Genomic DNA, 69,976 nt, shown 5'->3' with positions numbered 1-69,976 from the left:
CAGAGAGACACTCACGGCATGGCGGCGGCTCAGCTCCTTCCGCAGGAATTTCAGCGATGGCAGACGGGTCACGCGGGCTCTCTTGTCTCCTTCTGGTGTCCTGTGCAGTGGGAAGGGGCAGGGAGAGGGCTGGGTGAGCCCCAAGCCGCCTCTTCTCTCTTGGCTGGCAGCTCTGGGCGAGAGCTGCCCGGAGCCGCGGGGGCACCTCTCCCCAGCTGGGGAGCTGTGTTCCCCTGTCCGGCTACGCCTGGAGCATCCCCCCGCCTTACCTCAGCAGGGTGCCCACCCACAGCTCCTTCAGCGCCCGGGAGCTGCAGAAAGAGAGGAGAAGCAGCGTCAGGCCCCGCTGCCCCCCAGCCCGTGGGCAGAGGCGGGCGCCTGCCCAGCCTTGCCCTATGGGGAAGGAGACAGGGGCAGGACGAAGCCCCGTGGGGCGGGCAGCACTCACCCAAAAGTGGCAAGGCAGGAGCCGGTGGGCCAGCTGAAGATGAGGGAGGTGCTGTCCTCATTGCTGCCTTCCTCCTCTTCTTCTTCCTGCCCCGGTGCCTCCTTCCCGCCGCTCAGCACCCACAGCTGGTGCAGGGCCAGGCGGAGCTGTGGGCGCAGGGTGGTGCCACGTCTGCAGAGAGGAGAGGCAGGCAGGGAGCTGGAGGTGGCCTCCTTGGGGTCCCCCCGGGCAGAGCCCTGTCCCCCACCTGCCGTTGGGAGGGACACCCCAAGGTGCCGGGGCCTGGGGCTGGTGCCAGGGCGTCCCTGCCCTGGTGCCAGGGCCAGGGCTGGGGGAAAGGCAGCTGGGCTCTGGGGGTCTTACTGCAACTTGGCAACCACCAGTTCCTCCTGGAGGAGGAGAAGGCGCCTCTCACTCCTCTTGCGGCCCCGGCTCAGCCGCACGTCCGCGCTCAGCACCGGCTCGGCGTCGGTGAGAGCCTCCCTGCAAAGCAGAGAGCGGCGGGCGTGAGAAAGGCCGCTGCTGGGGGCCCGGCCGTACCCCGTGTCCCCGAGGCGTGGGGGAGCCCACCTGGAGCCCCAGCAGCAGCAGCTGGCCTGGCCCATCCTGCCCGGGACAGGAGGACCCTCGCCCTGTGCCAAGGACACGGCCCAGGCGGCGACAGCGAGGCTGGGAAGCGGGGTGCTGGTGCCGGTGCCGGGGCAGCGCTGCTGCGTGCCAGCACAGCTCCGTCCTGCTGTCTCTGGTGGCTGTTGGCTCCAACTGACCGAGATTCCGAGGCCAACGGAAAGTGGGAGGGGCCCTGGGGGGGCGCTGGCCTGGGGGTTCTCTCCAGGACGGCCACGTCTGTCTTGCACCGGGGAGCCCCGAGCAGGACACAGCAGAGGGGAAGGACCACCTCCCTCCACCTGCTGGCAGTGCCCCTTGCCTTGGGCTTCACCGCTGGTTCCTGGCCTCCAGCTACACCTGGTGCCACCGGTCAGCACCCTCTGGGCACGGCCGCGCAGCCACTTTGCCGTCCACTGCACTGCTCACCAGCGCGTGCGGGGGTTGCTTTCCTGCAGTGCTCAGGCACAGCTCCCTCTTGGGGTGGCCTCGCAAGCCCACCTGCCAGCTCCCTCAGCACTCGAGGCTGCACCCCACCGGGGCCCGTCAGGGACTTGTGTATCTCCACATTGTGTTTTGTAATCTCCTCCTCCGCCACCTGACCTACCTGGATCCTCTTGCATCAAGGGTACCTCTTCTTTGGTGCAGCCTTTCCCCCAGGTCTCCAGGGCCTGGGATGTCTGAAGGCTGGTCTTGCTAGGGCCACGGCCTCGTGAAGGCCAGGAGAGTTTTAAGACAGAGAAAAAGGATTCCCTCAAAATGTGACCACATGATGAGCTTAATCATTCCATTTCTTCTTAGCCGCTTGCATGGGGCTACGTTCTGCCTCTGTGCTGAAAACAGCCCCGCTAACCCAGGGGTGCGTTCGTTCTTGCTGAGCAGCGCTTGCACAGCCCCGAGGGCTTTTCAGCTCCTCAGGCTGCCCCGCCAGCGAGCAGCCTGGGGGTGCACGGGACGCTGGGAGGGCACACAGCGGGCACATCTGAGCCCCACTGACCAAAGGGACATCCCACACCACACGGTGCCGTGCTCAGCAAGAAAAGTGGGGGGTGGAGGTTTGGCGGGGGCTGCCCGTGCTCGGGACTGGCTGGGCATCGGTCGGTTGGTGGTGAGCAGTTGCTTTCTTTTGCATCCCTTGTTTTTCTTGGGCTTTGTTTTCCACTCTCTTTCTTCTGTGTTGGTTTTATTTTTCTTATAATTTTTTTGGAAATGATCCTAGAATCATAGAAAGGTTTGGGTTGAGAGGGACCTTAGAGGTCATCTAGTTCCAAGCCCGCTGTCGGAAGGGAAACCTTCCAGTAGACCAGGTTGCTCAAAGCCCCATCCAACCTGGCCTTGAACACTTCCAGAGATGGGGCATCCACAACTTCTCTGGGCAGCCTCTTCCAGTGCCTCACCACCCTCAGAGGGAAGCATTTCTTCCTTAGAGCTAACGTAAATCTACCCTCTTTATAGCCATTTAAAGCCAAATTATAAAACCGTCTTTACCTCAACCCACGAGTTTTCTCCCTTTTACCCTTCTGATTCTCCCCCGGCATCCCCTGCGGAGGAGAGAGCGAGCGGCTGTGTGGTGCTGAGCTGCCAGCCAGGGTTAAACCACAAGAGCCTGGGAGCAAAATAGGTCCCTCCCGAAGGTGAGAGGGCTCCTCCTCCCTCCTCCGTCACGGTGCGGGCATGTCCTCTCTGACAGCGGCATGCACGAAAGCCTCAGCAGTCCGGCTGCTGTTGGAGCCCCTTCAAAAGCTTTTTTGGCTGAGCTGCCGCATTGACACCGCCCAGCGTGGAAGTGAATCTCTCCCTCTGCCATGAGTTAGGGGGGTCTGAGGAAACTGCCCGACAATGCGTGTGCAAGGAGGATGGCCGCAGGGGCCAGCAGGCTGCAGGGGCCAGCAGGCTGCAGGGGCCAGCAGGCTGCATAAGGACCTTTAGCCCTTCCCGGCCACCATGCCCACCCTCTGACCTCATGGTGCTGCTCCTAGGAGATAGCCAAAACTCACCAGGACGTGGTCCTGGGCAACCTGCTCCAGGTGAGCCTGCTTGAGCAGCTGTTGGACCAGATGACCTCCACAGGTCCCTTCCAGCCTCCACCCTCCTGTGTGACTCTGTGCTTTGCTTTCACTCCTAAAGCCCCTCAACTCAGCCCTGATGCCCGCCGGAAAGGATGCTGGGGCAAGGGACCATCCCAAACTCCTCCCTGAGGATTCACGACAAAGCAACCGCTCCCCACTGCACAATATCCTCTGGCAGACCCAGTCAGAAGAGAGAAAAGATCATTTTATTGTGGACGTCAACTGTGGGGGCCCAGGAGTCACAGCCGTTCATCCCGTGAAAAAGAATCAGCACCTGCAACGAGAGAGTCAGAAAGCTCTGAGAAATCCATCAAGGCAGGAAGAGGCAGGATTTTGTTCCCCTCTCTCTGGGGAACAGCGCTTACGAGGAACTGTTCATGGCCCAGAAGAGAGAGCTATTGCTGGCGTTGGCTACGGGCTGGCTCTGGCGCCTTATCCCCATGGGGAATGCCCTTCGAGACCGTGCTCGCCGTCCCTTGCCAGCGAGTTGGGTTGACTTAGAGGCCTTAGAGCTGGTGGGTGCTGGGCATGTGCGGGTGCTGGGCATGTGCGGGTGTTGGTTCTTGGGCATGGCCATGTGCTGGGTACTGTGTACTGGCAGTGGTGTGCGCTGGGGGTGCTGGCCTGTCCGGATGCTGGGTGTTGTGTGTTGGGGGTGCTAGGTGCTGGGCTGTGCAGGTGCTGGGTACTGGGCAAGTTTGGGTGCTGGGTCTTGGGCGGTGGAGGTGCCGGGTGCTGGGCACTGGGGGTGCTGGGTGTTGGGCATGTCTGGGTGATCGAGATGTCCATGTGCTGGGTGCTGGGCACTGGGAGTGCTTGGTGCTTGGAATGTCGGGGTGATGGGCATGTCTGGGTGGTGGGTGCTGTCTCCTGGCAGTGCTGGGCGCTGGCGGGTGCTGGGTGCTGGGCATTGGGTTAGGGGGTGCTGGGTGGTGGGGGTGCTGGGTACTGAGCATTCTGTGTGACGGGCATGCGCGCATGATGGGTGCTGGGCGCTGGGGCTGCTGGGGGTGCTGGGTGCTGGGCACTGGGGGTGCTTGGTGTTGGGCCCTGGGGGTGCTGGGTACTGTGCATGTCCGGGTGCTGGGTGCCGGGCGCTGGGTGTGCTGGGCACTGGGGGTACTGGGCACTCAGGGTGCTGGGCACTGGGGTTGCTGGCTGGTAGGCATGTGTGGGCGCTGGGCATGTCTGGGTGATTGGTGCGTGTGCTGGGGGTGCTGCTTGCTGGGCCCTGGGGGTGCTGGGCCCTGGGGGTGCTGGATGGTTGGCATGTCTGGATGCTGGGTGGTGGGTGCTGGGGGTGCTGGGGGCAGGGCATGTGCGGGTGCTGGGCATGTGTGGATGCTGGGTGGTGAGCGCTGAGGGCGCTGGGTGTTGGGCGCTGGGAGTGGTGCCTGCTGGGCATGTCTGAGTGCTGGCCATGCCCGGCTGTTGTTTTTGGGCACTGGATTACTGCGTGCTGGGCTCTGGGGGTGCTGGATGGTTGGCATGTCTGGGCGGTGGGTGGTGGGCCGTGTGGGTGCTGGGTGCGGGGCCCTAGTGGTGCTGGGTGGTGGGCATGTGCGGGTGCTGGGCATGTGCGGGGGCTGGGTGCTGGGTGCTGGGTGCTCGGGGTGCTTGGTGATGGGCACGTCTGGGTGTCAGCTCTGTCTCTTGAGAGTTGAGAGAGATGGGCAGCAGTGGCTGGTACACACCTGGGCTTCCTGAGCTTCTGCACCTTCCTGCATCTTTTCAGTGGCCCATCCCCAACAGCTGCTTCTCTCTTCCTCCTCTTCTTTTCCGCGCGGCTTTCACCCTCCTCTCCCCGGGCCTGTTTTCTCTTTCGGCTTCTTCTCCTATCCTTGTCCTGGGGAGAGCCTGCCAACCTTTCCATCCCACAGTGGTATTAGTTAGGGAAAGCCACCACCCACTGGAGTCAGTGCTGGCTGGAACCAAAGCCAGCTCATTTTACCTTCTGTCCTCTGCAAGGCTCGCCGGTTCTTCGGGGTGCCCCAGGGAGTGTGCCGCGCTCTCGGGGGTGCTTGGAGGCAAGGCTGGAGGTGCCTACAACAGAAATGTGGGAGTCGGCAGGTGGCAAGAGGTGACCTGGAGCGGTAAGCGCCTGTTTGCCCAGTTGCTCCCTTAGCTCTCCAGAGGAGATCCCTTTGGCTGCTTTGCGTCAGCCACATTTCGCACAGTCCCCCCGCCCCCCAAAAAGAGACTCAGGGAAGCTCTGACGAAGGAGGAGCTGAGCAAAACCCCTCTGAAGTTGACAGCTACTCCCACGACAGTTCAGCTGAGCAAACTCTAATGGGATCGTCGTAGCAAGGGTCTTTTCATAGGCATTTTCTAGGTCTTTTGTTTGATCAAGCACGCTCCTAGTGCGTTTGAGAAACAACCTTGCCAGTTTTCCTTCCTCTGTACCATCCCGGGGGAGTGGAGGAATAACCCAAACACTCACCAGCTCTATTGGCAGGCAGAGGCTCAGCAGCCACTTGGCCTCATCAGCAACTGCCCTCCTACACCAGACACGCTGTCACAGGGCTTGGGGACCTGACGTACCTCTCCCGTTTCAGACTCCATCACCCTATCTCCTGCTGGGCCTGCAAGGACACTTTGCTCTTCCAAACGCAGGTCTAGAAAGAAAAAGCATGGGCAGCAAAGTGACTTCTTGGAAGGAAAAACCAGCTGAGGCAAAACCCACCCCAAGCCCTACACCAGTTCTGTCTGCAGCCCTCTGATGCCCCGTCTGCAGGCTTCAGCTCATCCTGCAGAGCAAACGGGTCATGCCCCGAGAGGCCGTGGCCACACAGAGGCCACAGGACCAGCGGGGCTGAGAGGACAGTCCTCGATGCCCAGCCCCACCAGAAACGACGCTGAGGTTTCTGGCGTGCCAAGCCCCAGCCTGTGACAAGCCTCAGGCCCTCCTCTTACCTCTGGATCTCTCCGTGGGGGCAGGCGACTCCTCGGCTGCTGGGCAGGACAGGTCACTGGCCTCCTCCCCCAAGAGTTCCCTCCAGTTCTCCATGAGGAACTCCACCAGCACCTTCACCTGCACACATGAAAGCCTTGCTCTCAAGCCAGCTGCCTGAAAAGGGAGCAGGCAGCCTTTCCCACTCGCGAGCGCAAAGGCTGTGGCTGTGGGGCTGCTCGGCCAGGCAGCCGCCCCACCAGCATTTGCTCAGGGGAGGGGGCAGCCAGGGACCTGTGAGCAGCCAAGCTCTGATGGTTGGGGAAGGCTGCAGCCGGCCGCTCAATGGAGCGTACCTTCTCCGTGACCTCCAGCATGGCCTCCAGCGGGAGCAGGTCCTCGTTGGGTGGGCTCAGCAGGTTGGGCCCAACGCAGATGGCCAGGTTGCTGCAGGTCATCCTGCTGGTGGCTGCGTTGTGGCCGATGTGCTGGAGGAGGGCCAGCAGCCGCTTCAGGAGGAGGAGGTTGGCTCCAGGCAACTTCTCGGCCACCCTGAGGGAACAGGAACGCAAGGTTCATAAAGCAGCTGTTGCCCAGAGCCCTCCCCCAGGCTTGCCCAAGGCAGGTGGGAGCCAGCGGTCGAGTTGCGCAGCTTCGCAGGTGCTCTCAGGCAGCGGTGAGGGCTCTGCTCCGCAGGCAGGCTGCTGCCCACACTTACGCTTTCAGCTCTTGCATCTTCTCCTCCTTGCTGCTCCTCTGCATGGCGGCCATCCAGTCCTCGTAGAGGTTGTTCCCGAGCAGCTTGGAGGGGATGCTTCGGAGGAAGTCCTGCAAGGCCGAGGGCTCCAGCTGAGCCTCTGAATGCTCCAGGCAGGAGCTCCTCCCGCTGCAGGTCAGAAGCACTCACCTTCAAGATGACGGCCAGCAGCAGCGGAGGCTGGCTTGCCAGCTCGACGTCCGCACCGTGGTCCAGGGCCTCCCGCAGCTCTCGAAGCGCTGTCCCGCTGGCGGCTCTGCGGAATATGCCCTCCGTGGCTGGCCCTTCCTGCTGCAGGACAGCCAGCAGCTCCTGCAGGAGAGGGGAGGCAGGAGGAGAGTTGCTTGGCTGAGGAGCTGCCTTCCAAGAGCACTGGCCGGAGCACTGCCCCAGACCTGGCTCCTTGCTGGGGGTGAAGAGCCCCATCGCTCGTGCCCGGAGCTCCTGGGGACACCCACCGCCTCTCCGGAGCATCCGGAGGGAGGGCTGGGGAGCCCCTGTCCCGGCTGCCTTACCTGGATGGGCTGGGGCAGCGTGCCGTCGTCCTCGCAGAGGGCTGCCAGGGGCTGGCCGAAGAGCGCCCTGCTGCAGCCGGAGCCCCCCTGCCCTGGCGCCTGGGCAGCGTCCGGGCTCCGCCACAGAGCAAAGGGCCAGGGCAGCCCCCTCCTCCTCCTCCTGCTGCTTCCTCCTGCTGCAAAGGAAAAGAGAGCAAGAGCCCGTCAATGGAGACCACCAGGCCAGTGCTCCCGGAGCCTGCCCTGCCCTGCCCTGCCCTGCCCGCAGTGCGGTGCTGAGCGGTGCAGCAGGACAGGCAGGGAGCCGGCAGCTGGAACCGTGGCTCCGGCTCAGCGTCTCTCGCTTGGAGGCTCCTGAGAGCCGGCGTGCCAACAGGACAGCCCGGCCCAGGCCTCGCCCTGCCCTCCTGCAAGCTGTGGGCAGCAGCAGAGGCTGCGTGTCCCCGCAGAACCACGTCCAGCGGCCGCTGCCCAGCGGGTGGCCTTGCTCCTGCGGGTGACGTCGTCCCTTGGGCTGCCCAACCTGCATGGCGACACTCAAGGGACAAGTGAGCACAGTTCAGGCGGTCGCAGGAGCTTGCCTTTCTTTCCAAAACTCACCTGGTGAGCGGCAACGTCCCCCTCCGTTGCCTGATGGGACCGTCGGAGGCCCTCGCTTGGCATCAGCCTGCAAGAACCAGGCTGCGCTTAGAGAGCAGCAGAAGGGGCCACCGGCGAGCTGCCGCCCGGCACCAGCAGCCTGAGTGCGGCAGAGCTGGGACCCTCTGCCCTCCCAGGCTCCCTGCCCCGTGCAGCAGGTTTCCTCCCAGCACCGCCAGCGAGGACGTGCCGGCGTTGCTGGTGGCTCCCCAATCCTCTCTGCTCCCCAAGTGGCACCGCGGGACCCTCCCGCCTCCATCCCGCACAAGCTCACCCCACTCGCTGCACATCCCTGGCACCCCGGCACAGCCAGAGGCGAGGGAAAGGCAGCCATTCTCACCTCTGCCTGGCCCTCCATCAGCCTCTCCAGGCTCCCGGCGCTCAACGTCCTCCCCTGGGCAAGGGAGAAGGAGTGCAGGAAGGTGAGCAGCCATGCCTCTGCTGCTGGGCTGGAGGCGCAGTGCTCGGGGCCAGAGCCCAGAGCAGAGAGACACTCACGGCATGGCGGCGGCTCAGCTCCTTCCGCAGGAATTTCAGCGATGGCAGACGGGTCACGCGGGCTCTCTTGTCTCCTTCTGGTGTCCTGTGCAGTGGGAAGGGGCAGGGAGAGGGCTGGGTGAGCCCCAAGCCGCCTCTTCTCTCTTGGCTGGCAGCTCTGGGCGAGAGCTGCCCGGAGCCGCGGGGGCACCTCTCCCCAGCTGGGGAGCTGTGTTCCCCTGTCCGGCTACGCCTGGAGCATCCCCCCGCCTTACCTCAGCAGGGTGCCCACCCACAGCTCCTTCAGCGCCCGGGAGCTGCAGAAAGAGAGGAGAAGCAGCGTCAGGCCCCGCTGCCCCCCAGCCCGTGGGCAGAGGCGGGCGCCTGCCCAGCCTTGCCCTATGGGGAAGGAGACAGGGGCAGGACGAAGCCCCGTGGGGCGGGCAGCACTCACCCAAAAGTGGCAAGGCAGGAGCCGGTGGGCCAGCTGAAGATGAGGGAGGTGCTGTCCTCATTGCTGCCTTCCTCCTCTTCTTCTTCCTGCCCCGGTGCCTCCTTCCCGCCGCTCAGCACCCACAGCTGGTGCAGGGCCAGGCGGAGCTGTGGGCGCAGGGTGGTGCCACGTCTGCAGAGAGGAGAGGCAGGCAGGGAGCTGGAGGTGGCCTCCTTGGGGTCCCCCCGGGCAGAGCCCTGTCCCCCACCTGCCGTTGGGAGGGACACCCCAAGGTGCCGGGGCCTGGGGCTGGTGCCAGGGCGTCCCTGCCCTGGTGCCAGGGCCAGGGCTGGGGGAAAGGCAGCTGGGCTCTGGGGGTCTTACTGCAACTTGGCAACCACCAGTTCCTCCTGGAGGAGGAGAAGGCGCCTCTCACTCCTCTTGCGGCCCCGGCTCAGCCGCACGTCCGCGCTCAGCACCGGCTCGGCGTCGGTGAGAGCCTCCCTGCAAAGCAGAGAGCGGTGGGCGTGAGAAAGGCCGCTGCTGGGGGCCCGGCCGTACCCCGTGTCCCCGAGGCGTGGGGGAGCCCACCTGGAGCCCCAGCAGCAGCAGCTGGCCTGGCCCATCCTGCCCGGGACAGGAGGACCCTCGCCCTGTGCCAAGGACACGGCCCAGGCGGCGACAGCGAGGCTGGGAAGCGGGGTGCTGGTGCCGGTGCCGGGGCAGCGCTGCTGCGTGCCAGCACAGCTCCGTCCTGCTGTCTCTGGTGGCTGTTGGCTCCAACTGACCGAGATTCCGAGGCCAACGGAAAGTGGGAGGGGCCCTGGGGGGGCGCTGGCCTGGGGGTTCTCTCCAGGACGGCCATGTCTGTCTTGCACCGGGGAGCCCCGAGCAGGACACAGCAGAGGGGAAGGACCACCTCCCTCCACCTGCTGGCAGTGCCCCTTGCCTTGGGCTTCACCGCTGGGTCCTGGCCTCCAGCTACACCTGGTGCCACCGGTCAGCACCCTCTGGGCACGGCCGCGCAGCCACTTTGCCGTCCATTGCACTGCTCACCAGCGCGTGCGGGGGTTGCTTTCCTGCAGTGCTCAGGCACAGCTCCCTCTTGGGGTGGCCTCGCAAGCCCACCTGCCAGCTCCCTCAGCACTCGAGGCTGCACCCCACCGGGGCCCGTCAGGGACTTGTGTATCTCCACATTGTGTTTTGTAATCTCCTCCTCCGCCACCTGACCTACCTGGATCCTCTTGCATCAAGGGTACCTCTTCTTTGGTGCAGCCTTTCCCCCAGGTCTCCAGGGCCTGGGATGTCTGAAGGCTGGTCTTGCTAGGGCCACGGCCTAGTGAAGGCCAGGAGAGTTTTAAGACAGAGAAAAAGAATTCCCTCAAAATGTGACCACATGATGAGCTTAATCATTCCATTTCTTCTTAGCCGCTTGCATGGGGCTACGTTCTGCCTCTGTGCTGAAAACAGCCTCGCTAACCCAGGGGTGCGTTCGTTCTTGCTGATCAGCGCTTGCCCAGCGCCGAGGGCTTTTCTGCTCCTCAGGCTGCCCCGCCAGCGAGCAGCCTGGGGGTGCACGGGACGCTGGGAGGGCACACAGCGGGCACATCTGAGCCCCACTGACCAAAGGGACATCCCACACCACACGGTGCCGTGCTCAGCAAGAAAAGTGGGGGGTGGCGGTTTGGCGGGGGCTGCCCGTGCTCGGGACTGGCTGGGCATCGGTCGGTTGGTGGTGAGCAGTTGCTTTCTTTTGCATCCCTTGTTTTTCTTGGGCTTTGTTTTCCACTCTCTTTCTTCTGTGTTGGTTTTCTTTTTCTTACAATTTTTTTGGAAATGATGCTAGAATCATAGAAAGGTTTGGGTTGGGAGGGACCTTAAAGGTCATCTAGTTCCAAGCCCGCTGCCATGGGGCTCAAAGCCCCATCCAACCTGGCCTTGAACACTTCCAGGAATGGGGCATCCACAACTTCTCTGGGCAGCCTCTTCCAGTGCCTCACCACCCTCAGAGGGAAGCATTTCTTCCTTAGAGCTAACGTAAATCTACCCTCTTTATAGCCATTTAAAGCCAAATTATAAAACTGTTTTTACCTGAACCCACGAGTTTTCTCCCTTTTACCCTTCTGATTCTCCCCCGGCATCCCCCTGCGGAGGAGAGAGCGAGCAGCTGTGTGGTGCTGAGCTGCCAGCCAGGGTTAAACCACAAGAGCCTGGGAGCAGAATAGGTCCCTACCGAAGGTGAGAGGGCTCCTCCTCCCTCCTCCGTCACGGTGCGGGCATGTCCTCTCTGACAGTGGCATGCACAAAAGCCTCAGCAGTCCGGCTGCTGTTGGAGCCCCTTCAAAAGCTTTTTTGGCTGAGCTGCCGCATTGACACCGCCCAGCGTGGAAGTGAATCTCTCCCTCTGCCATGAGTTAGGGGGGTCTGAGGAAACTGCCCGACAATGCGTGTGCAAGGAGGATGGCCGCAGGGGCCAGCAGGCTGCAGGGGCCAGCAGGCTGCATAAGGACCTTTAGCCCTTCCCGGCCACTGTGCCCTGCCCACGTCTTACCCTCGCTCTGCCCTCACGGCGCTGCTCCTAGGAGACAGCCAAAACTCACCAGGAAATAGTCCTGGGCAACCGGCTCTAGGTGAGCCTGCTTGAGCAGCTGTTGGACCAGATGACCTCCACAGGTCCCTTCCAGCCTCCACCCTCCTGTGTGACTCTGTGCTTTGCTTTCACTCCTAAAGCCCCTCAACTCAGCCCTGATGCCCGCCGGAAAGGATGCTGGGGCAAGGGATGATCCCAAACTCCTCCCCAAGGATTCACGACAAAGCAACCGCTCCCCACTGCACAATATCCTCTGGCAGACCCAGTCAGAAGAGAGAAAAGATCATTTTATTGTGGACGTCAGCTGCGGGGGCCCAGGAGTCACAACGGGTGAAAAGGATTCAGTACCTGCAATGAGAGAGTCAGAAAGCTCTGAGAAATCCATCAAGGCAGGAAGAGGCAGGATTTTGTTCCCCTCTCTCTGGGGAACAGCGCTTACGAGGAACTGTTCCTGGCCCAGAAGAGAGAGCTATTGCTGGCGTTGGCTACGGGCTGGCTCTGGCGCCTTATCCCCATGGGGAATGCCCTTCGAGACCTGTGCCTGTGCAGAGATGCTGAGTGCCCCTGTGCCATGCAGCAGGGCTCCATCGGGAGCCCCCGGGGAGCTGCCATGGAGTTCTTTCCAAAGCCTGCACAGCACCATCCCTCGCCGCCCTTGCCAGCGAGTTGGGTTGACTTAGAGGCCTTAGAGCTGGTGAGTGCTGGGCACGTGCGGGTGCTGGGCATGTGCGGGTGCTGGGTGATGGGCTGCGGGGGTGGTGCCTGCTGGGCATGTCCGGTTTGCTGGGCATGTGCGGGTGTTGGTTATTGGGCATGGCGGGTGCTGGGTGCTGGGCATGTCCGTGTGCTGGGTACTGTGTACTGGCAGTGGTGTGCGCTGGGGGTGCTCAGTGCTGGGCATGTGCAGATACTGGATGTTGGGTGGTGGGGGTGCTGGGTGCTGGGCTGTGTGGGTGCTGTTGCTGGGCACGTCTGGGTGCTGGGTGTTGCGCTTTGGCACTGCTGGGTGCTGGGCACTGGGGGTGCTGGGTCTTGGGCCTGTCCAGGTGATCGACATGTCTGTGTGTTGCGTGCTGGGCACTGGGAGTGGTTGGTGCTGGGATGTCCAGCTGATCGGCATGTCTGGGTGGTGGGTGGCTACTGGCCATGCTGGGCACTGTGGGTGCTGGGTGCTGGGTGCTGGAGCTTCTGGGTGCTGGGTATGTGTGGGTGCTGCATGCTAGGCGCTGGTTTCTCAGCACCGGGGGTGCTGGCTAGTGGGCATGTCCGTGTGCTGGGCATGTCCGAGTGCTGGGTACTGGGCACTGGCTGTGCTGCTTGCTGGGCACTGGGGGTGCTGGGTTCTGGGCGCTCGAGCTGCTTTATAAGCACTGAATTGAAGTCTTTGCCTCAGAATGTGTGGGTAGGTTCTGACACAAAACCAGGTCCCCTTTGCAGACCATAAGCATTGCACTGTAGGGAGGGGGAGCTGCTATAAGCATCACCCCGACCAGAAATTCTACTGAGGACCACAGGAACACATCTCAGTCAAGCTTCATTGAACCCAGCACATCCTCACAGACTGTTTGAGTGAATCAGCGTTTACCAGCATTGGGCTAAGTTTTGTTGTTGAAAATCCTACTTGCAGCAAGTGGAGTAAGAAGGAGAGCAGCTGGTACAGCTCTGGAAATGAAGAGGCCTCAGGTCTGTGCCCAGTCATGCCACCAGTCTTCCCCTACAACCCCTTTCCTACAAGGTCATTTTCCTTTTCGTCTTTCAAGTTACCCCCATCCTCTGTGAAATAAGAGAGCTATGAAAAACCTAGAAGTTGTCTGTCAAAAGTATTATTTTGTCAACTAAGGAAGCCATGGCAACGTAAAACTACAACACACTTTCCATCATAAGACTAACTTGAGTCAGTTACTGCCTTGGAAACATCTGTGGTGTGGGCTAAAAGTAGACTTTTCTACCAGAATTGAAGTACATTGAAGGAGTGACAAAAAATATCCCAAATATTTTTGAGGATTTTTGAGGAAAGAGGGAATATCAGATAACGGGTGAGGGGAAAGCAAAAAGAGTGCAACAGCTATGAAATGCCTCAACAGTTTCCTTGCTTTTGTTGTTGCTATTCTTTTTCCAGCCAGACTGATGAGTTTACTGGATTCGTTGAATTGTGGTATAGTGAACAGAACCATTGTTGACACTCTTGTTGTTAAGTTTCTTAATCCTAACAACATTCCTGCAAGGAATTACCTGCAGCTGTGGGTTTATACCACTGCTTGCTTCTGTAGGGTCTGGAAAGGTGTAGGAGTCTTACCTGAAGGCTTTATCCAGATGTGTACCAGTTCCTATTTTGCCTTTATCCTACGTTATGCTAACTTCTATCCTCCCTGAATTCTTCCCTCTTCCAGGAATGCATCTATGTAGAGATTGGAAACGTGGGAATAAGATTACTAAACGATATTTTACCTGGAAAAATGCAAATATGTGTCCTGGAGGGGGAAATGGTTGCTTCTCTATGAGAGAGATTTGAGACATCTAAAACACCTGAGATGTAGTGGGGAACATTTTGCACATGACTTTGTGATGTGACTAGCAAAACGGGCCAGCCTGGGGCCTGCCTGTATGAAGGCAGCATGCCCTTGGACACATCACACTTACTTGGATCTGTAAACTGCACAAAAGATTTTTATTAAAGAAACACATTTCTACAATGCTTTTCACTTGATTATCTCAGAGTGTTTTAGTAGGCTCAGAAGATGCTGGGGAACAATCAACGCAGAAGCTGTGCTGTAAATCTTGCAGCATTTATTTCTACGGAAGTCATCTTTTCTTACTCCCTTTTTATTCAGACATCAAAAAGAAAAGAAAAAAAGAAAAGAAGAAAGGAAACAAACACCATTGCATGTAAAAAATCTTTTTTTTTTCTTTGCCTACTTCTAGACACACTTTCATTGGTTCATTGTAATTAGGCAGAAGGTACTGAAATGATTTATATCAGACCTAACAGACAATATTGTAATTGTAGCATTCTTTTAATAGATACTTTGACTCCTGAAAGCTTTGAATCAAAACCTTTATTTCAAATGCACACATACTTCAGCAAATTTCAGAAATAATTGCCAGTTTCATGGTTTGTACCTGATATTACATTGAGCTAAAGCCAGGATTTGAAAGTTTGGAAAATATGGCTCCAGATTTTTCAGTCAAAGGCCATCTGAGATAATGAGCAAGAAGAAAAGAAGTGTGTTAATGTTTTATTAAGGAGTGTGTGATATACTTAGTGCTTTTAAGATACGCCAGAAAATCTAATCCCAAGGCCAGGAAGGCAACCCAGCAAGCAGAGGAATTTGGACAACAAAAGAAAGTATCAACACAAATTGATGACTGCTGTAGTTAGGGTGTGCAGTAAGGGGTGTTTAAAGCCCCCTTAAAGAGAAATAAAGGCTCTGCAGTGTTGTTAGGAGATCGCTGTCTGAGGGATGGACCGACGAGCAAAGTACGCTGGAGAAGGGGGACAGGTTTATGTGCAGCTTTGAAGGAAGACGGGGAATCTGTGGCTGTGCCGGGATTGCTGGGCTGCCCACGCAGCCGCACGTAGTAGGTGCCGCTGTTTCGGTGCTGGACATGGGGAATCGAGGGCCAGGTTTGCAGGGTGCAGCGAGCATCTTCTGCTCTCACAGAGGCAAGTGAGAAGTACGGGTACCCGCTTGCTCTGAAAATCAGGTTTTGCTGTTCTCAAACTAGCAGTTTTTGTAAATACGGACCTTGTCAGTTTTGGTGCCTTGTCCTGATACAGGAGTGTTTGGAGATGTTCCTGTGAAAAGGGTAATTTCTTTTCGTTGTTGTAATGTTTTATATTAAGATCTCCTCCATCCCCTCTCTCCTCCCCTTCCCCCAAACTGTAGTCTCCTGTCTCCATAGGAGTGCTCCTGGCCTTGGCTGGTGGGTCACCTCTCCATTCACCCGTGGGACATTAACCTGTGATGAAACTCCACTGATGTAGAGCTGATGAAAATTGTGGGGGGGACCCTGAATGAGAAGGTGTGTAAAAGTCAGTCGTCAAGGTAAAGCAAATCTTTTCAAATCCCCTTCTTGGCAAGCAAAATAGGAACTGTCTCTGAGCGTGGCTGGTAGCAGGGAGGGGGATGGTTCATGGTGCTGTGCTGGCTGCACCACGCAATGCTCCGGCCCCTGGGGTGACTCTCCTGAGGGCTGCTGGCATCAGCAGCAGGGACTGAGTTTGCTTACAGTGGGAAGTGAGGAATTTTTCTAGAAGGTATTTATGCACATGAGTATCAGATATGTGATGCAGCAGCTGAGTCCCGCGGTGTGAAGCCTGCATCACCCGTTGTCTCGATGAAACAAGCCCGGGGTGGGAGGACCACTCCCCCCACCATCATAGCTGATAGCAACCCTGTTCCCGTGTAATGGGCAGTCTCCCTGCATGTAATGAACAACCTTTGGAGGACTGTGGAAGTAGAAATGCTGGTGTAAGTAGGCATCCTGATTGAACCTTCACTCTGTCTCCTGAAACAGTAATCACTATGTAACCTTTGTGATAAACTAGTTCCCGTGCTGAAACAAGCAAAATCCAGACCGCCCGTGGGTGGTCCTGTAGCCTTCTGTGTGTAACAGATGCGTACATCTTGCACCCTGTTATCTGTCTTTTGCATAGCATCTCTGAGAGAACATAAACCCTCCATCCGCTCTGCAAGCACGGCGTTCACATCAGCAGAGCCTGTTCCTCTGCTGCTCAATCTTCTCTCCTGTAGCTGTCGTAAATAAACGGCTGCTTTTCTGACCTGACCCACATTTGTACTCTGGTTATTCCATGATGGGATGGAGGAGCCAGCAGCTTGCACTGTGTTTGAACAACATTGTCTACATCTTAAAACACCTGAGATACAACACTCTCTAGCAGGGCTGTTGGTGTCAGAGACGGGGCTTGCGCCCACTGTTTTTGAGTACCTGTTGAGGCTGTGCTTTGGAAATTGGGCATTTCACTGAGTTACGTGAGGAGAATGATTTAATCATATGTTGAGGGAGTGGCAGCACTGCAGGGAAAGGCCGAGCAGGCCTGAGCGGGATGCTGTAGCCTGCAAAGACAACAAAGGGTGGCACTCTACCAGACCCAGTTTTCTGAGGTTACCATTGGATGCTCATCTTTATTCATATAATATGAATATATTTCATTCATGTAACATCTCCACCATTATTCCAGCTTAGCAAATATTGCCCTCACACAAGTCAGGGTTGCTTTACCACAACTTGTGCCATTTATGATGGCTATAGAAACACAACTTGTATGAGAAGACATACAATTTATTGTTAGTCTACTTAAAAGCTTTAACAGTCTGCTCAAAGAGTCCTCATCAATCCGCTTACAACGATGCTAACAATGATAAATGGTATTATCTAGAATATTAGAGAGAAAGGGGATAAAAGAAAATACCCTTAACATACCAGCGTCAAAACTAATACACACAGAGCACTTCAGCTGCTGCAGCTTTCCCCGGGTTATGCTCACCTCTCTGCTGCCTGGGCACTGGATTCAGAGGTGCTGCCCCCCAGGAGAAGCTGGGAGGGCTGCAGGCATCATAGACCCACCAAGTCCTTTGCCCCCAGCAGCACGATGCCAATGGTGGGGCCCCTCCGTCTGCCTCTCCAGGGTGGTGGTGGTGGGGTTTCTGCCTCCTCCTCTGCTACAGTCCACCTGGGGCTGTTTCCACGCTGTCTCTGAGGCTCTCCCGCCGTGTTCCTTGGTCTCCAGAGCCGGGTACATCCGCACTGACCCTCCAGGCAGAGCTGTGCACACCTTGCAGACCTGCTCCTCGCCCTCCTTGCTGCCGGAGAGTGGTGTTTCCCTGCCCCAAGGTCATGTTCCACCACTGATGCAGCGGTTGCCCATGGGGGAATAGTTCATAACACCAGGGCTGCCGGTATCGCCCCGTGCTGGAGGTTTCAAGGCCCCGCTGCCCTCCCCTGCCTGCACCCCCACGCCGCGGTTTTCCTCCCGGCTCAGGGACCGATTGCTGTGCCCACGGCTGCTCCTGCTGCGCTGCAGAAACACAGCCAAGCCGTGCTGCTGGAGGCCTTTTGGCACCCCTTGGACCAGGCAAAGCAAAACCCAGGGCTACAGAGCTCACGTGAAGCTCCCCACACGGGAAGTCCCAATCAGAGCAAGGTTGGCGAACCTCTGTGTTAGGTTTTGCAGTAGTAGTATACAGCCTGTGGCCTGTTTCTGGCAGTGGCAACACCGCATTTCGTGGGCTATAGGCATACAGACCCCCTTCTGATAGTCCATGGACATAAGCTGTCACACACGAGTCCAGCAAGGACGTTGCAAACCCTCCCGTGGCTCAAGGCTCCTTGCCAGGACCGAGCAATCGATCTTCTTGGAGGCATTTGCTTTTTCCTATCTGGTCTTGCCTCGTGTGGGTCTGAGGGTGGCCTGTGGGTCTTGGCTTTTGTGTATAGCTGCTACTTGGTTTACCTAATATTTGATTTTATAGCCAGGATAATTTGCACAATTAACCAAACTCTTACAATACCCAGGATTACACTTCTAGGCTGTACAGCCTAGTTAAAAATTTCAGTAGCTGATGGGAGTCCCACCAAGGAGGGATTTACACCAAGAATGATGCTCGGCACCTTTTATTGCGGTTGTAGTAAGAGCAACTTGCTCACTCTTGTCACGTCCTGCAAACCTTGCTTTGGTGGCTTGTTTTACTGCCTGTGGGACTACAAATGTTACAACTGGCTGCTCTGTTATCTGCAACAACGGCTCAAAACCTAAACCAAATGTTTAGTACACAGTTTAAAAGTTTCTATTAATTTTAGTGTCACTTCTAAAAGCATTTATAACTAAAATCATACCATTAAATTAAAGTTATGTTACATATCAGACAACTTAGACATGCAGAGGTGATTTCTGGATGCTGGGTATACACACAAACACAGCTGGATTCCACATAAGTGATTCCAGAGCCACTAGAAACCAAAGGATACATTTCATACATTTGGCTAAACTCTGTTCTAAACAGATTGAAAACTGATATCTTCTTGTATGCAATTTGCACATGTAAGTGCCTCCCGCTTGCTGGTGTCCTTCCAGAGAGGCGGCTGGGAGCTGCCCATCATCGCTGGTGTACAGCTCTCATCTCAGAAACCCTCCTGCTCTAAGTTTCTAAAATCACCTCATCGTCTCCTCCATAACAAAATAAAATTTTTCATCAGACCAATACGTGATTACATATCATACACACATGCAGTGGGTTGATATCCCCATCACTGGGGAACCTTTAGTTTTCTACCCATCCCAGCACCATCAACTTATACATAGGTGCGCTAAGTCATACTCAAAACCGCACTATGCAGTAAAACTACACTAATGGTATATTTTTTTAAATATAACTTATCCTACCAGAAGTTTCTACACTTGATTTGTTCATCTTTCTTTTTGTAATACTCAAAATACTATGGTGTAGTACTCAAAATACTACAATGTTTTGCAGATACAACTACATGTTTTCAGTGTTACGTATACAGGCACTGCATCAGATGCTGGTGATCTATTAATCACGATCGCTATCAATAATAAGAGGTATGTCCATCCTCATCAAGGGCAACAGGTTTTCTCTTGTTTGGAGATGGTGACCCCTTTAAACTGGATCCATTTTTTTCCTTGTCACCACAATTTCCTTATACTTTTCTCTCGTTTGAACTTCAGCAACAGTAATTGATCTAAAAAAAAATATTATATTTTTCCCTTCATCTATGCATATATAAGAAAGCAAAATAAAAGCAGGAAAGAAAACACTAAGCAACATACAATTCATAATATCCATAATTTGGAATGGCTACTTATTCTTCTGTGCTACCTATGGAAGACAAAAATAGCAAAGATTGTTATTAATAGTTATCTTAGTTAATCAAGGTAGAACATTTACACTCATAGGACTTTTTGATAATATTAAGGATCTAATAAACTGCATCTTTGTATATTTTTATACAATTTATTAGCTTATGTTCTTAAACTGCTGCTCACCGATCCTCCATCGTATTTGTTTTCCATTGGTTCCATCTCTTCTCTGTAACAGAAGAACTTTATATTTTAATTAAAAATCTGTTACATTAATGCATACTCTTTACCATGATCAGTCTTTTTTTAATTTTACCTTTTCTTCACTCTGCTGGTGTTAACACATCAACTAGAATCATGTATTACAGGCTTAACTTTTTGCTTTCAAAGTGAACTTTGTCCCAAGTCAATTAGAATATTTTATCATTAATTACCCTTCCCTCAAACCTTTACATACACATACCATTTTTCCAGCTTCTAACTTTTTATGTATTTGTAGCACTTAGTTAGCATTCCTCTGTTTCAAGCCTTTTTTCCATTTTTTTCATACTGCTCCTAAATTTGTTTCCTGAACATACTTCCACATGCTTATGTGAAAACGCACTACTGAATTTAACAATACTAACGCTAAGCGTGACATGCTTCATTTGTGTCGGTATCTTTTGAATTTGCCCTATTTGTACCTCTTGATTTTGCTGCTTTACCTCCGATAACAGGCAGGTATAATTTTTGAAAATTGTACTTTTTTTTTCTGTTTTTGAAGTCCAAACCCTTCTGGATAGCCTATAGAAGAGTCAGAAAGAAGATGCTATTCTTTTCTTCTTGCTTCACCCTCAGGGTTTATACCGTGCTTGGGACTCCTATAACCTTTCTTGCACAGTCCTTCATACCTATAGCTTGTCCTCAGTCCCACTGCTGCACATCACTGCTCGCAAGCGCTGCAGCCCAGTTGGTATCACAGCCTGGACTCACTCCAGTATTTTATCAGTCCTTAAAGCCTTCTGCTTTTTTCCCAAAACAGCCTCTGCTAACTTGGCCTGAGCAGCGTTCGGTATCCCTGCCCGGAGTCCTTGCAGCAAAACAGGCACCAGGGCGGCTGTGGCAGAGCTAAGGCAGCCTCTGCTCACCGCAGCCCTGGCTGCTCCTGCTGGAAAAGTCAACTTCTCCCTCCTTGTTCCTCTTGTAAAAATAAGCAAACAAAAAAACCTTTTAATACTTCACTCCTCCTGCGTTTTCTCCATTAGAGGAGCCTTCTTAATTTGCATCAGCTGCAGCCTGCACCCGGTGCCCCGGCTTCTCATGTGACATGGGCGATGCCTTGTGGGCTCTGATCCCGATCCCCCGGTGTTCCCAGCATGGGGGCCTTCCCCAGCAGTCCAGTTCTGGTCTGACCACAAGCCCGGGGAAGGAGGGGACCAGCTGCCCTAGACTATGACAGGGAGGGTAGAGGCCTCAGGCCCGCTTCCCTCTCTTCTCTCACTGATCTCCAGCAGGCGATCCAGCAAAACCCTGGTGGGAGCATTATCCCAGCGGGCCATATCCTCCCCGTGCTTCCGAAGCTGCCTCCATATGTCCACTCGCATCGTGCTTAACTCCCTCCTGGCCACGGTATTTTGTACCACGACTCGGGGAGCTGTGCCGTGCTGCCACTGCCTCTTGCCCTGCCACCTTCCTTTCCTCCCTTTCCCCAAGAAGGGGATCTGGGGGGTCGCACCGGCGGAGGCAGCGGTCTGCAGCACCTCTGAGTCCCTCTTCTCCCTGGGGTTTTCCCTTCCTCTGCTGTCCCTTCCTACCCCGGAGCCCGTTCCATCCTCCCTTGCCCAGGCACTCCCTGCCGACTGCTTGCTCCTTCCCTGGGCGCTCCCCGCTTTGAACTGGTGTGGAGCCAGCTCGGCAGTAGCTGTTCCCCCCCCGATAACCCGATCTGCCTGTGGCTGTGCATTTCCCCGGCTTCTCCCCTCTGCTCCTCCACCTTCCCTTTTACCAGCCATCTGAGCACTGGTAAGCAAAATGGGGTTTGCTTTAAATCTTTCCGGCATCTCAAAAACTAGCGAACATGGGCTCGCAGGCTTGCATTCCTCTATGGAGGGGCTGCCATCTGGGTTAAACCATCTTTCTCCATCCCACCGCTCATCATCTCCTTGGTAGGGTGTTTTTGTAAGGGCTGTGACCGTGCTGTGCTTCGCCCCTAACGCTGCTTTTAACTTTTCCATCTTGGCTTCGCAGGCTTGGTGGTCTGTGCCCTTCTCTTTTAGGATCTGTATTTTTTGCACTAATACTCGGATTGCTCCTTGCACCTCCTCTACAGTTTTTGTACTGACAGCTAGTTTTTCCTTCAATGCCTGATTTTCATTCAAAATGGCCTTTTTTTGTTCACACACCTCTTGATACTGGAGAACGCTTCGCACTTGCTCCACAGCTGCAACTCCTTCTCGAGTTTTACTCTCCTCTAGTTTAAGTCGCTGAGCCTTTATTTCTGCTTTCAGTCTGTCATTTTCCTCCCTTAGGTTCTGAATTTCTACCTGGGCTGCCTGTTTTTCTTTAACTAAATTTTTGGCCACTAACCACACAGCCCACGCTCCTGCACATTTTAAGGATTTTCGGGAGAAGAGTTTAGACTTAGCCGTCTCTTTTAATTTGGCAAACTCTAGGTCTGCCTGCTGGATACTTCTGCAAGAGTTCGGGCCCCAGGGGTTTGGTCCCCATTGCATAACCCAACTTGCCAGCTCTGACATCTTTTTTGCTCCTCTAAAGGTATTTCAGACTTTACAGAAAGGGCTGCTTCCAAACTACAACTCAAGCAGGCTGAGAGAAGGTAGCAGAGGCTCACCCAAGTTTGGGCTGCTCCTCTGTTGTTTTTCTAGTGTACTTCTTCCCCCCAGAAGGTTTTCTCAATCAACAAATCCCCCAAGCAGGGGTTTCTAATTTAGCTCTTCTCACAGACAAGGCAGAGGGCTTTCGTTCCCCTCTCCAGAGATGCTTAGAGGCATCCCTTGAGCATTCCTCTTCCTAGGCAGAAGGCAGAGGGCTTTCCCTCCCGCTGGATTTCCAACTTCAAGATTTTCAACAAGTCTTTAAAGGCACTTTAAACAGTGCCTCTGTTGCTCCCCCAAAACTGGGTGCTATGCTTTAAGCAAGGCACTTGCTGGGCTATGGGAACACAGGGTAACCTTGCTGCTGATTGTCCCTGAGCGCCCCAGGATGGCACCTGAAAAAGGCTCTCCCAAAAGGGCTGCTCGCAAAAATGCCGTGAGGGCTCCCAGGAGGGCTGCTGCCTTCTCCACTAGTTCGATGCACCGCAACTCCTGCCTTTATGTGGGCTAGAGAAACACGTCTTACACAGGAGAATCTGCTGCTTGACTATTTAAAAGTTTCAACAGTCTGATCAAAGAGTGCTTATCAATCCACTTACAATGATAGACGATATTATCTAGAATATTAGAGAGAAAGGGGACAAAAGGAAAAAAAAATGCTTTATCAGTATCAAAACCATCCCCTCCCTTAGCTGCTGCAGCTTTCCCTGGGTTATGCTCACCCCCTTGCTGGCCGGGGAGGGCTGCAGGCGTTGCGGCCCCCGCGTCCTTCACCTCCACGCAGTGCGATGCCAATGGTGGGGCCCCTCCGTCTGCCTCTCCAGAGTGGTGGTGGTGGGGTTTCTGCCTCCTCCTCTGCTACAGTCCACCTGGGGCTGTTTCCACCCCGTTTCTAATGCTCTCCCGCCATGTTCCTCAGTCTCCAGAGCTGGGTACATCCGCACTGACCCTCCAGGCAGAGCTGTGCACACCTTGCAGACCTGCTCCTCGCCCTCCTTGCTGCCGGAGAGTGGTGTTTCCCTGCCCCAAGGTCATGTTCCTCTCTTGTTGCAGCGGTTGCCCATGGGGGAGTAGTTCATAACACCAGGGCCGCCGGTATCGCCCCGTGACGGAGGTTTCAAGGCCCCGCTGCCCTCCCCTGCCTGCACCCCCACGCCGCGGTTTTCCTCCCGGCTCAGGGACCGATTGCTGTGCCCGCGGCCGCTCCTGCTGCGCTGCAGAAACACAGCCAAGCTGTGCTGCTGGAGGCCTTTTGGCACTCCTTGGACCAGGCGAAGCAAAACCCGAGTGCAGATGGGTGAGGGGTCCCGGATCATTAGACAGTTGCTGTTACAGCTACAGAGCTCACGTGGAGCTCCCCACATGGGAAGTCCCAAGCAAAGCAAGGTTGGCAAACCTCTGTGGCCAGTCTCTGGCAGTGGCAAGACCATATTTCGTGGGCTATAGGCATCCATTGTACCACCATCATCCTTCTGTTTTTTTTCCCCAGGAACCCTGTGCTTTGCTTAGAGCTACAACAGCCGTAGGAATAGAGGAGCAAAGGCCTTGTGCTTCGCCCCGACCAAAAAGACCATGACTGATGCTCCTCAGCATTTTCACCAGGAGCTGCAAGGAGAGTCTTTGGAGGCTCAGTGGGACCACAGGTGATGGCCCGACCTGCCCTACGGCCAAAGAAATCCATCGGGCAGCGCCAGCAGCAAGCGCAATAATCCTACAAAGAAACAATTCCCCAAATAAGTGAAACAAGGTGAAATATTCGATGTTCTGTAATTATTAAAACACATAAATCCCTGCTCATAAACCCCACCGTCCCTGCAGATCAATACTTTGAGAGACATCTGAAGCTTTGTAAACTAGAAGATGTAATAGGATTAAAGCTGCAATGTGACAAGACAGCTAATTTTTAATTATTTCTAATTTCTACTTCATTCTGAATATTTAAAAGCCCTTCCAAATGTATTTTACAAGTTTCAATAACAACCTAGTAACTGGATGTGGCATTATAGCAATTTATAATCACCTCCTAAAATGGGGATCTAAATTAATCTTTCTACATCTCATTAGTTTAGCTATCAGAGATCTTTTACAAGATAATTGGCTTTCAGTGGCTTTAATTTAATTTAATTTATTAATATCTTACATTTATATTTCATAGATGCTGTTTTAATTATTGAACTGATACATCTCAGAAACATAATTCTTTTATACAGCATCAAACTTTTGCTTTTAGGGCTCTAGAGCCTTTTTAAGATGTTTTAATGATAAATAATAAGTCCTTGTTTGTGTTTGCCTTTAGAGTGGATATCAATTTACTTTTGCCTTAGGTTCTTGCAAAGGAAAATTAGATCTTATTTTGGAACATCCAGTTTTGCAGATGAGGCTGGCTTTATTCTTAAACCAAAACTACTTGTTCCGACTTTATAACACTAAAAGTACAAACAAAGGGAGGCAGAAGTAGTAAAAGCAATGTGTAATAAATAGCCAATTCATTTGGTCAGGGCTAAGCACAAGGCCTTTGCTCCTCTATTCCTACAGCAGAGCTAGGGAAGCCCAATCTCCTGTGGGGTTGTGTCCCATAGCTGAGCTCTCCGGTGCCGGCAGTGATGCTGCCCTGCTTGAAGCTTCTGCCACTGGGACCATCCGTGTCCGCCCCACCAGGTGCCATCTCTTCCTGCACCCACGCCACTAGCTGGGTCTGGGGGCTCCCCCACCATCCCCTTTGCTAATTAACCTGCAGGAACATAGTATTTTGGAGACCTCCAGCCTTCTGTAAACTTCAGCCAAAATGAAAGCAGAGGTTCCCAAATCGGTGAGGACAGACAGACAACCAGACTGCGTGACTGACCCCAAGAACTTCTTTCCTTCAGAAAGCAGCCTAAAAATATGTTCCTTCCTAGAGCAGAATAGCAATGTTGAAACATCTGACAGTAAATGTGAAGATGTTAATTGATGCTTAATGAATAATCCAGGGTAGTTTTAATATTTTAGCTTCATAGAATACCTTTCATCCCCAGGAGTTAAAGCAATTTATAAAAGGTGTACTGTTACCCCACAGAGTCTCCTTTTGCCATTAAATCCACCATTTCATGGGGACCAGATACAGGGCTGGCACTGGGCAGAGTGGATAGTACAGAAGCACAGAGGGGCTGTGTCCCACTGCCCTGCTCGGGTACCCGCTCAGAGCGAAGTCCATTTACTGCATTTACCTGTGGCCAGTGACAGTCGCAGCCCGATATCCCACAGAGCGGAGGACTTCCAGTTCTGCGGTGGGAATGAATTTCCATCCCGCATCAAGACACCCCCTCAGGGGACATCTTTCAGGTGAGAGGTGTGCTCCTGAATTTTGCCCACGGTGAACTTTTGCTCTGAGATGGAGTGAGAGCAGCTTAGGAGCTGCAGAGGGGCTGGTGGTGCATCTCCCTGATGGCTGCGGGGAGAGACCTCCCTCTCCCACCCAAGGCCCTTGGAGATAAGGAGGGGGGCAAAAAGCCCCTGCAGCCCTCCCTCCCAGGCAGAGAGCTGCTGCACCGATTCCTCCGACTCATCCACACACCTGCGTGTCTCTCCCGACACAGACGATATGAAAAACCCACCCAGCCAGTGCCATCCGGGAGGGAAAACAGATTCACGGGGAACGAAACCCACCCGTGCCCCTGCAGCCGCCGGGTCCGTGGGGCGGGTACGGAAAGTAGCAGGACGCCCAAGCCCGCAGAGCGCCGGGTGTGCCGGGGAACCCCCTGGGATGCCGGGGAGCCCCGCGGGGGCGGTGCGGGCCGGGGCCGGGCTGAGCCGCGCACGGCGCTCCGCAGGCGGCCGGCCGGGCTCCGCTCGGGAGGCGGAGGAAAAGCAGCCCAATAACCCCCTCTGCTGTCAGGAAACACCACGGCAGAGGCTCTCAGCACCGCCGGCTGCTCTTCCCCTTCCTTGAGGGGGGAAAAGCAAAAAAAAAAAAACCCGTGCAGGTCATTCTCCCTGCCTGCAAAATGCAACCAGCTGGACTCGTTTTTCCAGTTAAAGCATAACGAAGCCTATGCCGGGCAGAGGAGGAACAACCATTAGCGACATCTGCTCATTTCAAGTAACGCGTGAGGTCTCTGGCCCTTGGATAAAGTCAGTTTTGGTTTTAGACACACATGCTGCTGCTGCTCTCAGGCTGTTCTTTTTGTTTGGGGGTTCTTGTGCCTTGATCGCTGTTGTGGCAGGTAAATTTGCTGGTAGGGAAGGGATTGAAGGTGAGAAGAAGGAAATGAGGATTAAAGGCATAAAGGTTATTACTTAAAAACATCCCTTCTTCCCCATTCCCAAAAAGAAATGAGCTGCTGCTCTACAATATTGCTCTGCAACCGCAGCTCCTGCCAAATCCCTTTGCTCTTGCAAATCATGACCTCTTTGGACGTGAGGCTAGTTCTCTGACATTGGGCTTTGTCTGCTGAGGTTGGAAGGCAGCAGGGCATAAAAAAAGGTGGATGAGTTCCTGTTATATTATTGCGTTGGTTTTGGCCTGTTCTACATAGTGGCCTTTTGTATTTTAGAAACATTTCAACATTTTAAAATAACTTTAATAGTAAAAAAATGCTGTGAGTCTTTCTTCTTTCCATGCCCACTCCAAATGCTCCAGGCTGGCTTTGCTCTTTCTTGTAAAGCCTGCTGCAGCTAGGACCTTTTTGATCAGGCAGATGCTCTTGGCAGCACCCCTCAGCCGTAAGAGATGCCATCCAGCTGCGACATGCAGGGCTCGGGCGTCGGGGTGAGCGAGCACCTTGGTGAGCCTTGGGGAGCTCCACTGAGCTCATGGTGCTGCAGTCACTGCAGGTCAGGCTAGGACACCTTTCCCTTCTCCAGAAGGCTCCCGACCCGGTTCACCCACAGTCCAAGGCTTTTCCTTGATGGCTTGTTATTAAAACCGTACAAATAATAAATTCTTCCTCCTATTAATCAAATCAGAAAGAAGGTCAGCTGGGTTCATTTTAGCACAATCTGAAGCAAAAGTTTCTGGTGGTTCAGTTTTCTCAGCAAATTGAAAAATCTTCCCCAAAAGACACTGTCTGAGGCCTTCATCATACTCGATTTTAATCCTGCTGTCTGCAACGCTGCTGTAACCGTCTGCTGACTTAGGGTGGCATTTGCAAACATTCTTCTTTAGTCCAAACCAACCTTTTTTTAGTGGATAAACAATTGGTCCCACCATGCCCTGGAGTTCTATTCCTATACTAGCCAGGGATGCCTGAGTGTCACCCAGGGTCAGCTCGTGACTTTGGCATCATGTGCTCTTGCCCCAGACAAGCAGAAAGCGAATGGATGATTTCTAGACAGATAGGCGAGTTCTCTTCCAAAAATACACTAGGAAATCCTCAGTTGCCACCCAGGTCTAGCTGTTCACGAGAGAGGAGGAGCAAGAGGTCCAGAGCATGAGCCGAGGTCTGGATCTGGCCTTGCATGCTTCTGCCACTGTAATGAGAGCGTTTTTGCCCCACGTGCCAAGAGGCAGGGCAGTTAGTGTCCCTTGTCACTTAAAAAAGTAAATAAACGTCCCATTAGATGCACTCCAGTTAGGGACTGAAGGGGATGTCACTACCTTTTGAAAGTCGGATGCATGGGAATCAAAACATCTTCTTCCTAACAGCCCGCTCTGCTTCCTCTACATTAACAATATCCTCTGCAGCCAGACCTGAGCTTTGCATCCCAGGACTCCTGCTTAAGGGATCTTAAAATTCCTATTGATTTCAATGGGATCGGGTTCAAGCCGCTTAACTGTTGGCCTGCTGGAGCAAGGAGCCGATCTCTGGGTTGCTGCCTATCACTTGTGTGCTGCAGTGGGACTCATCAGGCCCCAGGACAGCATATTCTTGGCTGTACCAATGGACAGTACATCGTGTTTTGTCCTTGCAAAAGGTTGTTATAAATGGTTTGGTTTCAAGAGAGCTCAATTAGATCTGGGAACTCTTGCAATGACTTTGTTCCTAATTATGGCTCAGAGACTTTGCTGTAGTCAAAAGACAAATGGATGTCGAAGAAAGAAGCAAACAACAGCGGGCATTTCCATGGTGTCCTCTTTGCTGCTTATTAGCTCTGCCCTGTCCCGTACTGAGTACTTCCAGAACTTCACTTTTCACTTCCCAGATTGTCAGATTTCTCTTCCTAAGTTTCTATGTGTCTCAGTGCAGCCGAGCACACCGCCTGCTGATGGCACTGTCCCGTTGCCTTTGGGAGCTGAGAAATTTGGAAAATGAACACTGCTGCACCTGAAACTGCCCTGTGCTGACGCTGCCACGCAGCGGCTTTCGGTCTCCTTCCAAAGTCCGCAGGAGACCAGCCCTCGCGGATGACTCCTAGCTAAGAAAGATAATGAAACCCTCGGGACATCAGACTGGCAGATGATTTTTAATGGGACCTGAGTGTCCTGAGTCCTGAGAGTGGCCTGGTTTCTTGGGGATTACAGTCGGCCTTATTTCAACTTTCACCTCAGCTGAACATGGTCCCCGAAGTCAGGCCAGTTCTCAGGGCGGACAGACTCTGTACGTGCCGGTCCTCTTAGTGAAAACCACTCGGGTGCTCTCTGCGGGTGCTCCCTCCTTCCCGGTGCTGGTGCCAGCCCAGGGGCTGCCTTTCTGCAAGTCAAAGTAAGACATTTACTTTCCTTTTCTCATTTTTCCCAGCTATAAAAATACACCTATGGATGGGACTATCATTAACAACAATGTCATTAAATCATGCCTTGGTCTTTGCTGCTTTGTTTGCAGTGACTCATACTGTAATTTTTGCAAGTATGGGTCAAACAGGAGCCAGCACTCAGTGACCGCAGTCCTGGCTCTCCCCCATCCTAAATGCTGACCACCCCAAGACAGTGCGAAGGACTGTCCTGTTGATGACTGAGAGATGAGGGGTCCCTGAGCCAAATCCTTTTTCCAGTTAAAGCAACAGCAAACTGTCTGCTGGTTCCCTGCCAGCTGTAAGCAGTGGTTTTTGTCCTTTGGGACCGGTCCCACGTCCTGTCTCAGCAGCCTCGGTGCAGGCGCAAGGCTGGACCCAGTAACGGGTTGGGCTGGTTGCCCCCCTCCTTTTCTCCAAGCCCCTGTGCCACCGCACTCACGTGTTGGGTCCGGGAGTGGGTGACAGCTCACATAATGCCGACTGGCAGGTGACCGCAAGAAATGCATCACGGGTCACGTCTCTGCAAGCCAGGCTCAGCCTAAGTCTCCCAAGATGCGTCACTAAGACTCTTAGGGCTAAATCCCTCCCTGCATAAGTGCAGCCAGCAGCAGCCCTGCAGCAGTGATGCACTTGGCCCCCCACTCGTGCCCAGATGCACCCCACTCGGCTGCCGCTGCCCTCTGCATTTCTAAACTCAGCTTGTCAAATTGCTTGTCGCGAGCTCTCCTTAACCAGGACTTTACCTTTCAGGAGCCAAGAGCAACTGGAAAGATTTTACCTTTCCATACCTGAGAGCAAGGTGTGCAGCTGGGGAGCGAAACCCTGCCGGGCTGCCTGCATCCCCCCCCCGATGGGGGGATACGACCATCCAGCATCTTCGAGGTGGCCGTGATCTGGGGAGCCTTGCTTGGAAAAACTGGCTTTTGCACAGCAGCAGGGCTTCACACCGCTCTGGGGGCAGTTCAGCGCTGCTCCCTGCCTCTTACAGGCAAGGAAGGGGAGAAGGGACGGGAACCTGGCTGGCTCCTTGACAGACTGGGGGTACAGCCTGCCTCCTGCCTGCCCCGTGCCCTGCCTTTGCTGAAGGCAGGCACTCCCAGGGGGTCAGGCTGGCATTTGGGTGGCGATTCCCCACGGTACCTCGTTTGCAAAAAGGCCGGCCCTACCCAGGCATCTCTCCCCATGCCTGGCTGGTGTTTCAGGCCAACTGTCCCTGCGTGAACCCAGCCCTCTCCTAACTCCATGGCTCTCATTTGTTGCCTGCAGGTCGCAGCCACCAGGCCAGCTCATGCTCGTCTCTCCCCCTCTCCTGGGATCCTGTCTCTACTAAACTGGTCTCACCAGTCTCCATCTGGATTTCCTGCCTGTCCGAGGCAGGTCGTCACACACGTCCTGGACAGGTTTATTTCTACACCCTTCTCTTGTACCCCGCACCGGAGAGCTTTGCATCCTCCCAGAGCAGAGGCAGGACACCCTGTCCCCTGGCAAGGCAAGCAACAGCACCTCTCTCCAGGGCGAGAGGGAGGCCTTATCCTTTCTTTCGCCATGAGAAAAAGATAGGAATAACATCCACACCTCCTCCGGGCAAAGCAGACACCCGCTGAGTATCGCCCTGCTACCTACAACACCGTCGCTGTAACGAAGGACCTCATTTCACACAGACAGCGGCTTCGGAAACATTTAGTAATTAGTGCTGGAGACAGCAAAGAGCTTTGCAGGAAAGCTGAGAGCGTTCCCGAAACTGCTCATTAAATCTCCGGTTCCTTGGAGCCGAACTGCTGCCTGGTGGCTTCCCACACAGGGCAGGGGGAGGGTGGGGACCGGGCTGCGCCAGCCCCCTGCCTGCCCTCCTGCCCGCACCCTGGCCACCATGCTCAGCCCTCGCCTTGCAGAGGGGTGCCCCGTCTCCCCTCCAAGGAGCTGTGTCCTCTTCAGGCTGAAGGTGTCTGCGTGGTCAGTGCCCGGCGGCTGCAGCATCCTCGGTTGGGCGCGCGCTGGGCTTTGCTCCTCTCCCCCTCCGGGGCCTTTGCAGTGGTGGGGACCATGGCCAGACCCAGCGCTGTGTGGCTTTGAGAACGAGACAGGCGTGTTTGCGGGGTGGCCTGGAGACTGTATGGGAAGATGTGATAAAAGTCATGCTTGCTTTTCTCCTGATGGCTCCACTGTTACACACGCTGCTGCTCCGCTCGGTCACGGCTTCGTTTCTGGGTGCACACAGAGAGGGGCTGGAGCACAAGAGGCCGTTCACCTCTATGAAAAGGTTTTATAGAAATATTAATTATCTGGGGAAATAAGTGATTAAAGCTGGCCTACAGGACTTAACAGCTGTAGGACACTGCTGAAATGCCCGTGCTTGAGACCAGCTGGGTGGATATTATTGTGGTTAAGAGATTGTTTTAAGTTAGTTGGGGGTGGGTTGGTCCCATGTGGAGAGGAAGAAACAAAGAGGAGATCTAACTACTGTCATCCACCACCTACGAGGGGTTGGTGAGAAGGTGGAGCCAGACTCTTCTTGGAGGCACACATCAAGAGGCAACAGGCGCAAGTTGCAGCGAGGGAAGTTCTGGTTAGAGAGAAAGAAAAATGTTCGTGGTGGGGATGGTGAGGCCCTGGAACCGGTGCCCTGGGAGGCGGTGGGATCTCTGCTCTGGGAGGTGCTCATAGCTCAGCTGGACCAGCCCTCAGTAACCTGCTCCAGCTTTGCAGGTCAGCCCGGCTCCGAGCAGGGGCTGGACAGGAGACCCTGGGTCAGGTCCCTTCTGCCCAAAGCTGCTTTTGTGAGCCTGTGATCTACGGCATCCACGTCCACAAGGTATTTCCAAGGTTGGCCTGAGGGTTTCCTGATGCACCACATCACCGAGGTTGCTACAGCGCTCGTGCCAACGGGGCACTGTTGGGGTAAACCCCCAGAACTCCCTAAAACAATGCCCTAAACCAGCCTCAGCCCCCCAGGATCTCAGCCTCCACCACCTCCACAAGTCCCCCCCAGCCGCAGCTCAGGGCAGACCTGGATTGATTAACCAGGGGAAGTCACAGGAGTTTCAGGCAAGAGGTTTTGGTCTGTCTCACAGGTAGGTTTGTCAGTCATGGTGTTTGACACAAATCTTGTTCTGGAGCTGGAAGAAGAGAGCTGTGGTAGGGGTTCATAGAATCATAGAATAGAATCATAGAATCATTAAGGTTGGAAAAGACCTCTAAGATCATCGAGTCCAACCGTCAACCCAACACACCATGCCCACTACACCATGTCCCTAAGCGCCTCATCTACACGTCTTTTAAATACTTCCAGGGATGGTGACTCAACCACTTCCCTGGGCAGCCTGTTCCAAGGCCTGACCACTCTTGCAGTAAAGAAATTTCTCCTAATGTCCAGTCTAAACCTCCCTTGGCGCAACTTGAGGCCATTTCCTCTCGTCCTATCGCTAGTTACTTGGGAGAAGAGACCAACCCCCACCTCGCTACAACCTCCCTTCAGGTAGTTGTAGAGCGTGATGAGGTCTCCCCTCAGCCTCCTCTTCTCCAGGCTAAACAGCCCCAGTTCCCTCAGCCGCTCCTCACAAGACTTGTGCTCCAGGCCCTTCACCAGCTTCGTTGCCCTCCTCTGGACACGCTCCAGCACCTCCATGTCCTTCTTGTAGTGAGGGGCCCAAAACTGAACACAGGATTCGAGGTGCGGCCTCACCAGTGCCGAGTACAGGGTTCATCTCCTCCTTGCCAGAGACAGGGAGATGACAGCAGAGTACCTCTGTGGTTCAGGGACCTTGCAGTTTTGTTGCTGTTACAGAGATTAATATGAGAGACTGAAAGACAGGTGCTGCGCAGTGCTGGACCCAGCTGTGTATAAAAATATACTGTTCCATCCATCTCCATATAATAAACACATTAAAAAGGAACGAGGTGTGTCTCTAACCGTCTCCAAGGCTTTCTGTGGGCCAAGCTGTGTTTTTTTTTTCCTTTTTACAACAAATGAAAGTAGAGCAGCGGGCTAGTTTCAGGGGGGAGAAAGGAGTGGGAGGCAGAATATCACATCCTATTTCCTCTTTTAAACACTTGGCAAGGGAGCGGACTTTCCATTCCCATCTGGCACAAGCAGACTAAACACAGGTTCCCTTCTGATAGCCATCTGCACTCTTCTGCTACCTTTTCCCATCAGTCTTCTGCAGGCAAAACGCAAACCCGCGCACTATTTAAAGATACATGAATTTAGGGAGTGTAACCAAATGATCCCTTTTAGTTACCTTCCTTCCAAGTCACCGAGCGGCGAGCGCCAAGCCAAACAATAACCCCGGTTAATCAACAGGCTCAGGACATGAAAGCAACTCCATTTCCTATTTGTGAATGCACAGATGTTGTTTATCTTGGATCTCCCCTTGTTGGTCCCCCGGGATTAAATCACAGGCCTTTAGGTGGAGCGTGAGTGATTGCTTTTCTATCAAAGCAGCCCGCAGCAAGGCTTGGCCAGCCCCGCTGCTCTACTTTCCTCCTTCCCATCTCCCTAACGATGGGTCTCTTTGCTGGTGCAAGGGTTCCCCACAAGAAGTGGGGCGTATCGTGGCGCCTGGGAGCATCGGCTCCAGAAATGCTCGCCGCTGCAGAGCCGGGTTATCTCTGCAGGGACCCACACCAGGCACACCCTCAGGACGGCGAGGCTGATAGCTTTCAAGACACAGGCACTGGCGAGGCTGGGCCACCCCAGGTGCTGATAAGGCAGAGGAGCTTCCTTGCACGTAGATGCGGATGCAGGCACCTGACGCCTCTGCAGCTCCGTGTTCATCCAGCCAGTCCCACTTTGCAAGCCCAGTGTGATTTTGGCCGGGTCAGGGAACACCATCTTTCAAGCGAGGTGCTGGTTTTGGTGGTGGTCCAGTACCTCGTACTGCTATAAGAAAGACCATCGCTGGTCAGGCCCCTATCCCATCCCTCGCTTCCAGGCACCACAGCTGAACCGCAGGTTTTGACCATGTCCAACGTACTCCAGTGAATCTTTTGGCTCCATTTGTGAACCAGCTTGGCCCCCACGTGTCCCACAGTGGTGAGACCCTGTGGTCCATGGCTGAGTGAGGAGGATGATTCCTCCTCCATACAAACCAAGATGGTCTGAAGGTACCAGGGACATCTGCCACCCAATGCCAGCTCCAGCCACCTCACTCAGCCCTGGAAGGGGTGGCTGCTAGTCCTCCTGCCTGCTTATGTAGCCTTTAATTTCAAGTGAAGAAGGCCATCCTCGTCCGTCCCCACCCCTGTCAAACTGCTATGGAGCCCAGCTAGCACGGCCTGATCGGCAAACCCTCCCGCAGGGGTGGCTGTGCATCGCGGAGGTGTTGGCAATGCTCATGCATGGGGATCACGGAGCATTTGGAGAGGCTGCTTGTGGGATGAGTGCCACTTCTCATAGCATCGGTTGTGACTGCGCTCGCAACCTGCTTCCTCAGCTGTCGAATGCTCTTTTCTTGGGGGGAAGAAGGAAGCCATGGCGATAGTTCCGTATTGCAGAAACACCCTGACTGCAAGACAAAGCTGATGGTGGCTGAGGCTGTGTTTGGAAAGACACCTTCCCACCCACAAACACTCTGGCACTGTCTGCCTACTAAATGGGAGCCCTTTCCACAAAACCAGCACACAGGCTTTCTCCGTAGCCGCGAAACGCCGAGCAGCTCTGCATATGGCGTGACTCGGCTGTCCTGTATGCAAAGATAAACAGGTCCCTATGCCCACCCAGGGCCGGGCTGCGGCCGCTTCCTGCAGAGGCAGTGGCGCGGAGATGCTGCAGGGCCGCGCGTTCCCGGCAGAGAGCATGTTCCACACACGCCGGCGAATGCAGGCGGCGTCGCACACAAGGAGGAGGAGGAGGAGGAGAGCTGTGGATCCAGACCTCTGCAGCCAGCTGCTTTCCAGGCTGGGGCCCTGCTCACCAGGGCTGCAGATGCAGCTTTAATGTGCCTGATGTCCCTCCAAAATGACTCAAAGCCCTGGGTAAGCATCAGCCCCCCAGCACAGCTCGGGAGGCAATTTTCCCCTAATGCACTCTCTCAAGAGTTTCAGTGCCCAGGTTTCAGTAGCAGATAGGGGGGCTGCCCCCACCCACGGGCTCGGGGTGGGACGGGGGCCACCACGTGTCCTGGGTACCCTCAGCAGCCGGGAGCGGTACCCGCAGTGGGGCAAGGGGGGTGAGTTTTCCCCTGGTGCAATTGCACCGAGGTCGGTAGAGATAGGGGAGCAGAGAATTTGTCTTTTCTCTTGTGGCATGATTACATGCTGAGCTGGCTGATTACAATTTTTCAACAGTAGTGACAGATTTAAGATAAAGCCCGTCCCTTCCCCTGCGGCCTGACCAGACGGTGCAGCTGCCGGAGGACAGCAGCCGTCGGGCTGCTTCGTACCATGGGAAGTACCCAGGGCCGTGCAAAACTAACCGCAGTGACCCTCGCTGGGGGCCTTGCTGGAAGAAGGGGTTACGTGGTGAAGACTGTGTCCCATCCCCACATCTGTAACCACATGGGATGTGAGGAGCTGGGGCCGGGGTCCTTTTCCTGCTGCTTTGGGAATGGTAGGAGTAGGGGTGGGCAAGGGGAGGGAGGAACCGTCCTGCTACATCGTTATTCCGGGCGGTGGGTCATGAAGCAGGGAGCGAGATGCCTCACCGGGAGCAGGAACCCTCGTCCCCGTTGGGGCCAGGTTGCAGCCTTTGGAAAGGGAGGGAAGAGCTGCCGCTGAGCAGATGCAGGACTGCAGAGCTGAGCTACGTTAGCTATTCATTCCTCGAGTCCCCAAAGAAGCAATTACTGCATCGATCCCCATCTTACCGAGCTCTCGGGGCAGAAGGCAAAAGGATAACTAGCTTCTGCTCTTAAGTAGGAAGCTGAGGATTTTATGGGATTACTTCTTGCTCCTTGTCAGATGTAGGTCTTTTTAGGTCAGAGTTAAGGTCGGTGCTGAGCATCATGGTTTGATTTAATAGGCACCAGTAAGAACCTTTCATCAAGACCGGGATGGGACAGGCTCATGACCATAGGGGACCACGCTGGCTCTTGCACACACGTGCAGGAGAGAGCAGGGAGATGAGCTTCGCCAAGACCCTTGTGGTCAGGGTCTCTCCCTCCCGAGTGCCTGGATCCGCTCCCTGAGCCCGGACGTACCACGAACCCAGAGGAGCTGGATGCCTGCGAGGACTCAGAGCTCCCAGCGCATCCTGGTTCAGGTGTCCTCTGTCCCTCATCTGCGCTGTGGCCGTAGTTCTTCCTAGTCTGCCTTTAAAAGGCTTTTATCCAACATCCAGCGGAGCTTGGGGCTGAATGCTGGGTAAGCAACTATCCTCCTAACTTCATTAAACTTTCCGTACTGATTGTCTCTCCTCAGTCCTCTCAATGCTTCTTAACGAAGCTAACCCTGCTGGGGAAACTCCTGAGGGCTGCCTTGCACCCACCCGTTCCGCCTCTCCCACGCTTTGTGGTGGGGATGCGATGGTTTGCCTGCACTTACAGCAGCCAAAGCTAGAGCATTGGCTCAGTTATATTGGGACAGATGTGCCTGACATTGATAACATTAGTCCTCTTTTGGTGCAAAAATAGTATTACTGGTGTAAAAGCTGCTTTGTGCAGCAGCCACAGAGGAGAGCTGCATTGCTTTAATTACGGCAGCAGAGCCAAACAAGTATGAGAGCAGAGACGAGATCCTACAGAAGCAATAAATTCTGCTGGTCAGCTCCTATGTTTTGGTGCCTTCTTGATGCTTGGATTTACACGTTGTCTCTCTCCCTCTTAGGCAGGGGACTTGCCTCTGCGTTTCGCAGGCCCCCACTGTCTCCCTGGTGCTAGCAAGTGACCTGCCAGAAAGTGGGAAGGGCTGGTGTTGCCTCTAGGGTCAACTCTTCTCAGGGAACTACTCATCTGACCAACAGATTAAAAAAGGGAAATAAATACCAGTGGGACACCCTGTTAAAAAAAATAAACCCGTTAATAAATAAAATCCTAGCATAATGAAAAGGTGAAATGCAGTGATTCAGTAAAGGATTCAATTTTTTAAATGAAAATATCTTCCATGCACCGGTTCCAGCCAAAATGCATTTCACTTCCCCTGACAGAATATAAATATTAAACCAGAAACTCTTTGTTCTTAATGTGTCCTTTTGTATTGGCATGATCTGGAGCCGTGCTGAGAGCTCACATCTCCTGCTGGCTTCCTTGCGGACGCTGGGTCCTCGTTGCATCTCCAGAGCAGACCAGCAAGGACGTGTTCTCCTCCTCTGAACATGGGGCTCTGCTGCTCATCCACGCTGTTTCAGAGCTGATCTCCTGTGAGTTCTGTCAGGGTTCAGCAGAAGGAGGGAGAGGACACCTCTTTTTGCAAGAACCTGAAGGAGGTGCTAGTGGGACATCTAAGCCATGTGAGGTCCCCATCAAACCCCCATGCCCGCGGTTTCGAGCCCAATTCTCTGCTGCTCAGTGGACTTTACCTTATTGCAGAATGGCTCTGCCCTTCTGGTGGGAGCAGTGGGCGAGGGAGAGGGCCTAGGAAGAGTAAAGGTGATGCTGTTTCAGCCTCTCAGCTGTGGAGTCCAAGAAAGAAACCCCCCCAATCGCTAGAGTTTAACAGCACAGAAAGCGAGGGCACGGACTGCTTTTATACCCCCTTCCTCTGCCCCTCTCCCCATCCTCCATGATTTTTATGCTGTGTTCGCACAGAAAGTCAGGGAAGAGCTTTGCAGCATCGCCTTCCCCTTGTCCCCATCACGGAGACCAGCCCCTGCCCGGGAAGCCTGTAGGCTTCATGGGGGCACGTCCAGGACCAGGCGCTGGGTGAAACACTGGCCAGGATGGACATGGGGATAACGAGCTGTGCTATCTTTAGCAACAGAGAAGAAAAGTGAGGAAAACCATGGAGAAAACAGGGTCATCATATTTTAGGTTTCTCAAGCCAGAGATGCGACCGTGTCCTCCGTCCTTTCCTCCCCTCCATCGCCGCCCCCTCCGCTCTCCTTCCAGTTATCTACAGCAGCTGTCACCGCGCGAGCAAAGGCCCCAATTCAGTAAAGCCCTTAAGCACAAACTTAATTATCAGGACAAGCTTAAGGGCTTTGCTGAATTGGGCCTGCAGAGCTGGATGGAAACCTTCTCTGTCCCCCTGGGCCGGTCTCGCCAGAGGGCTGCAGGCTCGGCTCCCGCCACGGCCCCGTCCTTCCTGGGAGTCTGTGTAAAATAAAACCAGAGGCAATGTTGCAAAAGCAGATCGAATTCCCGGCCCCTTAGCAGCCCACCCGGGTCCGTAAAATCAAACCCCTCTGCTCTGCCAGCTGTATCCATCCTCCTTGCTTCTTGACACGGGGCACAAACCCCATTTTTCCTCTCTGCTCCCCAACCTGCCTCGCAACCAGGCGTGCGGGGCAGGACGGCTGCGGGTCAAGCGGCTCTTTCTTCTCAAGCACCATCTGGAAGTCGCCGTGAAATGCTATGCTGTGTGGAAAGCGGCTGGAAAGAATGACACCGTGAGAGCCTATTTTTTTTTCCGAGGAAATAAATAGACTGTGCGCCACAAGCACGGGGAGGAGAGGGTTCATGCTGGGTCAGGCGCAGGTAGGGCCGTGCAGGGACAGCCCGGAGTTTGTTTGGGCGGTACTCGCTGCCTCTTAGGAAGCTTTTGCTGGGCAGAGGCGTATGGCACAGTCTCCGGTGATGCTACCGAGGTGGCAGGCTGCGGACAGCAGTGGTTTCAAACTGTCCGTAGCATCCCCGGGCATGCAAACTATTTATAGGGGGCCATGAAACATGGGGGAGCAAAGCATCTCCTGCACGCTGCACAACAGCTCTGTTGTGTGCGAGTACCAGGAATCAGGGAGAGGCTGACCACCACTGCCCTCTCGAACGAGGAGGGGGGCTTTAATGTCCCGGGTGCGGGCGGGGGTGTCAGGCGAGCCAGAGCTCTGGCTCTGACATGGTTGCGGCGATGGCCTGGATTCAACTATTTCAAAGGGCACCGGCCGGTCAAATCGAGCCCCAAATTTAAATTTGTTAAAATAACTTTTTGCAAAACATTAGGACGGAGAGCAATGTTTCCATGGTTTTGTTTTTAAATTCCAAGTGGGAAGAGTTTATTTTTTCACTAGGAAACTTTCCCTGTAGGATTCGCGACGCTGGCTGGGAGACAGGAGCCAGCGAGCTCCGCTCCTGAATGGAGGTGACCCTGTGCCGGTCACGTCGCCTCACGCAGCCTTACTTACCCTCTCGGCAAAAGGGAGGCGGCGGCTGCGGAGGGTCTGGGATGCCAGCGCTGCTGCAGGGATGCTCAGCCCCATGGCTATCATGCAATTAGCTCCTGTGGCCGTTGGATCTAAATCTGGATGGGTAGTATGGTTATACTTGCATGGTTGAAGGTAAATGCAACGAAAACTCGTACGTTGCACGGAGGTTAGGGGAAAACCTGGGGAAATGACCCCCCAGTAGTTTTATTTCTCCTTGGCTCTGGCTACGTACGAGCGCCTTCTGTGGGGATAGCGACGGTCTGTTCTTCACGGGCGTGCTGCTCCTGCTAGATTGCTGCTGATTTGTAATGTACGAGTGAATGGCTGTTACCACGTGTTTGTCTTCCATTGGTTTATACTGTCCCAAACCTCAAAATATTATAGAGATTTATAAAATTAACTGAAGGGAGAAAAAAAAAAAAGCCATGAGACTCATCTGGTTTCAATCAGCTCAGTGCCCTGGAAATCAGTTTACCCTAGCTGAGAGTCCAAATGCTGCTGCTTCTACTCCCAGGTGACCAGGTAGTCCCAGGTGTTTAATGCAAAAACACGCAGCAGTGAAAGAGGGGTCTGGTGAGCACATGAGATGAGGAAAGAAGTGGAAATCAGGGCAGGCTGGGCTCCATTTGCTAGAACTGGCTGAAAACAAGAGGCAAAAAAATGGCACTTCGAAGTGCTTGCATCTTGCTCCCGTCACTGGAGCAGAGGAACAACACGATGGTTCATTCTCATTTGCAATTAAATACTTTCATCTGATCCCATTTTATTCTCTCCTCCCGTGTACTGCTTCATGGCTGTGGAGCTACGGATGGCAGGAAACTGCTCGTGCTTTGCCCCCTGAGAGGGGTGAGAATTTGGCCTTTTAGGATCTGGGACATAATGAAAACTGATTGCTTGGACATGCAGATTTCTAAGGCGGTGGCTCAGCAGCTCAAGGGTTAATGGGCTCCCTCACTTTCAGCCCAGACATTGATATAAAGGCTTATCTACAAGAGAAAGCTTGTTCTTAATCAGGTAGGTGCTGCAGATGAGGGTATAACAGCTCCTCCTGCTCCGCCTCTGTAGCCCCAGCTTTTCATACCTGGCTGGGGCAAGCAAAGAAGAAGGAGGCACAGGTATTACAGGACAACTCACCTGCATGGAGAACACCTCCCCAAGCTTATAAAACATCCCCAGTCCCTGGGATACCTGAATACCTTCACAAAGACTTCCCCCAAGGGAAGGGCCAAAGGTGCAGCGTTCCCAGTACACACCTCACCCAAGAAACATTACACTTGGGGGGGGGGTGTTTAAGCCGCGCCTGATCCAGCGGTTGATGGAAATCACGGGAGGTGTGCCTTTTCTTTCAAAAGGACTATTAACGCGCTTATGGTTAATCACACGAATAAATCTCGCGGTGGCTTAGAGCCAAAGTGAGCAATAAAAGCACCGATCCCCAGGCTTCCCGATGGGAATTGGCCAGGGCCGGGGCCGATGTTCTCACCAAGTCGCTGGGAAGTAATCTGCGCCCTCAGCACGTACGCGCCCGGGGATTTTTGTTTGGGAGGTTTTTTTTCCCCTCAAAAGGCTATTATCTAGGTGGAACCATGAAACTATCTGCCCGTGCCAGCTGGGATGGCAAAACGGGCGTCCGGAGGACACGAGTGAAGAGTTGATCCGAGCAGCTTTTTCCCAGCGACGGCTGCGGGAGCCCTGGAGGGTGGACGGAGGGGAGGGCGAGCCCCAGTCCTGTCCCTAGGTCTCCTTCAGGGGCTTGAGTGTATCAAGAATCAGATATTTAAAGGAATGTGTTTTCCAAGGAGGGGAAAACCTTGGACCTCAAGTCTTGCCGAGTGTAGGAGGGCATTTAGAGAGACAACTCAGCGTGCCTGGTGCAAGAGGGACTTGGGGGCATGTGGGTTTTTCATTGGCTTTTATTTTTTATGGGCAAGACCAGGAAATCCATAGCAAGTGTGTGTATGTCCGAGGGAGACAGGCAGACTTGTTTCTGATGAAACATCCCAGGGAATTAAGCTATGGCCCCAGCTCGCATCCCACATTTCAGCTGGACACAGTGGGAGATGAGGGCACTTGGAGCAGGCTGTAAAGTTAATTTTAAGAGACCTCATAATATGGATCGACATTGCCTGAAGCACCCTGTCTCCCTCCTTCTCCCAGAGTGGTCTCCCAGCCCCTGCACGTGCCACCAGGCACCGACTTAGACCGTTCAACTTCAAAAAAATCTTTTAAAAGTCAAGTCTTTATGTTCTTTTAGGGCAGAAATTAGCAAACCCAGTAAACGTGAGCACGTGCGTCCCAGGGAACGCAGCAGGGAGAAGGGGTCCCGGCGGCCAGGCCAGTGAAACACAGGGGAGCCATTTCCCCAGCACTTTGGAGACTTGGTTGTCTTCTTACTCCTCTCCCCGGCTCCAAACCTCATTGTCAGGAGGCTTGATGGGGGCAAAGGGACTGTGTGCCCTGAGTCCACCCTGCTGCCTCCCTCCCATTAAGCTTGTGGAAGGTTACTGGTGGCCCTTTGCAGCGAGCTCACCCGCACCTACCTGAATTTCCACGCGTCTGCAGGAGCTAGATCAGCTCCTTGTGATTCATTTTAATCTGGCACAAAGCAGCAGCTTGCTGAAGCCTGATGTAAAACACCCACATACACTCCCATTATATAATATGAATCTAAGAAGATTAAATTATCCGGTCTGAGGAAACACATGTATGTATGTATGTACACATTTATATACAGTCTGGGGGTTGGCTGAGTGCAAAGCTTCCCTTCAGAAACACTGAACTTGCACTTGTTAGCACTTAAACACTGGGGCAAATAATGTGTATATGCCCGTGCATAGACACGTATATGAAGTGCTGCAGCAGCTGTACGCTCTGCATTTGAAGGTGAGGCACGGTAACGCGAGGAGCGTTTGTAGTTGTGTGCTTGGTTATCCACTTTGCTGGCAAAGTCTGAGCAGCAGCATGGAGCAACAAGTGGAACAAAAGCAGTCCCTGCACTAAACTTTACCTGCCAGCATACGGCAAGGTTCTGTTCACTGGGTCAGCAAACACAGGGGATGGCAGTCCCCAAAACCACCGAGCATCTCTCAGCAGCCTTGGAAGGCCTGGCCTGTCCTGTGGCCAGGAGCCGTGCCCTGCGGGCATCTGCCTTGGGGGACAGCCCACGCATTAGGAGGCTGCGTGAGCACCATCAGCGGATCGATGCACACAGTCAGGACTTCAGCTGGGTTTGGGGGTGCCCAGGCCTTTTGCCCAAAGATGCGTTTTACTTTCCAGCAGTTTCATGTCGGGAGGGGAAGGCAGGAAACGTGCTTCACCTACAGCTGCCCACAGTGCTCGTGCTTCCCGGGCAGTAAATGCATTCGCCTCCTTCTTCTCTTGCACCTTCCCGTTTTTGATTCCCATTGTTTTGCTAAATATAGCTCGGCCTGGTGAAGCTTCTCACTCTGCTTCTACTCCAGCTAGAGGTGCTGGGCACAGAAGGTGCTCAGAAGAGCAGGGATGGGCGCCTGCTGCCACTTCTCCAGGCCATGAGCGTGTGCCGGAGCCCTCCCCAGCCTCCTCCCACCCTCTGGCTTTGCCCCCAGCCTGTCCCAGGGCTCCCCTCGCCATCACCCCCATGAAGGGGGTTTCGCCTCCCGCAGATGAAACCCAGGCCCGGCCCGGGTGATGCTCGGTGCATCCCCGCGCCGGCCGGCAGCCAGCGGCGGTTCTGGGGGGGGCTGAGGCGGGGGCCGCACCCCACCTCGGCCCGCACAGCCAGGGTTAAAAATAACGAACCCGCCGGACCGGACCGGGCCGGACCGGACCGGACCGGACCGGGCCGGGCCCGCCGCCACCGCCGCCCGCTCGCTCGCTCGCGAGACGGGGCCAGCGCGGGGACACGCACCCCCCACCCCCACCTCCACCCCCCCCCCCCCCCCCCAAGGCGGCGCGCGACGAAGCCATTCATGAAAATGCTGACGTCAAGCGAGGGGGCGGGGACGCGGGTCGGGCCCCACCCCCCAGGGCCATTTAAGGCGGCGCGGCAGCGGCCGCCCGGCTCAGACGGGAGACGGCGGCGGGAGGGCGGCAGAGGCGGGGTTGTTCGGTCCCCGGCAGCGCAGCAGCGTCCCGCAGCGCCGCTCAGCCGCTCTGCTCGCGGGGCAGCGCCGTGCGCCTGGGTGCCCCTCCCGCCACCCCCGAGGGCGCGGGGCAGCCTCCGCCGGGACTTCATGTCTGTGTTGTGTCCCCTGCCCTGGTGAGTGGGCGCTTCCCGCGTGGGGGGGGGGGGGATCGCGGCCCACGGGTGGGAGGAGGTTGGACCCCAGCAGGCTGCTGCCGTGGCCGTGGGGGGTTTGAAGCGGAGCTCCCGCCGCGGCGGCGTGTGCCCTGGGAGGAGGCGGTGCAGCGGGGCGGCGTGAAGCCCCGGGACGTGATTTTCCGAAAGCGGGGGAGAAGAGGCTGGTAGCGGCGGTGCACACGCCGGGCGGTGCGAGCCGAGCAATAGCGGGATGAGCCGCAGTAGAGGAACTGCGAACGGTGGGAATTCACTTTCTCGAGCTGGAAATGCCATTAAGGCTGTAAAAGCAGAGCTGGAATTGGCGCCGTGCGCTCCGGCTGGTGTGGAAGTCCCTGAGGTTGTAAAATAAGTCAGCAGGAGCTAAAGCACACCAGCGTAAAAAAAATAAAAAGAAAAAAAAAAGAACAAAAACCCCAGGGCTTGCACTTATTTACTGTGTTTTTTTACTTTCCCCCCTTAGGGGGCAGAGCTGGAGGAAGAGGAGTTAAAAGTGAACCGCTGCTGTTAAAGCCTCCTGAGGTGTTCTTGAGCTGTGCTCTTGGGGAGAAAGTCGGGGAGTTGCTCCAGGGGGTATAGTGCCGGTTTACTAGCTCTTTCCAGCCCCTTCCAAGGGGGGGGCAGGAAGGAAGGGACCAGAAATAGACTGCCGACAGCCTCTTCTGCCTGCTTGTCCTTCCTGATGCTACTTAGATCTTCCTCAGCCCTTCTGGAGCCCCTCAGATGACTTGAATTCTGTCTTTTGTTTCTAGCCCTGATTATCTGAGATCAGCTGAAATGACTGAAGTGATGATGAACACCCCAGCTATGGATGAGATTGGGCTAAGCCCCCGCAAGGATGGCCTGTCGTATCAGGTAAGTGCTTTGCTGGCTGCATAGGCAGTAATCCCTTATGGAATTGCCTGGGCTGGACTGCAAACTCGGTCTTATGTACCTTTCCATAGCCAGACCTAATAGCAGGTCTTGCTGTAGTGAGAACTAGTCAACAGACTGGAATGCTTGCTTGGCAGGAGCTGGTTGTCTACAATATCACTCAGTATCAGACCGGATTGGCAAAGGACTTGGTTGTTTCTGAAGCGATCGAGCCCCTGCTCATTCAGCATTCATGGGGGCTCAGTGGGAGGCGGGGAGATCGGTTAAAGAAGGATTCACCCCACTCACCGGGCTGAGAGGACTCTGGGATCTCTTTGTAATGTGGCATACAAATGATCTGCCTAGAGCAGGAGGGAGGTGTTTATATGGCACTTACAGTTTTTGATCTGTTTCTTGGTTTTCCTGACTGATGGGCCTGTTTGAGAGGGTTAACAGTCTTCTATAAAATTCAGTGAGGCCAGGGACAGCCTAAACAAGCCTTGAAATGTCACTGGAGATACAGTACCTGAAGGCATGAGCTGCATTCATTCTGAAAGTTCTGAACAATGTAATTAGCCATTAATCTCTAGATCAGTGACTGGGGCAAAGAGGTGTTCTTAAAAACTAGCCTGAGCCTTAATCCTTTAGTCTCAATAGCCCTTTCATTTCCGAGCTTATCAAAGGCCAAGTTGTGCATCTTGGCCTCCTAGTTCCATGTTTTCCTACTCTTCCAGGAGACTTGTTGATGAGATTTAACACAGGTGCTGAGTGCATGCAGATGACTTGCATCTGGTCTGTGCATTGGGTGACTCTTAATGGCAGATCCTGGTGCAGGGTTCTTCCTTTGCAGATGTTACACAACCTGCACAGAGGCAGTTGCTCTAAGTGTGCATTCAAATGAGGTGTGCTGTTGTATGCTTGCATATTTACGTCTGAAAAATGAGCTACAAGGCAGTAACAGTGCACTGAAGCATGAAATCAACTGAACTTTGGGCCATGGCTGAGGCCTCCAGCAGAATCCAAAGCCGTGGAAGGAGAAGGGGATTCATTGCTTTTTTTGGTCAGAATTCTGGATATGGATAGTACAAGTTGTTTGGTTTATTGCCTGTGTGTGGAAATAGCTGTGCTGTGCTCCAGTGCTTGAGTTAGTGGAAAGCATATGGCCTCTCTTTCCTCTCCTATAGAGGGAGTGTACAGCAATGAGAATGGTTATAAACCTGAAGCAATCAAACTAGCCTGCATGGGATGTTCAGTTGTCTTTATGGGTCACCATATGAAGAGGCTTAACCCAGTCAGGTCAGATGCTTCTATTTACCTATCCAAATTTTCCAGTGAGAATCTAGGTGCCCTGCTTGTTCTAGTGATTGCTTCAGCAAGGTTCTTCCCCAAGTGCTAATGACCTTGATAAGTCTGCTTGGGCCAACTGGGGAACAGGCCTGTTCAGTTTTGAGTGGATCATCTGAACCTGAAGGTGTGTGAGTCATAAATGCTGACGACTCATATCTATGCAGGGTTTATGCATTCTAGATCTCTCCTCTGTAGTGGTCTAGTCATAGATGACTTTTTTCAAATGCCTGCAAGAGCTGGGAATTGCCTGCTGGTACTTTGCTTTGTTGTAAGCCAAACTGATGGCAGAAAGGGTAGAGGAGTTGAAATGGAAGATCCTGATGGGGCAGTGGTGGTGTGTGGGCTGTGTATGAGGTCTGCCTCTAAATCAGGTTAGTGTAAAGAGGATTGGGGAGCAGGCTCCAGCCTTCCTCCTCTGGCTGCTAGGCTGAGAATGTCACAGTGTACATCAAGGTAAGTTGAAAGCATCCTTAAAGGGTTGAAAATTCAAGTTAGAACAGCAAGGACAAATCTGATGCAAATTGCACCATGAACTCTTTGTTCTACCTCAGACTTTGGCACTTTCTGCTTCATCTTGCTGATGGAGAGAGTTTGGTACATGGAAAATTGTATGCTAGTCTGAGAGCTGTAGTGCAATAACTTAAAACCAGACAGGGCTAATGGAGCATGACTGCTCCTACACTGAGGCTTGTTGTTCTAAGCTGCAACATCTTCCTTCACTCATCTGCGGAGTTGGACACTCGCGATGTGAATGTAACAGCCCTTGGCTTGCTGCGAGGGGCAAAAAAAAAGTGGAGCCAGAACTGGGAGAGGCAAGCTTTTAGTTTCAAAAGTTTCTCTTGTTCTAGTAGTAGAACTTGTATTTATTTTACTGCAGAGATGATCTCAAAATGAGGTTCAAAATGTCCCCCTTCGGGCTGTGTAGAGCAGGGACTGCCTGGGAGTTGGTCCATAGGATCTTAGCCATGAGCCTTGGGGGCTGCTTCTACCACCATACGCAGACATGAAATGGGACCAGAGGAGATGGTACAGCAGCTTTGGAACTGTAAAGCACACCAGTGTCTGCTGCAGACAGACTTGTCCAACAGTACTGTTTCAAAGTATTTTTGCCTTTACTTGGAAATAAACTGAGGAAACAAACTCATAGAGAGTATAAACTTCAGCAATCTGATTCCTCTGTCCTGTGGAGTTCACTGAACTTCAGGGCTCCTGTCTGTCTTGCTGAGGGAACTTGGCTTGTTGACTTTTTCCTTCTGCCTCCTCCACCCCCTTGCCTCTGCTCATGCTCTGGAGTGTCTGTATGTCTAGACATCAGCTGAAGGTGTGCACCCTGCTAGCGAAGCTTCCTGGCCTTTGGTGGGCTGGCTATCGCTGCTCTTGAAGCAATGATGTGAAAACTCAGACTGCAGAAGTCATATCAGTGATAACTCAGTTGCCTGTGTAGGCTTAGAGATTTGTACAGTTTTACTTGCAAAATGTGCTTTCTCAGCATAGAAATGCCTTTTACCAGTTAATATGCAAAATGCTTATAAGCTCGTGTGCTAATTTCAAAACCTTTCTATGTAAAGCAGTTTTGTTACTGTATTTGCGATGTAAAGCTGCTCTCTGAGCCCCCTGAAGGTGTTTAGCCAACAGATTTAAAGGGCCTGAGCAGAAGTGAAATCGGGGCATGAGTCTCAGAGCAGGGCGGCATAGACAAAACAGAAGATGCAGCTGAAGAGATGATGTCATGCTGGGTCTTGTGCCTGCAGTGAAGAGCTATTTCTGGATCTTTAATAGATGTCCCATAATTCCCATGGGACTTACTAAACAAAAAACTCGTTGAAATGCAGCTGATGGCTCAAGATGCCCCTGCTACAAACCGCTGTGCCTGTGGAGGGCTTCATGTGCTTCCTGCCTGGCAGTCTCCGCTGAGCCGGGCCTTCACTGCTGAGTGAAACTGCCAGTCGGAGCTAATGTACCGTTTGCTATTTTCCAGCCCCTAGATACACCTGTCCTCCGAAAAGCCGCCTCAGCACTCTGCCGGCTTGTCTTCTGATGCCATCGCACAGCAGCACAAACCATGCTACTGAAACCAAAGCTGAATTAATCATTTTGTGGAGCTGTTGTCAAAACAGTACCTCAACCTGAATCCTGCCTTGCTTCTTGGAAGTGGAGCGGGGTCTGAGCACAACTGAAAACACTTTGGTGCCCAAAGTGTTTATTTTGAGTAAATGCTGTGTCCTGAGTTGAGCGTGCTACTTTGCTGCAGACCAGCTCTCTGATCCTGTGGGACCTTAGGCTCCCTTTTAGGAGATTGGCATCTGGGGGCTGAGCTTGCCATCAGCTGGGGTTTGGTTGTCATGGGGGAGCTTGAGCTCTTTTAAGTCATGATCGCATCGTGCTGGGATCTGTCTAGGTTAATCACAGCCACAGATAGCTGTGAATGATGTCAGACTGACTGAATCTAGGTAAATAGGCTTAATGCTCCATCCAGTGTCTGTGGCGAAAGCTTGGGTCATCTGTCTTGTTGGGGAAATCATTTCTGGTGAATGCAACACCTCTTCAGCAGCACCAGTGAAGCACTGACTTTCCCAAGGAGCTGTGGTGCTCAGTGCTGAGGGGTTTGAGCCGCATCCACTGCATCCCCCCAACTCAACTGAGGGACCAACATGTTACTGACCCAGGGGCTGATGGCGAAGGGTGGAAATTGAGCTTCCTCTCTAATTGGCTTGTTTGCTTGTCTGTGCAGCCTCGATTTGTGCAGGGGAAGTCCTGTATTGGAGCTGGTGCTTGCTACCGCGGAAGGTCTTGAGACTGGGCTGCAAAAAGGTGGTGATAGCAAGCGAGTTTAGGATAACTTGGTCACATAGCATATCCGATGCATGGTTGCTAGACAAGATTAGTAGGCTGAGTCAATGTGTATTCCAGGGTCTGGGACCTTAAATGAAGGCAGAAGCAGGATATGGGATAAACAGAGCCAAAACTAATGATGTTTGCAGCTATGCTATGCAAAAAAGTGTTCCACTGAAATGCAAACTGGAGACAGCAGCTAATCAGAACATCTCAGTGCATGTTTTTTACCTCCCTACCTGATGGTTTGTTACTCTGGAAAATTGTTATGATGTGTGAAGTTTCCCAGCCACTGTCCCCCAAGATAGGGCTATCTGTCTGTGACTGGGGAGTTGTCATGGTTCGTAAACCTGAGTCACAGGCTGCTGTGTGCATACTAGATGGAGCTCAGTTTCGAGTCATGACTACTGTATGAGTAGATGTATGTATTAGCACTGCTGCTTATAGCTGAAAAATTCCTCCAAAGAGGACACTGAGAGATGATTTAAATATTTCCTGAAATGAGCTTGCCGTGCTTCTCAATGGCAGTAAAGTTTTATTTCAAGAACTTAAATGCTGATTTGGGATATTGACTTGATACTGCTGAAAAGGCACAAAACTTAGCTTTTTAGTACTGGGAGGATGAGTGATATGTGTACATCAGGGGTGTATCCTATATCTGAAGTGGTATGCCTCTCAGTGCAGATTTTCCAGTCTTGTATTACAATGAAGCAAAGCTTTCCCCCAAAACACTAACTTAATTTGGGAAGATCTCATTACCTTAGTCTCCCTGTAATGCAATTGAAATAGTTTTCAGCCCCATGGGAGGGGGGACAAGCATTTTAACTATGGGTGTTGGTATGGAGTACACATGTGGAAGTTGTTTTAAATTTACAAGTGTCACTTGGATTATGGTAGCTCTGAGCTAATCCTCTTAATTGTCTGACAGCTCTCCTGCTTTTGGTGTTTCTCCATCCCTATGAATGTTGAGAGAGGGTATGAGCCTCCCCAGGGCAACGAAAACTTTCCATTCTTGTTGCCAAGACTTCATTCAAGGATAGTAGAGCTAGATCATCCGAAACAGAGGCAAACATGATCTTTCTAAAATCATTTCAAGCTTTCATTTCAAGCTCTGCTTTTCACTGCCCTTTCTAGCTGCAAGGCAAGAGTTCGGTCGATTTGTATGTGATCTGATCCATGAGGAGAGCAGTTCCCAAAACATAATCTGGAGAGGCCTGTGAAAAGTCTCTTGCTGTGAGCGAGAAGCTGTATTGAGTAGCATAGGAAGCAATGTACATGTCCTCGGTGGGCTCTGCAGGTGTTGGATGTGTCTCTCCATGGGCCAGGACCTGGGGCTCAGCTACGGGGGGGGGGTCTGCAGAAGCAGTTGCAGCCTCTTGTGCTGCCTCATGCAAGTGAGAGGGAGGAAGATACCTTTGAATTGCTGCTAAACTGGCTTTTAGGTAGCTTTCACCACCAGTTGGTGGTTGTCATTTGTCCACCATCAAGTGACCAGATCAGCAGAAGTAGGCATCTGCTTCAGCTGCGTGCAAGGTGGCTCCCTCTGATAAATGAGGGGGAGAAGTTAACCTGTTGCTGCTGTACTCTTTGGGTGGTGGGGAGAGGGACAGTCTTCCTCCCACATGTCTGAGCTGAGTAACGTGGACAGAAAGGCTTGTAGCAGGTTTTGCTAGACAAGCTGTCCTGGCTGCTGTGCAAAAGGGTGTAGTGCTCGCAGGTCAGCTGAGCTGCTGTATTCCCGTGGGGCCCTTGCTGCAAGTTTTAAAGTTGTTTTTTTCTTCCCATTGTCTAAATCTGGAGTGGGACCAGATTAAGCACACGGGACCAACAAATACAGCATGTCACTACTGGTGTGGGACAGCAGAAAGCTGGTGCTTGCTTATCTTTTTCTAAAACGCTTGGCAATGCAGCTTGTTTTAGAGTGAGTGGGGAGGCTGGTTGGGGTAACTTTTCCAGCCGGCTCCCCCAGATGTGTCAACGGAGTCTTAATCTGAAACCCTTTTTCCTTCGGTCCCTGTGCTTGGCCTGCCGCGGTGCCCTGCTCATCACATGCGAGGAAATCTGCCTTTGTGTATTTTTTCCATTGACTGTCCACACCCCTTGAAAGTGCAGTTGCAACATCTCACTTCATGCTGCCTTGACGATTAAAAAGCATGACTTAGTGGAAAAAATCCTGACCTTCTTGGGTTCGGCCTGTCCTGCAGCTGTTTGAGATAAGATTGTGCTAGGGTTTTTTTTATTAAAAAAGCTGCACACCACATTTCGGGGTATTTGTTTGTAAGGAAATGACTACTACTTAGTTTCTGGAAAAAAAATCTGGCAGGCTAGTTTCAAAGAAATTGCTCCAATTTGACCTAATGTGCTTAAAATGATAGGAGCCAAAGGTTAGTTTAATTATTATACTGCTATTTTTCTTGCACAGGAGGCTATTTTCATGACATTATCAGCTTATGTAACCTCCTGAACCACACTTCTTTTTCCATTGCAACCTTCTAAACCATGTAATGTCAAGGGTATTTTTTTCCTATCCTGAGTTTAGATAACAAGTTGATGCTTAAGAGCCACCGACTGTACTTCCAGTAATGCACTGCGTGTCTGAGGCTGCCTTTGTTTGGCCAAGCAGAAGCCTCAGAGCTCCAAGAACCAGTTACTGTCTCACTGGTGCTGGGAGTGACTAACAGCAAGTAGTTCATACGGCAATGCCCATGTTAATGTGGCTGCATCCAAAGACCTCACTCCTATGCACTTGAAAAGCATATGGATGGTGGGTGCTGTGGTGGGAACTGGGCTCCTGCAGTGTCCCCAGGACCAGGTGGCTGTCTGCAAAGAGCCCTCCTGTTGTGTGTTACCTTCACAGTGAGTTGCTTGCCCGAACACCCCTCCCAAAGTTACCTTGCCTAACTTTGCATTAACTAGCACCCCGCTGGCTTTCTCGGGTTGGTAACCCAGTTGCCACAAAGCTTTGGATGTGAGGGAGAAATGTGGCTGGACAGGAGAAGACTGAATATTGACAAGGAGGTAATGGTGTGGTTAATAGTCGCTAGGCTGAAGAACAAGTTGATAGGATGGTGTTTCACTTTGGGGTTTGGGCCAGGGCTTCCCAAGGGTATCTGCGTGGTTGGCATGAGGAGAATGGCTTTGTGGTTAATGCTCAGGGCTCCTGGATAAGGAACCTGCTTTTGTAACTGGAACCACAAAGACCAAAGCAGATGAGATCTTGCTCTCGAACTGAGGCACCCACGAGGAGTGTCCCTGTCTGAGGCTGGCAGTGCTGTTCCCTGCAAGGATGCTCTGACGGCTGGCTTGAATGCAGCTGGTGTTCAAAGAAAAGTACAGTGCCCGACTCCTCACCTCATCTACAACCTGGAGGGGAAAATGCAGTTTGTGATTATCTTTGGGGTGTTTAAATGCAACTGTAATGTGAAATGGGCATTCTGGTAAAATTGTTTGAAATAAACAGGTGCTAATTGTTTAATCTTCTGGTTACCAACCAAGGGGTCTGATGTGGCAACTGGTTCTTGTCACCCAGCAGTTCTCTTCTGGATGAGCTGGGGTTTGAAGCTGTTCCCCTAGTAGGAAGCTGTTCCCTATAAGTAACAGCAACCTTTTCTGCTCACACTGCAATTCAGTCGTGCAAACCTCCTGCTAACACTGCACCGCAGTGGCGGTTTTCCCTGTACCTGTGTTTTTGCCTCGGTTCCTAGTAGGATCAAAGCGTGCATCCCAGTGGCACTGCTGGCGAGTTTGGGCCCTGGTGCTGCTGCAGAGCATGTGCACCCACGTGGCAAGCTATGGGTGGAAGGGAAGGCATAAGGTACTGCTCTGTGCACCTTGCGGGGCTGGAGATAAGGGGGTCTTCATTTTCGTTGGACCAGGGTACATAATCGCTGGCCGTGCCACAGGTACCTCCTGCCCTAAGAAATACAGTCCAGTCTTCCACCCTTCCACAAAATGAGCATCCTCCTGCTGAGTTTCACTGCTGATGTATGGTAGCTGTAGCATGCAGAGCACTGCCAAAATTATCTCTAAAATGCAGTTGAACTTCTCTTTTGTTCTGGTGCTGTGGCCCTGGAGCGATACCAGATGCAGGCCCTTGCTGCAAGGGTCTGGACCGCTCTAGCACTGGGTTGCCACGTGCCTCCTCTCCCTTCTAGCAGCAGCGCCTGGAGCACAGGCCTGTCTCATGTGTAGCTTGACCAGCAGCAGGAAATGAGATCTCAGATTCTCTGATCGAGATAGCTCAGTGTGCAAACTCATGAGCATTAATGCAAAAGTGGTGGGGGTAAGGCGTGTGGATAAATATCCGAAAGGGCAGATGCCTGAGCACTATCCAAGCAAGCGTGTGCTTTGGAAGCCTCTTGGGCAGCGCTTATTTCCAGTGCTCGGAGGTTAGAGAAGCTTATTTACAAGCTCAAGAGTCTTCCCGTCGCTCAGTGGTTTACCCTGTGCCCAGACTAGTGTGCCCTGAAGACCCAAGTGTCTTGAGAGTTGGGTTTTGGCTAAGACTGCTTGAACGCAGCCCCTCTCACAGGCTGTTTCTTGGCTCTTTCAGATCTTCCCCGATCCCTCGGACTTCGACCGTTACTGTAAGCTGAAGGACCGCCTGCCCTCAATCGTCGTGGAGCCGACGGAGGGTGACGTGGAGAGCGGTGAGCTGAGATGGCCACCCGAAGAGTTCCTCGTGCAGGAGGAGGAGGAGGAAGAGGAGGAAGAAAACTGTGAAGACGCAAAGAAGGACAACAAGGAGCAATAAATGGTATCCGAGGAAAGGCAAGGGACCGCACCCTTCTGAAGGAAGAGCCACACTTCTTTTGAAAGTCTTTTTAAAAAAAAAAAAGACAAGTTCAATTTTGCACCTGCGAGATCTTAGTTTTTTTGTATTCTCTGTATCGAGAACTGAAGCCCTCGGTGTCACCAGACCTCCTGAGGAAGGAAGGAAGTAACGCAGAGAAATGTTTGCTGTTCTCGAGATCACAATCTGTATTTTTCCGAGGCGGAGGCAGCAGTGAAATTCCAAGCACATGGCAGAGGGTGACCACGCGAGGACTGCTGGAGGGGGGAGCTTGGGGAGGGGGAGGAAAGTCGGAGACGGCAGCGTTCAGCCGGGAGCTGCCTCTGGCTAAAAGCGTGAGAACAGAGCCGTCATCTCTCAGATTTGCCTTTCTTACAGCTTCCATTTTGTGCGTTGGGGGGTGGAAGGGTGTCCGTAGCGAAGCATGGCTAAATGCTCTACTGACAAGGGGCCTGTAGCTCTCCCTGGTTCGGCACCTCCTAGGGTAACATGAGCATCCGTAGGAGTAGTTGGGTTTCTTGCTCTTGCTGTTGAGCCTGTTTTCCAGCCACTTTTCCCAAAGCTGTTTTCTCCCCCTCTGTTTGCCTTTAGACTCTTCAATGCTGAACAGCTGTATTTGCAGGATAATGTTAGGCTGCTGCTTGTCATCTCTACTGCGAGGCCCTAGTTTATCTTGCAGGTGGTTAGTGTGAGCTAATGCACATCAGATATAAAGATGCTTCTGTCTGCAGCAAGAGCTCATGTAGGTTTTAACACCTCAGATTTTTCTCTCCTATTTGCTGAGGCTGCTGTGGTCGGTCTCGTCTTGTACAGTGCCCAAAGCCAGAGGGTGGGGATTACTCCTCCTTACCTTGGTGTCCTTGAGGCTGTAGGGTTTCATGTCTCCAACTCGCTGGTCAATGGGCTCACGAGGGCTGGGGTGGGGATCTCCTCCAGCTTTGCACTGCAGGGCCTCCTCAGAGCCCTGGCAGTGCAGGACAGGCTGGTAGGGGTGTGCATGGTGGGGAGCACTGCCAGACCTGGAGGTAATCCAAAGACGAAACATCAGATCTAGTGTGGATCACCAGCAGAAGAGGGCGGTTTGCAGGAGGGGTCTGTTGGGAGAGGATTAGCCCGGGTGTCCTGAGGCAAGATGTGTTTCTGTTTGATAGCAAGGGTGGAATGTTCATGGGTGTTTAATGAAGTGCAGACTGGCTTGTGAAGTCTGGCTGTGTCCTCTTCACCATGTCCTGCTCCAAGGAGAAGTCATCTGTCTCTGTTTGGGGAGGAGGCCAGTCTGCTGCCAGACAGGGTAACCCGCTGCTTTCCTGGAAAGTGATGATCTCGCAGCTTCGGGGACCAGCTCGGGAGCCAGTTGATCTTGGGATAGGATGAGAACAGTTACCACCTAAACCAAATTTGGGGTCATGGAAGAGAAAAAGAAATGTCAAGGCCTTAACCAAACTTTCATAATAATCCCAATGCCACCCTCCTTTGCTTATAACTGGTTCCATTTTTAAAATCTATTTGGACATGTGTGTATTTGTATTTTTAATACCTCATGAGTAGTTAAACGCTGGTGGGGGTTGGGAACTGCTTTTAACATATTGGCAGGATTGTTTTAGTCTTGTCTTGCTTGTGTTTAAACATAATGGCAATAATTTATCAGCTCTGCATAACTGTTTCAGACAGATAGGAGTTTGGAGATGAGTTAGCACAAAGCAGGAGAAATTCAGTGTTCCTACACTGCGGCTGGTCTCTGGTCCAGCAACGCAGACCTGGTTATACACGTTCCCTGCCCGTCTTGGTGGATGGTTAATCACCAAACGGTCATGATGTGGTGATACCATTTTCTCTAGCGATGGATTCAGCTGTTGTATCTGTAACACTTGTTCTAGTCTTGCTGTCTTACTGGAATGAGCTTGTACACCTGCATACCAGCCAGTTGTCTTATTTCTAAGTGTTACTCTCTATTGGTCTCTACCGTCTGTACCACCAAGTCAAAGCTGTATATCAAAGATATTACCATGTGGGCAGCAATGAGATGGCAATCCTTGGACTTCAGACCTGCTGTCTGCCCTAAAGACTTGCATATTTCTGTCTGCATCCTTTTTTTGAAAGTATTGTGTATATTTCTATTTGTTGTTGAACGTATCTAAAGAACAAAGCACTCCAGTAAAACTCCTCCTGTTGTATGATATACATTCTATATTTCTGTAATTCTTTTTTGAGCCTCAGGGAGAAGCTAGCATTTTTTTCAAACTACATTTTTGTCACTGTGACAGTTGTAAATAAAGTTTGAAAATGCTTTCCAAACATACTGGCCTTGTTCTTATTGCCAAAGCGGGTCGGATGGTCAGCCTTCCCGATAATGGCCAGTCCTTGTGTTTCAGGTTTGAGGTGTGCTGACTTGCAAGGCTAATGCAAATATCCTAGAAGACTTGCGTCTATCAGTTGAGGCTGTTCTGTGAACCTGGGGGGACCTGGCCTTCACGCATGGCTGACCTCAGAGCGTGCCTTAGGGGATTGTAAACCTAAATCAACTTAGAGTGAGGGGCAGCATCTTTGCCTTCCATCTTCCTACAGTTGCTTATTGCTGTGTGAAACGCTGCAGCAAAGTGGTGCTCCAACTTACTTGGTCCTGAAAAATCTGTATTTATATCTATAATCTCTATCTAACACCTTACCTAACCTTACAGAGCATGAAGTCCTGGAGAGCAGAGGCTGTTCTTAGCTGCTCAGAGCACTGATGCAGTACCTGTGCACGTTCCCTGTGCGTGCTCTTAGCCTGCCCCGAGCAACAAGCGTGAAGATAAGTCTTGCCATGCTGTGTGCTGTTAGGGTCTCAGCCGAGCTACCTGGGGTTGTCTGCTTTGGCTGTTTTGGGTCTAGAGGTCAAGTCGTCTTGAGTAGTCAGCTGTGTCTTGCCCCACACTGATGGCCGTGTGCTACAGCTCACGGAGCTGCCAAACAATGACGTGGAGGAAACTGCATTTCTGAGTGTGATTCTGAACTTGTTTGGTACCAAGGCAGTGTCCCGGGTGTAGAAATCTGACTGTGCCAGGATTCAGTAATTCAAATTGTGAACTTAATGGGATTAAATTTTCCACTAAAACCAGGTGATAAGAAGCAAATGCCTTGGAATACACCCCTGTCTTTCAGACATGGAGAGAAGTTCCTGTGATTTGGCAAGTAACAGACTGTAATCTTACTTATGCAAACAAGCTGGGCTGAGGCTAGAGCGTTATGTTTACATGAGGCTGGTTTAAATACACTAACTAAAGACCCTCCGATTTAATGCTTGAACTGAGGGCACACTCAACATGAGTCCCACAGTTCAAAGATGAATTTTATTGTGCTCAGCCCTTGTGGACGTTTTATGCCTTAGAAATATAAATACAATGTGAAGTTTGCCTCTCCTTTCTTGAATCAACCTCTAGCTAAGGTGCCTTGATTTCTTCCCCTCCTTAGGCATGGAGTTGCTTTCCTTGTAGAAGAAGCTGCAGCACTTCCAAGATGAAGTGCCGGCCTGAAACCATTGAAGATGTTTAGTCCTGCCCCAGAACGTTTCTGATTAAAATACAGCACTGGTTAGGGAAACTGCAAATGAATTGAACTTGTCTGCTACTTCCATGTGCTTCACATGAACAGGTTTTTCAGGCTCATGTCAGAATGAAGCCACTCACTTTGTTTCCTGATGCATCATGCTATTTTGGGGCCAGACCAGAAGGGTTGGCCTCAGCGGGGCTCGCTCTGCCTGGGGGTCTGCCTTGCATCAGCCTGGAGCAGTGCTGGCAGGAGAAGGATGGTGGGAAGGGGGCTCCTTCCTGGTCCTTGGCTCCAGCTGTTACGGTCAAACTGGAACCTGCATCACCAAATGAAAATGGGCTTGCTGCTGAATGGGTGACCCTGAATCATCTCAAGAACTTCATGGGTAGCATAAGGACCTTCCTTTGCACACAGAGCAACATTTCTTCTTCTGGCTCTCATTTAGATTTGAGGCATTTGTCCTCCTCAAAGCTTTGCCTGGTAGTTGCAACTGATGACACAGCAAGCTGTGCACTGCTGCCCTGCTTAGTTCAGCCTGTGTTCACTCTCCCAAATATTTGGTTTGTTGTTTTTGGTGTATATCCACTTCTGTTAGGCTTCATCAAAGCACATAGTCACTCGAAACACACTGCGCAGATGAACTTTTGGCATTTGGCTTTGCCTACCTTTGGGTGCAGCCAGGCAAAATTGTTGCTCTGTAGGAGTGCAAAAATAATTCACCATCAGCGCTGCACATGGGGAACAACCACCCCTGAACACAGGTCCCCTTAGTGCGCGTCCAAGTCCTGCTCTGGTGTAACCACGCTCCTCGTTACCATTGCGAGCAACAGAGAACCACCGTTGCCTTCCAGCTGTCGGGTGAGGATAACCTGGGCTGCCTCCTTCCCATTTTAGCTTCTGTAGGAAGTTCCCAGCAGCTGAGGACAAGGAGTTTCATCCCTGTTGTGTTGCTCTGCTTTGAGATGCCTTGAAGCACAACCAAAACCAAAGCAAAATCCCCCAACGGCTAGCCTTGTCACCTGGAATGAAACAAAGGATGCGAGGAGCGATGGCCTGTAATGCATGTGCTCTGAGCTCTCCCAAAGTAATCCTGGGCACCAAACATCTCTATGTAAATGAGAGCAATTACTATCCCCAAATCCTTTTTTGAGGAGAAAAGCTCTGGGCGTTTCATGATTCGAATGATGCCTTTTTGCTTATGTTTGGACAGAAAAGGAACAGTTTAAGAAAAGCAAAGAACTGGGCCTGGACCTGAGAGAAGCACCACAAAGTTTAATGACGCACCCGTCCGATGCCCCCGCGGTCGGCAGCATCTGTGTAAATGCATCTGTGCTTCTGGGAGCACGTTGTGGGTACACGTCTACCTGTCTTGCTGCGAGGTTGTTGCTGCTGTGTTTCAGTGCCTCCTGGTGAAAAGCTGGAATTAAAGGGTGAGGGCAGGTGGGTACCGCTGTGACCCATTCAGGGTTTCTTTGCCCGGGTTTGCTCGGGCAGGGGTGAAGCCTGCCAGGGCTCCCAGCAGCAGAAGGGCTGCGTGCGAAGGTGCGGGGCATCCCTTGAGCTGCAGCTCTGCCCGGGCTCTGCCAGAGGCCAGCAGTGTTGATAGCACAGCGGCATCGGCTTTTCAGCTGCTCTGGTTGAAAAGGTGTCTCTTTTCTACAGCCACAGCTATCATCCACCTTCAGAAAGGGCTGTGCAAGCCCGGCTGGAGAGCAGCTCTGCTGAAGTAAGCTCAAACTGGTCGTAATAAAAATGAAAGCTTGTGAGCGTTGTTTTTAGGAGGGGGAGGGATGAGGTTTCAGGCCCAACACCTAGGGGGGAACCGAGTTCGGAGAAACCCGCTTCGCCCAGGAAATGCCCAGGACGGGTGGTAGCGCCGTGTGTGAACGTGGTGATGAGCAGAGAGCCGCTGCGAAGCCAGGAGGGGCACCCTGGGTGGCTGCTAGCTAGGGGCAGAAAGGGGAGGAGGATGGGATGGGGTCATAAGGTGTGATAGCGGGGGGCTGTGCTGCCAAAGGTCCCTTGTGGCTCTGTGGTTTCATGCCTGAAGGGCTGGACGTGCAGCCGGGACGTACCCTGGGGCACCCGTATGGCTCCACAGCTCCTAACGTTTGCTCGGTGGAAGTTCACCAGTGGAAGGGGCGAGTGGGGCTCAGCGTTGTCATGCTGTGCAGACAGCCACAGCGCGAGCTGAAAGCCTGGGGTAGCTGCTTGTAATACACCGGTGCAGTTTGGGTGCCAGAACCGGAGACAGACCAGCTGGGGAAGAGCTTGAGAGCATGAAAATTTTTTCAAGTACAACGAGCCATAACTCTTGCTAGTGAAATGCCACCAACAGAAATGACTATGGTGGTACTGGAGCACTGGTAAATCCACTGATGAGGCGCTGGTACCATCCCAGGAGATGTGGGTCATCGCTACCTGGGGCAGGTGGGAAGCCCTGGAGATGAACTGGTCTCCACAGTGTAGGAGAGAGCACCAGCCTTTATCCTCTGGTCCCACCTTCCCCATAATGACTCTGAAAGGGGAAGGAGTGGGCTCAAGGCAAGAGAAGGGTTTTTTGTTGTTGTTGTTTCGAATCAGACATCATCCTGTCAATGAAGAGCTTTTTCCCCCACCCCACATTATCAGCCCTGGAAAAGTTGTTTTATGCTTTTTCCACATTAAAACAAAAAAACCCCAGCCCCATACTTGGGGTCAGAGACCTGTACTTTGCCCACTGAAGACAGCAAAGGTAGGACAAGAAGAGGGAGAAGACAGCAGCGGCTGGTGGGCCCAGCAAGCAGAGCCTGGAGGGGTGAACCCCTGCCCATCACACCAGGCAGCGTTCACAACTAAGGCACAACAAAGTCAAACACACTATTTTGAGAGCCCTGAGGGGTGGGAAGACGGAGCAGGGAGGGAAGCCGCAAAGGAAACATGCACTGAGCACTTGTTCACTGCCAGAGCTGTAACCGCACAAGGTTACCGTAGCAGCGACCATCAGCTTCATCTGATAAAAATAAGCAAGGAAGTCAAGTGTACGAAAGGGAGAGGATGTCAGAAGCCAAGCATGAAAATGTCACAGCAGCCTTGCTTTTATTTTCAAAACTTCCTTCTTTATTCTGCCCTCGGCCGGCTCAGGAGCCCGGGTATTTCCTGCTCCATCTGTCCGAGAGCATGTCCTGCCACTAAGCACCTCTCTCCCAAACATCCCCCTGGCCCAGGTGCCTTCGTACTGGCGTGCACGCTGCCCTGCCATACCTGCTGGGAGCCACACGCATGCAGCCTACAGCTCTGCTGCAAGCTGCAGAGACAGAGCAGCAGCCAGCGCCTTGGCTGGCTACAGCAAGGCAGCTCCCCGGCTCCTCCAGGGTCACATCGGCTGATGCCTTTGGCTCTGGCCCTGCAAAGAGGGGGATCAATACAAGGAAAAACACTGGAATAAAATCCTAGAGTGATCACCCCCACGTAACAGCCTGCTCCTGCTGTGCTCCGTGCTGGGAGCAGCTCAGCTGGGGCGAGGAGATGACCCAGGATTGCAGTTTTCTCCAGCTGTGCCAGGGGAGGAAAAGAGGGCGGCTGTATTACAGGGGTTTTAAACTCTTCCCCACGGGTTCTCTGCATTCAGGAGCATGAGCCGGGCGGGTTACAATCAGCTCAACAAATATTTGTCAAGCGCAAGCCTTCCTGAGCGGTGTTTGACAACTCTTTTCCACTGCGGTTGTTGCCAGCGCTGTTGCTGTCAAGTCTGCTTTGGATGCTGCCTGCGGGGGTGAGCACCGACCCCTGCTTCAACGAGAGCTGCAGCGGGATTTCCCCCGGTTAAAACGGTGCCTGTTTGGTGGCCGGGGTGGCAAAACCCCTGTGTCCCATGGCGTGGAGGTGAGCTGGCTGAAGTTGAGTGGTTGGGCAAGCTGCAGAGGTGGAGCGGCTGGCCGCGCACCCTCGGGTGGGAAAACCCTTTCCAGTTGTGCATGTGTGTGCATGTGTGTGCATGTGTGTGCATGTGTGTGCATGTGTGTGGGATTTGCCTCTCAGCCCCCCTACCCTCCCCTGCTGCGGTGCCCGCAGCTTGCTTTACCCTCCGCACAGCCTTTTAAGTAATTGGCACATTCTGACATGGAATTGGTGGGTTTAATCCGGTAATGCTCCAGCTGATGGGATTTGGGATACCCTCGCAAGAGGGGAGGCAGAGGGGGCTTTAGAGCAGGGTCTTGTGTGTAAACTTGCTCTAACGATGGGACCGAGGGGAGGCTTTGCAGGGGCTCGTCAGTCCCCACCAGGCTCAGCTGATCCGTGCTGGGGTTATTATCCCCTGCACCTGAGGACAAAGGGACTTTGTAGTGTTCAATCTCATGACCTGTCTATCCATGGGATGCTCAGGTGAGCTGAAATGGAATTTGCCAAAATCGGCAGCACTGGGATGCTGATTCCTGGCTGGGTCTGCTGTGGGTGCCTGTGTGCAGTAGAGGGGAGAGCCTGTGGGCATTCGTATGGGGCAGGCGAGGGCCATGCTGCGTGCCACCGTGCACCCCGCTGGCGCTCCCAGATGGACACTCGGGCTGTCCTGGCCCATTCCAGGGCCTTTCTGAGCTGCCCGGCAGGTGCTTGCCGCAGCGTGTTTCACAGACCGCATCCTGTCCATGTCCTCCTCTCCACACAGCAACCTGTCTAGTTTTTCCCGGCAGCAGCCCAAGAGATTTCTCCAGGGCCTCCTCCTATCTCTGCCTTGCTTAATCTGAGCAGCTAAACCTCTGTAACTATTATTCTGTAAAATACGTTTGGCCACAGTTTGCATGAAGTATAATGTTTAACTTAATTGAGTATTTGGTGCTTTACGGGGACTTGCCATCAGTAACTTTCCATACCTTTCTCCCCAACAAACCTTAGACATTTATCTACAGGGGAGGTTCCCAGTGTGATGAAACAGCAGCCAGTTTTGAGGAAACCTGATTACAAGAAACCTCCAGAGCCACTGCTGTCAGGAGAGATGGTTTATTTGGCTGAGTTTCACCCAGGGAGCCAGCAAAAAGCTCCCAGTTGCAGACCCTGTGATGCCACCTCCCACCCTGGCACTGGGCTAGTCACACTGAACTGCCTGCGTCGTAATTAAAACTTGGGTGTCTAGCCTGAGATAATTGTTCAGTCTCCTCCTGTACTCCATGGAAGAAGGTAAACACCTCCAGAAGATGATTCATTTTAACAGCCTATCTGGAAAGAATGACTTCTTGGAGGTCCTCCGGCTCTCACTAGCGAGAAGATGTAGATAACCATGTAGTTTGCATGCCTGACTCTCAGGTAGCTCAAGCTAGATGAGCTGAACCTCACCCCTAGTTTCTTCTGTGCTTTCGCCTTGTTGGGTTTGCATCTTCACATGTCAATGCCTCCGTTTCTATAGCATAAAAAGGTCTATACATCCATGGCCAGCCATTTTGCGTGTGCCCAGCGGACTGAGTCTGCTATAAAATTTACATTCCTCAATTGCCACCAAAAAAAACCCAACCTGGCAGGGCATTGGTGACATGGAGTGACACAACAGGGTGAAAAAAAAAACAAACGGGGAATGGGAAGAATGAGGAAAACACGGCAAGAGTGTGCAATGAAGACTGTGGAGGTGGAAGGAGAGGTTGCAGGGGCAAAGCACATGCAGCTTGTGCCACCCACGTGCCGCTTGCTCTGGCTTAACTTGAGGGAGGAGGGGAGAGAGGAAGGCAGAACCGGCCTCTGCCTCCCAGCAAGGTCCAGTTCAGGGACATGTTCACTCCCGCCACACTGACATCCCAGTCATGCTGAAAGTCAGGCATGCGCTGGAGATGCTACCTGACGTAGGCGACAGCTTTCCCGAAGTGTGGCCACAGAGCACAGGCCTCCCTTTCACTTGGAAAACGTGGTTTAAATGGCATCGGTCTCCCTTTGGGGGGGAAATTACTTTAAACTGTAAGAAAAAAGGGTTTGTGAACTCATTTTCTGAACTGTCTGAACCCAAAATTAGCTAGAGAGGTTCACAAACCCTGAAGCTTCATGAGGCTCATCCTGCTTGAGCTGATGAGAGCAATTAGACCGAGAAGGCTAAATATGCTCCCCAACTTTTGGCTCCAGCACAGCTGGAGGGCCTGATCCTGTTTGCTCCCTCGCTCCCACACACATGGTTTTCCTCCCAGAGAAACCTCTGGCTGTAGGTGGGTCTTGGTATCTTTCTGCATGCATTGGAGCTTCACCATAACAAACGGCAGACAAGCACAATCTACTTACCAGGAATCACCTGAATTATTCAGGAAAAGTTGTTCTTTCCACTCTCATTTTTCATATTGAAATGTCGTGGACTTAAGTATTTCTCTGGAGCATTTTTCTGCTCCCATGCATGCCAGTCCAAATGCTGCCAGCGGTGGCTCACCCGTGCAGGTTGGCTGGACTTCCCATGGATTTCAAGGGGATGCTGATCTTTCAACCTCTTTTGCTGAGGTCTTGCAACCAGTCTGTCCCACCAGAGGAGAAAATTCGGGGACCACCAGTGTGCTAGAGGAAACAGCAGCTACCTCTGTCCCCTCACGAAACGCAGGCTTCGTGACACCCTTTGAAACGTTTCGTAGGCCGAACGCCCGTGAGCGGTGGTAAGTAGCAGATTGCCACCCGCCCTTCATCTGGCTGCAGATGCAGCTGTACGTGGCGATGCCTGGGTAGTAAAACGCTTTGTGAGCAGAGCAGATGAAAGCTACTGTAAAAGCATGGTAGGAGAAGCATTGTTAGCAAGGATGGTATTTTCACTTTGCATCTGTCGATGCCTGCCTAGCAGTAACTAGAAAGAGAAGTGAGAAAACAATGCCTCTGAAATTTTATTTCATGTCTTGCCTACTATTTACCATACTACATAAAGACCCAGTCTGGAGCTACTTCAATATTCAAGTGCTTAAAACGAAGATGTGTGGAATGGCTTGCAGGTTTAGGACCTCTTTTCCTCACTCGGCTGCCTTGATCCTCTGGACAAAAGCAAGCCTTGGGAAATGACTGCCAAAGCTTTGCCTGTGACCAAAACGCAGCGGAGGACTGGCATGAGGACAGGTTACCGACAAGAGCTGATAACAAGATGATTTTGCTAATTACTGTTTTTAAAGTCCAAAGTCATTGGAAAAAATGAGTAAAGTTACATTTCGCACACCGACGACAAGAAGAAAGAGCACTGGAATGTCTGAGTCACTGCTCTGAGCACTCCTAATTATACAGAGGTATAGATTTCATACGCTGCGTTACATATTACAAATGTGAGGAGATGCTTGGAGAAGCCCGGTGGCTGTCATTATGCATGTTGTTTACCAGAAGACTTAAAGCTGGGTAAGATGACCCAGTGGGCTGCAGATAGAGGGGGATTTTTTGGTTGGGTTTTTTTTTTTGTTTTGTTTTGCGGTTTTTTTGGTAGGTGATTTTATTTGTTTTACAGAAATTGGAGCAAAGTCTGAAATGAGCGAACTGAAATAGTAGGTAACGATTTTCTTCCAGCCCTGACACACAGCACATGCAGGAGCGCGGCTCACCCACCCAGCTGCTTCATGCATGTGTGCTTCGTGCATGTGTGCTTCACGCTTCGCACTCACACGCGATGTGCTCTCTACCCTGTGTCTGTACGGTGCCTCGAAACCTGCCACGGTGCTCGGTCCCTCGGGAGTTACTCTAACACAGATAACAATTTTGCTCTGTGCGTATGTGCCAGTCCCTTGCTGGCAGTGGAAGTGGCACATTGAAACCAACTGCTGATCCAGCCTGAGCTGGAGCATCAGCATCCAAACTTCCCAGACCGAATTGAGGCGATGGTGTAAGTTGGGGCACGGCTGGTCCCTGCTGACAGCGAGCCCATCCCTCTGCCCCAATGAGGGGCAGTGGACCCGGGGAGGTCTGTCCCATGTCCCAGTGCATCTGGGTGGTGCACGCTAGAGGTACGGCCAGCTCTGCAAAAGGATGCTGCTCTGATAGGTCCTGGACCATATCTGCCAGCCATGGGCAGGTGCCTCAAGTGCCTAAAGGCATCTCAGAAGGCAGTAGGTACCTATGCACAGGCTCCCACATACCTCCTTGGCCATCACATGGGCTTCCTGGGCAATCCCAGGGCAACAAGCACGTGGGGTCTGCTACGAGCCAAGTTTCCCACAGGGCGCGTGGACCAGGAGCTGGAGAGCCAGCGCCAGTCTGCACTGAGAGGTGCACAGATGCCCTTTCACCGAGTGACCTGCTGGGATGCTGGTCCCAAGGCTGTGGGCAGAGTTCAATACCAAAGGCGGTGCCAGGCCCCGTAATCGGGCACGCTGATAGTACTTTTCCTGGATTACCTTTGCACCCATGTGACTGAGCTTTCCCAACAAAGCATGCGAGCAATTAAGGAGCTGAGGCCTCATTAAAAAAACAACCATACAACAGGGCTTGTGACAGGTAGCTGGTGTCTCCAGCACAATTATCTGATAAGCATAAGTCTTTGGAAAAATCCAGCGTGGAAAGGGTTAGGAGCTCAGTTGCGTAATTCCTTTAATAAGTTGTTTTGTCATAAGCCATTTCATAAACAGGCAGGAGCAAGGGCAGGAGGACGGGAAGGAGGAGGAGGAGGATGGAAGGCTCTTCATAGCCTCCGCAGGCTGAGGCGGCTGTAGTTTGTTCGCTGGGTGATGACTAACATCGTTATCTATTTTTTCCCCCTTGAAGTCGTAATGTTTCATCTGTGGTTTGGCCTCTTTATCCCTTTGTTCAAAACATGCCTGTTCACCTTTTCCTTCACGTCCCCCATCGCCCCCCTCCCTTGAGATGGGAGGGATGCACGGGGCAGCTCCCAGGCTCCCCGAGGCCGAGGATGTGCAGCCCCACACGGCAGGCTGGGGGCGAGGGGAGGCATCCATCTGGGAGGAAAAAGGGCAGTTTATGAGTTTTGGATACCAGGTTTGTATCCTCTCCAGCAGAGCTGGCAGCATCTACAGCAAGGACCTCAACCCCTCCTGCTCCACTGCTACCAAAATTTCCCCAGCCCACAAGCAGACGTGTCAAGAGAGGCCAACGTTGCATTGCAGTGAGGGTTCGGGGTTTTTATAACGTAACCTCCTGTGAAAATAACGCCTGTTGGATGGACTGGCTTTCTGCTGGCCCAGGTTCCCAGGAAACACAGTGGTGGGGACCCCGTGCCTCCCCAGCTCCTGAGGCAGAGGGCGGCCGATGACCAGAGCCGCTAGTTGCTGCGGGGAGCTGAAGAGACAGGCAATTAATCACTTGCGCGGTGGCCAAGCCCCATCGAACGTGTTAGGTAAGCTAGTGTCCCAGCGTGCTTGGTTTGGTCCCCCTGGGCTTGGCTTTCCACCGCGCCAGCGGTTTTTTTTAGAGTGTTCATATTTTCCATCCTATGGCAGGGATGGTGCCTGCTTATTAGTGCCACCGTCACCCCAAGAGGGAGAGATGCGCTCAGGCATGGGTACCAGCAGGAGGGCTGGAGGTACCTTGGCTGCGCTCGTGCTTTCCAACAAAGTCCTAGGAGAGCAAGAGGGCAGGTGAAGGGCAGCATCGCCCGCCGGCCGGTGCATGTGCAGGGACACTCCCGTCCGTGTAGGACCATCTCAGCCTCTTGTGTTTGCACACACACGTGCGGCCGCTTAGCTAGCTCGTTGCGAGACAAGGTTTTCCCCGTGGCACACGGTGCCGGGAGGGTGTGTGAGCACGGGCGTGTGGGGTCACTGGGTCTTCCTCCTGCTCCCCAGGGTGTACAGAGTAATACAGGCTTTGTTTCTTTTGGTGAAAAAAATCTAACCAGCTTGAATGGCATAAGAAATTACTTGAAACATAGAGCTGAGACACAGTTGAGCATTGAAAAAAAATAATAGGAGCTTTCTGGTGATGGCACCATGGGGCCTGGGTTGTTTTATGGCAGGTCAGTGCCCCGAGACAGGCAAGGAGGGAGGGAAGGGGTCCCCCTCTCCCAGCTTGTGCCTACTTTTTCCATTTTGGGAAGGCGTTGCTTTTATATTTTACATCTGAACGCTTTTCTCCCCGCCGCCACCCCAAGCTCTGAGTGTTTTGCTCTTCTCTTTGAGGGGGTCAAGGCGGGGGTTGAATTGTGAGCCTGGATGCAACGGTGCAAATTCAGCCTCAGTGATGCAGATGACACCGATGGAGCCACAGCTCCTCCTGCTTCTGGAGGGATAATTAATCCCTGGAGGTGGCTGCTGGCTGCCGTTTTGGGGAACCAGTTTACAAGACAGGGAATAAAGCATTAAGGACCAGCTGTTAGAGGCGGCTGAGGGTGTGGAAAGGGAGGAAGACTTCAATTTAAACAAGCTTTTAAAGCTTGGGGCTGGAGCGGCTGTGCTTGTGAGAAGGGAATGGAGGGGGGATCTAATTTTTAAATAAGCACTGTCACACCTCTGCCTTGTGCCAGCCGCCCCGCACCCCCTGGTAACAGTCTTCTTACCATGAGGCAGAAGGGGAAAAAAAAGAATAAAAAGAGAACGGGGAAATTCTTGAGATTCTTTCCAATGGAAAAAATGTCTCCAGTTATCACTCAGTGTCAACAGCGGCAGACACCTGTGTTTAAACACCCAACGATGAGTGGCAAGCCAAAAGGTAACCTAAAGCCTCCGCTTCCACCTCCCCGCGTGCACGCAAGTGGGACGATGGACTCGGACACCTCACCACCAGCCTGGCGGGGCCACGGCCAGCATCTAAAAGGCGAGCTCAGAGGTGGAAAAGCTGGCAGCATCCCGCGGTCAGGAAATGCCTGCAGCCTGGCTGCCGACACGAGGCGTTATCCTGCGTTCCTTAATTAGGCTGTCACCTACTTATCCCTCCCTCTTCCCTGTCCTCCCTCAAACTCTTGCTTCATCATGTGCAGGGGTAAGCCGTGGCGCTTGCTATTTTCCCAGCCGGCCTGCCTGCGTGGGAAGCTCGGGAAGGAGGATGAAGGACGTGGCACGATGTGGTGGGTAAGCACTGGGAAAGCTAGCATGCACTTCCCCCAGTTTGGGGATGTCTGGAGTCTATACTCTGGGATGAAGTGATGCTCTGTGAGTGGCAGGGTTGTTTGCTCTCGTGGTGCCACAGCATGGTCCCTCATGCTGGCCCACCTGAGCCACGTGCTGCCCATCTTCATCTGCTGGGAATGCCAGGCACTTCACGTACTTGTTGCATGGGGATTTCTTGATCAACCCATCAAAGCTCCTGCTCTTCCCACTGCCCCGTCCATCACTTCACTGCTAACCAGTACCCATGAAGCAGAGGTGAGGGCCTAAATAGACTTTCCCCTATTCTCTTCCCACCTTCTCTCAAGTTCTTGTCCATGAAAAATATCAAAGCTTTGGGGAAGAGGACCTCCAAACGTTACAGCAGCCTTGTGTTTTCCAGGTCCTACGCAATGCTAAGGTGTTGGTAGGAAGTCACTACCACGTGACAGTCCGGTCAGGAGAACGCCTACTTCCCATCCCTCAGTCCTCACCCGTTTCCTGTGTGATCTTGAGCAAGCTGCTTATCTTCTGCATTAATATCTTAATTAACGCTTAATTTCAGCTTGATTCCTACATGTGAAGAACGGAAATAATAATAATAATGAAGCCCATTCGTAGAGCATGCAGAAATACCCTGCACGTGAACACATAGAGATGGTCAATGATTAGTGAACATGGAATCATAGAATGGTTTGGGTTGGAAGGGGCCTTTAAAGGTCATCTAGTCCAACCCCCCTGCAATGAACGTACATCACTAGACATCACTGAACACAGATCCATTGTGTTTACTTCATTATTTCTGTTGCTGCTGCTTTTCTTTTGGCTTGGCTAGTGATAATGCTACTGAGATGTTTTCTAAATAGTTTTTAAACAAAAAAAAAAATCTCTCGCAGTCAATAGGAGTTAATTTATCATGCTAGGAATATGCATCTTGGTTAAAGTCCATGCATCCCACAGCATCTGAGCCACCAGCATGGAAACGTTGGCTCACACCTGCCTCCAAGACCTGGTTCCTCCTGGCTGATGCTTGCTACATGAAGTGCTTGGATTTGGTGTGTAGTCACTCTCAGCACCTCTTAGAGCAACGCACATGCTGCAGAGGGGGATGTATAAATTTGGTGGGTTGAAATGTTCTCTAAAAGGAGAGGTCCTTTCCCTGTTTAAAATGGGACTCCTCCAGTCCAGCCCCACCACGCAGCTGAAGGAGGAGTCCCATTTTTTTTTGCTAATAGAGTTGAAAACCGTGAGAGTTTTGGTTAGCATTGCTGTATCATTTGGAGAAGTGATTTTTTTCTCATGTTATCCAACGTTTTTCCCCAAACCAATCCACTAAGCAGCGTCCGCTAAGCGCTGAGTAATTCAGCATCATTTGGTGCCTGTAATGCTACAATTACTCTTCAAGGCTCATTTGCTTCAAGGTCTTCAGGCTGTAAAGTTATGAGAGTGTGGTTAGTTGATTTTCAGGAATGTCTACTCTCTGGCAGGGACTGGAGAAGGAAGGAACCGAAAAGAAATGCATGCAAATTCAATGACATAGCAGGAACTTTAGAGGCATTTCAACACAGCGATACCCACAGGCAAAGAAATCGTAATTGTTCAGGGGAAATACGGCCTTGCCAACTCCTACGATTTTATCAGGAGTCTCATAATTTCCAGAGTGTCCTTAAAAGCCCAGCTGCTGGAGTCATCCTATTGTCAAGGAGTCTCAGCTTCCTTTTAAATGAAAAGGAATGTTTCCAGGCTTTTTTTTTTTCCTTTTCCAGAGAAAACCTAGAGAAAGTAAAGTAGACTGAAGGGTCAGAAATGGAAGGAAAAGAGAACCCAGGTCATATTAAAAACAAGCAGAAAACCAACACAAAAATGCATGATCAAAAACATGCTCACTCAGAGTTTTTTTGGAAAAACTCAATGCCAAAACCAAACTTATTGCCATTTTTATCAGGACACCCAATTTGCAGTCACTTGTGCTTGGCAGGCCCGACCTTGTGCCCTTGCCTCGCAAAGGAGCAGGCAGTTTTTGGTGGCTCCAGGATGGTTCAGAAGGAGATGCTGAGGCTCCACTCTTGCTCTTTTTCTTTCTCTTCTCCCCATTTTCACCCATGACTTGTAGTTCTCCAGCTCTCGGGGGCATTGTCAGCCCTAAAAGTGTGTGTGCCCTGACACAAATGCTTGTTGCTTTGCTACTGGCTATGTCAACTACTTGTGTATCATCTTTGGGCAATACCTGCTTAGGTATTCCTCACTGTCTGGCACAGCAAGCCCTTGCAGTGTAGATGATGGTGGCATCCAGCGTGGCTCACTGTCCTGCATCCCTTCCACCTCTCTGTGTGGTGGTTTAGCCCAACTGGCATTGCTCTGCTCCCTGAAGGCACTGCTCTCCTCCATGTTTCCATCCAAGCTCACATCCAGAGGGATGTCTTGGCACACATGCTGGACGT

At 52.6% G+C, this 69,976-nt stretch overlaps 1 protein-coding gene across 1 annotated transcript; it reads left to right on the top strand.

Moving 5' to 3' along the window:
- Positions 1-43,011: 43,011 nt before the first annotated feature.
- LBH (LBH regulator of Wnt signaling pathway) lies at positions 43,012-55,362 on the top strand. The gene is made up of 3 exons (XM_075147285.1): positions 43,012-43,205; positions 43,997-44,099; positions 52,828-55,362. Exons 1-3 carry the CDS (start codon positions 43,180-43,182, stop codon positions 53,026-53,028), a joined length of 330 nt encoding a protein of 109 aa, XP_075003386.1. The 5' UTR covers positions 43,012-43,179; the 3' UTR covers positions 53,029-55,362.
- The last annotated feature ends 14,614 nt before the right edge of the window (positions 55,363-69,976 follow it).

Source organism: Calonectris borealis, chromosome 3 (genome assembly GCF_964195595.1).
Source record: "Calonectris borealis chromosome 3, bCalBor7.hap1.2, whole genome shotgun sequence".
NCBI lineage: Eukaryota > Metazoa > Chordata > Aves > Procellariiformes > Procellariidae > Calonectris > Calonectris borealis.
Note: the sequence above shows the minus strand (reverse complement) of the source record. Positions and strands in the feature narration are given on the sequence as shown.

Excerpts from the sequence above, each read along its gene's own strand:
- LBH (XM_075147285.1), top strand. The coding sequence starts at position 43,180 with ATGTCTGTGTTGTGTCCCCTGCCCTG. Across the intron at positions 43,206-43,996 it reads GTGTTGTGTCCCCTGCCCTG|CCCTGATTATCTGAGATCAG; the intron begins GTGAGTGGGCGC and ends TTTTGTTTCTAG. Across the intron at positions 44,100-52,827 it reads AGGATGGCCTGTCGTATCAG|ATCTTCCCCGATCCCTCGGA; the intron begins GTAAGTGCTTTG and ends TGGCTCTTTCAG.